Raw genomic sequence first — 71,669 nt, 5'->3', positions numbered from 1 at the left:
GCAAACCTCCCACTCACTTTAACGGGGTACAATCAAACTGTCTAGTCCTTAGTCAAGCACAATTCCCACTGATTTCTATGGCATTTTTGCACACACCTTGGGGCCTGCTGTTCTGCTGCTGTAAATCAGCATTAGCCTCACAGCTTGCAGTGGAATTCTGCTGATTGCTCCCAGCTGCTGGTTTGGCCCAAGGGCTGTGCAAAAACTGACTGAGGGTGTGTGGACACAGCCTGTGTATTTTAGTCAGGGTATTTGCATAGAATGTAGGTCGTTATGAGTTTTTGCACAACGTATTGTTAATACAATTTTTAAAGCTTCTCTGTAGTTTATTTATTTATACTCATTGTATGTATTATTAGTAAAAAATGAACAATCTTACTGGCGGTTAAGAACGGCAAAGTGTAAACATTCTGAATGTACAAAATGTCTGAGATTCTTTGGGTAAACTTTACATATCGTTCTTGAAAAAAACATGTTTTCCTATTGAACATTTAATTATGTTTTAGTGGAGCCCTCTAGGCCCTGGGAAAATGTGGGCATGGTAGCTGGTGGGGGGGGAACTCTGCGTATTCACTAGGATCTGTTTTTCAGGGCTTACTAACTTTGCTGCACAGGATAGGTTTGAGTTGAAGTCAATCTGTTTTAAAAACTTAAAAACCAAATTTGTAGGTTTAACTGTGCTTTTATAACCCAAGAAGAAGTTAAATTTGGCAATCTCTTAGTTCAGAAAGAGAACCAGGCTCTTTCCAAGGGAGATGGGAGATTCTTTACACTTGTTTGAGAACATATTCGGCCTTTGATATGACAATTAAAACTTGTCTAGACAGCCAAGTTATTAATGCTTGAAAATCAGCTACTGCACATGAATAATAACTTTTCAAGTAGCTTTTAAAATAGTAGGTATAGCTGTATAAACACAGTCATTGCGCTACACTATAAATGAACACAGCCACTTTCTTGACTTCTTTAGGACTAAATACACTTTTTTCCTTGGCTGCTCACAATGGACTGTAGTGGGTCTTTCTGAGTAGTTATAATCATGATATAAACATACATTTAGGCAATTTTGAAAACACATAATATAGGGACTAAAACACAGACTATAAAAACCATCCTTTGTAGCACAGTATTAAAAAAAAAAAAAAAAAAGAGAAGAATCTCACAAACAGAACTGTGTTAAACCTGCAATAAAACTGTGGTTTAAAGCCACCAGAACTGGAATATCCAAAGTTAAATGTAGAATGCCAATGCAAAGCCTCATTTTGTGCTAATTTGGCCTGCAGTTAAGAAGCCTTAGACTGCAAGCTGAAATTCCGACTGTGGCTCTAGTCCAAAGCCTGTTGAGGTCAATCAGAGTCCTCTGAACATAGAAGTCTGATTCTTATTTCATGCAAGCAAGTGCAAATCTCTTTGTAAAGCTGGGGGTTGTTGCTGCTGCAACAGGTGAATTAAGAATCAGGCCACCTATAAAATACAAGTTAAAAATTCAATTTTTAGCCTTAACATTTGACACTCCCGACTTTTCTTCCTGCTTCCAAATTAAGAGAGAACTCGTTTTCCAGGTGACTTTTTTATCTGGTGTGTGGCTTTTAAGCTTTACATCAGATTCTATTTGTACTCCAGATTGAATTGAAATGTTCCTGTCTTGCTGTTTTTACTCTTTTACATGATACATGATGACTGTGTCATTTTCCATTGTATAAAGAATGCTGACAGTGTTTCGGTACAAAATATATTCTTAAAAATTATGATAATAAAAATCTGAGGGAAAGGTGCTTCTACATGAGGTGTTTTGGATTCTTCTCCAGCTTGGAAATGATCTGTGGTTCCAAAGCTGAGGCAGGCAGAAGATATTTGGAGAGAAATTTAGCACCCCCTGTGCCCAGTGCTTTCTCTCAGCTGGATATCTAAAGCCAGGTTTGCTGATGCAGGGCAAGTGCCTGAAGCCAGAAGTAGGAGGCAGGAGAGAGTAAGTAGCACCTCGACCCTACAGTAGCTCTAACCCAAAGGGAATCTCCCTGACAGCACACCGGTAGAGGTTTCCCCTTCCATGCCTTTGCTGTATTCCCAGGAAAAGCAATTTGGCTGCCTTGAATTTTCACAGCCCTCACACTCCTGCACGGTCTCGGCACAGCACAGTGCCTGCACCAGGGATGCTGAGATGGACTCGGTGCACCACCTGTCAGTGGCATCTCTGGTTGGAGCAAGGGCCTGCTGATCCTGCCTTGCTCTTCTTCCCACCTGCTGTGCTGGGCGTTCCCATTTGTTCCTGCTCCAGAAATTTTCTGTCTGGGGAAAATGCGCTTTTTTTTAACCCTGTTTCTGGTTTTGCCTCTGCAACCACAGCACCCACCACCTGATCCTGCCCCGCTGTGGTTTCTGAGCCAGGCTTCAAGGCAAGAAGGGCTGTGAACCCTCTACTGACGCGTTGCGGTTTGGCTTAGAGCTCAGGGCAGAAAGTCACAGTTAAGGCTTCCACATCCATCTATCTATTTATCTATCTGTCACCTGCTTGGAAGCCTTTTTATTTTTCTTTTGCTCTTGGGCACTACCAGGCCATGGCAGGTGAAAGAAGGATTATGTCTATGTCACCAAGGGCTGTTTCCACAGGTGCTTGGCTTACACTGCCTAATCACGTTAAGAAGCAATTGCAGAACACTTGCATGTGCAGTGTAAGTCAGAGAAAACTGAGGCCTTAACTGTTTCTGCTTAGTTGGACCTGTCAAGTGTTTAAGGTAGGAGACTGTGCTGCAAAATTCATATCTGAATTTTTAGGTCTCCACAACTTAGGGATTATTCAGATCTTCATTTTGAATATAAACCCTAATAGACCTGAAGTAAAGACTGTTTCCAAATTGGGCTAGGTGTTTCAGTAGAGACGAGCAGTCTGTGAGCTTCTTGGAAGCTGCAAATCTTCAGGACTTAAGGAGTGTGTAAAGCAACTTTTGAAACCTTATGCTAAAATTTATTAGCTGAATATTTCTGCGGTTTCCTCTGAGTGAGGAAGTTGATTCTGAAATTAAAAAAGTCTTGAATGGGTAAAATCCATGTGCAGTGGAATCACTAAACTTAGCATAGCTTTATTTTTTCCAAAGAGGAAAAACTAAAAACTTTAAAAAAAAAAATAAAATCAAAACAACCAAACCAAAAGAACCACAACCAAATTATTTAATTTTGTTTGGGATTGGCTGTGATAAAGCTGATTTGATTTTAAAAAAACCCCAAAACTAGGTTATTGCCTACTCAGAGCCTTGAAATATTTCAGTGTCATGTGAGGTAGTCTTGTGTCTAAACACATTTCACATAAACGCTTTTTCACAGGCAAGTTGTTAAAAATGTTACAAAATACCTTCTTTTTGTGTCACAATTAAGAAATGTTTGCCCCACCTTGAAAGAACATTTTGTACTAAATATTCATATGTTGTCTATGAGAACTTGCACTAACATATTATATTCTCCCTCCCCTCCTTAACTAGTTTGAGCAGAAATAGGCGTAAATATTGCTAAACCGGTTGAATGTGACATCTGCTTGGGGCCTTGCACCTTTCTCAAGGGCTGCTTTGAGTAAACAGCCTGGAAACCAAAGGGAGAGCCTGATTCACCATTCTGCTGTGCCAGCTTTCCACCCTTGTCACTCTCCTGCTGCGAGGCTGAGCCTGAAGCCCAGAGATTTTCATGTAGGGAGCAGCACTGAGATTTTTATCTTTGGATATCCAACTATTCACTGTGGAGGAAACAAGACCAGAGTAGCCACAGCGCTCTTCAGCTTGGTGGTGAGGTTGGGGTAGCATGACGTGCTTTAGCCCTAACAGAGCAGGAGTTCAGAGGGCATTGGTGGGCATTTCAGAGCCAGACAAGAGCTCAGGCTGTGGAGATGCAGGACAGCTTCCCAGGGATGGGCTTTTGCCACATTTTTATTTGCCACCTTCTGCAACCCCCTTCCAGGACATATGGCAAAAATCCAGTGTTGCTTACGAGCTTGGAAGGCATGAATGGGTTCATGTTCTTACTCGTCTGATGTAAGAGAGGCTCCCAAATAAATAATAGGAAAATTTAGGAGTAGCCATGCCACTAGGTGTTTTTTCTCCCACAGACATTCAAGCAGCATTTATGTGATGTGGGGCTCATTTCGCCTGCTGTCCACAAGAAGTATTCCCTGCAGAAAACTCCAGCACTGTTTTCTGCACTAAGGCTGGTTACAGAGACCTTTCCAGGCCGAAAACTGCAGAACCACAACTCTGCTGAGCCAGTTAACAACCTCCCAGCACCCCTGGAATTAATATGACAGTATAAGGCACAAGAGTCAGGCTGAAGGCAGCCCCAGATACTCACTGTGATAAGCACAGAAGTTCAGAGGAAAAGCTTACACCAGTCTAGGAACAGTAAGTGACCTGGGGAGGGTTTTTTCTAATCATAGGTATTGTTCTGCTTTTATCATGTGGATCAGAAAGTGTACAGGTGAAAGTCACTTTGCAATGAATGGTGTGCGGGGTTAGAACCAAAGCCAACCCAAATAGGGAGAAAAAATGAGCTGCAGACGCCCTATCTGGCTTTGATACACCCTCCCAGCTCCTCCCAGCAATCACTGCTGTTAAGAACACAGACAATTACTAGAACAAGGAGATTCAGCAGCATGTGCAAGATCTAAATAATAAACTCCTACTCTGCCACAGGTCCTCCCTAGCTCCTGTTGCTAGGCCTCTCCATCTGTCTGTCAACAAATAACCATGTCCTGCTGCTTTTAAAATCCATGTCAAAAATCCCTTTGACTTTCATGGAAATAGGTCCCTAATGAAAGGGTTATTTCCAGCTCTCACTCTCCAGTTATTTTCAGCTGGGGCATACTCTAAAACGGAGTTTATTTTTAAGTGTGAATAGAGGACTATTTCTGACTGCATTATACATTGGGTAGAGTCAACAGGAAGCACAGCCTCTCTCTGCTGCAGAAACACTGGTTTCACAGTTCCACAATGAAATGTCTTGTTTTCATTACCTTCTGATTTTACAAAGTGAGATTGTGCACGAAATGACGGGGCAATAACAGTAATATGTGCCATTCACCACAGATCTATTTTTATGTGTTGTGCTGATTTCATAATGAACTTTTAATAACAATAAAACATGCAATCTTCACTAGGTTGTTCTGTCTTCTGTCTGAATTATTAATGCTCATTACATACCCTCTTGACTTCTCTAACTTCTGGCTTTTTTTGTCTTCTGACTGTTTTCCAGATGTAGCTAACTCTTTCCCTCATAAAACTGTAGTGTGAAACTTCAGAATGGGATGTGCAGCTTTGGCAGCAGCTTGTGTAAAACTGTTTTACAGCTTAAATGCACTATACAGAATAATCAAATAACTTCATTAGAGGAAGTTCTTGCTGACTCTTACAACACTCCTGCTGACATCACTGGGCAGTGTAAGCCTCAGGAATTAACAGGCACGACTCAGACCTCACAGCCAGGCCGTGAGAACAGGTCACTGATCACTTTTGCACAGGATAAAACAGCAATTTAACTCACACGTGTTCCAGCTCACCCTGGCGGGACTGGATTCATAGGCGAGTGTTATGTGGTAAGTAAAACCACCAAATCAGCTCCAGACACATTATTATGAGTGTTTTGCTTGTTAGCATCATCTTAACTGAAGTTCACATTAGCCTGATTAAATGCAAGAGGAAACCGTAAGGTATCAGCTCCTTTCAGTTAAAGTTACTGGAAAAATTCTGTATGACCCAAGCGGGAAAGGATTATTCCCTCCATCCAGTCGTGGCTGTAGAAAACAAGTGAGGTTTCTGAGGGAAACCTCAAAATTCAAACAGCACTAAAGCAGCAGATGAACAGGATTTGAATACAGTTAGTTCTGTGGTTTTTTTCTCCCAATAAAATGACTGTGATTCAGATGCTCCACATGAAGTTCATCTTACCTCTAACCCATGAGCATCAACCTGTGGCCATCCCTGCTCAAAGCAGCCCGAGATTGGCCCTTCGTTCACTACACATGACTCTAAGAGGGGATATGTTGACATCTGAAGATTCTGAGGTAAAACACAGCATTTGGTAACCTCGATACAAAACAGAAATGGCTGTGAATGGTGTAAAAGCAGCATCTATTCTCCATCAGACAGCAGAACTACAGCATCTGAAGTGCCTGGGAGTGATTTTCAGAAGACAGAATAGATACATCGAATTTTACCTCTTGAGTGGGCTAACTCCTACAGAAAGCTCTCATTTGACCTGTAATACTGAGTAAACTACAGGTATGAGTCTTGGGAAAAGGCAAAGCACCTCATGTGTCAAGTACCATGTGTACTTCTCTCCCGTTCAGATCAGTGCTGCGAACACCTCACTGCTGGGCCTTATTTTGGTTTCTGAGCTTCAAGCCAAGCCAATTCATGTTGAGTGATTTACTCGCAGGAATACCATGAATATGACTCTTTGCTAGCACTGCACTGGATTTTATTTTTAAATTATGACTTTCACCACTCTTCTAAGAATAGAGGCTGGCTCTGAAACATCACATCGGCTCCAGCATTCTCTGAAAGCTACACATTTCTCATCCTGTTCAGGTTTTGAGGTTTCAGTTTCCTCACTGGTGCCTTGCTAGACCAGGGCTGTGATGCCAGGAGGGGTTATTCTGTGAAAGACCCTGACAAGGAGGCGTCTTTCAGCAGCACTCTTTGGCAGAAGGAGACCCGCTAGTCTCCCCCAGCAGTCAGGAGCGACAGCAAACCAAAGCTGTGCTGACTCCTGCTTGGCAGGACAGGGCTTCCTTGTGACTCTGAGAGGCTGGAACAAAAGCCAGTTAATTAGAAAAACTTCACTGAAGCTGAACAGTAAATCTGAGCAGCAAAGAAGAGGGTTTCAGAGCTAAGCAATCTGATACTAACAGCAGAGCCACGCTCCCTTGGTGCCCAGAGGCCACGGGCAGGTGTTGCTTCTAATGAGCAGAGAAACAAAGCTCCATTCTGTGGCCAAGCATGGATGAAGATGCTGGAGGTTTCTGACACTGTTCAGTGGCTCTGCCTTTGCCTGGCTCCAAAAACCCCTTTGATGGGCAAAAAGCCAGTGCTGACAGTATTGTAATGTATGACAAGCTCCAGTAGCAGCTCCAGCACTGCATGCTCCAAGAGGCAAAGAGGATTCTTTCCTCGCTGCTCTCTAAGAAATCTTCTGTTCATTTGGAAAGATAATAGCTGTCTAGAAGAGATACAAACCAGTAATAAGAGCAAAATGTGACTCTAGGTAGAAGAAACATTCTTAGGAAAGCAACAGATTCACTACAATCTCAGGGGGAAACAAAATATTTTAATTTAAAAGTACAAAGGCTTCAGCAAGGATAGGGAAGTTCCTTTTACACCCTATTTTTGGAAGAAAGAGATAATGAGCTACAGTGGGTATTAAACAGACTCAGAGGGGCAAAGGTGGGGGCAGATCTGGATTAATACATGGAGGCAGAACACGGCTTCCACATCTATTCCCCTCTGTTTCCACTTCCTTTTCTCAGGGATAGCCAGTCCTTTCCCTGAGAGAGAACCATTGATGGAGGAACATCAGAGAAACTTCTTCTGTGGCTTCAGATCTTTATGTGTCTTCTACAGACACTGACCAAGGTATACCTTATTTAGTGCTGCTCATTGAAGAACTTCAAAGCATTGACATAATATAAAATTCATGTTAATTCATGAATGGTCCTTGCCATTTCTAGTATTACTGCTGTCATCCTACAGGCAGAGAGAGGGAAGAACAGAGATGCACCAACCGTTTCTCAGCAATCAGTGCTGTAATTTGGAAGACATTGATTGGCACACAATGTCTCATCACTGTGACTTTTGGCTACAGCACTGAAGTTCAGGCTCCCAAGCCCCCTCCTTTGCTCACCAGGCAGACATGTTATTTTGGGACAGAATATACAATGGTAAGGTTGAGTAATGCTATACAGAGTAACTCCTCTGGGATCAGAGGTACTCTTTGTAATGTAAAATCCTTCCAAAATATGATTTTTTTTTTATAATAGTAAAAATGAATGGCATTCCGTCAATTTTTTCTGCAGCCTCCACTGGCGAACATTCAATTGCCATTTAAATAATGCAGAAGAGAAGCTGGAACAAGACCAGGTTTCTTGGCGGGGAGTTTGCTGCACCTTAAATTCAAAAGGTGATGTGAACATGTTTCCCTAGACAAAATACAGCAATCACAACCTGAGTGATGAAAACAGGCTGATCTCTCTCAATTTTGGTGGAAGTACATCAATTGATACCAAGTGAGCCCCTGTTAGAGTAGGAACTGGTTAAAGGTTCCCATAATAAACCGCACATTTTTGAGCTATTCAGAAGATGCTCTCAGGCAAAATAACAGGATTCTATTTAGCTAAAGAAAGCACATGATTGTCTTAATGCGTTGTACAGCTGAAGCTGTGATAATGCAGGCTAGAAGATGATGTTTTAAAGTGAAAGGGAAATTAGTTGTAATTATAATTGTTGTTGTCTTTATGTATTGCCAGCTGTATTGATTACCTTCTTTCTGCGTGTCACTGGCAACTAGGGAACGTGATACATTATCTCATGCTAGTGTTGGAGGGCAGAAGAGATTGGTGTATTTTTAGAAACAAGATTCCTACAGTGTAACTGTAGCAATTGGATGATCATACACATGCATATTAAAATGCCAACAGATGAATTCCTGGACAGTGTCAGCAAACATTTCACTGTTTGGGGTAGGAGGAAAGGGCAGGCATGCACAGCTCAGAAATTCAACAACTGCAAGCACAGCAGTTTTACCTCAAAAAGTGTCCTCTGAGGGATTTGTGGCTCACATTGGCCAGTCTGAAAGGGAAGCTGTGAAAAAACAGAATCTTTTCCTTTCCCAGGATGAAAAGATGATACATTTGCAGGTCAGACCTGGTCCCATTACACCTGAAATTAGATCTCTGTACCAGTGCAGAGAACTGATGGCCACCTCTAGACATCCTTTAAGGGCTCAGTCCTGGGCCTCAGCCACCAGCAGACTGTGTTTGGGGTGCCCCTGTTGCACAACAAAACGTAGTGCAGAGGTCCCTGGCTCACTAAATCTCACCAAGACTGCAGATGTGCAAGGCTTATTACTGGGCACAGACCTGCACAGAGAGATGGTAGGGCCAAGTTGCCTGTAAGCAAAGCTGGTGGTGAGGCAACCAGGTGCTGCCTGTGCAGAGCCCATGTGTGGCAGCATTTGCTGGGAACTTATACATGTCATAAAGCATTTATATGTCTCATGTCAGAGAATCTGTTTCAGACTCTCTGGGAGTAGTATCAGCCAGGTTACCAGTCCTGTGGTTGTGCTGGCTTAGACAGGACTTGTCCAGGACCAGTGGAGGTCTGAACCTTTCCACTAGGAGCCAACCCAAGTGTCTCTAAGTAGAGCACAATGTGAGTTCAATTGTAGAAGAAGTAAATAAAATACACTTGGAGCATTCATCAGTCATTCAAGTAGGGTCAGATAGGTATCTTCCTGTGTAGTGTACCCTGTTAGTGTATACAATATAAACAAACTGATAGTCACAGGCCATCACAGGAGCACGGTGACTATTGCTCTTGATAAATCTGGCAGTCCAAATAGCTCACAGACTTTGGTTGTGTTAACTGGAATGTGTTTTGGAGGACAGTACAGGGGATGCTGTGACAGACAGTTACAGCACAGCTGGCCACAGATTTTTCTTTCAGTTCTCTTTAAGAACAATTAGTCCAAAGCCTATTCAATAATCTTGAATTTTATGTATTTATCACTGATTTTGCAATGATTGAAATTGGTGTTGGAGGATATTGAATGCCTGATCTTTTTCAGGATCCTGTTACATTTAAGCATATGGATATTGTTCATGAATGGCAATATACTACTTGCAAAGAGAATTCCTGTCTGTCTTTGATGTACCTCTCTTCTGTCTCATTATATGCCCTTTTATCATTTAATAGGTGGATGAATTAAGAGAAGACCATAAGCTAACTTCTCAGTGTCATTTAGCTTTCTACACACTTTCATCATCACCTCTTTCAAGGTACCCAGACCTTTTCAACCTAATGACCAAATAACAAACTGGAATCTTTTCTAAAACATGTCTTCAATCCACGCTGTAAGAATTAACAGTCACCAGAGTCAAAGCAAATTGCAGGTGGTGGTATATTACCCAACATCCTGATGTAAAGGTAAGATAAAGGCCTGCTCCAAGGGTGTAGCACAACACAAAATCCAAGTGTACAGACTTTGCATATCAAATTTTATCTTCATTTCAGAAAAGCCTCTAATTATGCTGAAATGTGTGCTTTTAAGCTTTCCTACACCTGGCCTCAAGGAAACTCCCCCTTAATTAACTGCAGCCAATGACTCCTTCTGTGTCATTCTCTCCCCACAAGGGATTTTAGGCACCGAATCTACATAGCCACAACACCAGACCAAACAGACCTCCATCTCCTCAGCTTGTTCCCACCTGCCTCTGGCCAGCCTCCAGATAATTTTTGTGTCTTCCTTTATGTTAAAGCCATCTCTTTCTACCTGCAGTGCTGGAAGGGAGTAGCCAGATCTGGTCCCTCAGAGCACACCGCTCCGCAGGGAACGTCTTGTTCTGGAGAGGGCACAGCAGGAAAAAAAACATCCTTCACAGCACTCAGGGAGATGTGAGTCACGTTTCAAACACAAGGCCACAATTTGGTCACTGCCAGAGACTGCCACCCATCTTGGGCACGCAGCAGCTCCATTTTCCATCTTCTAAGCTGCTTAGTTTAGACCTCAAACAAATCCCAAGGGAGATTCTGGTTACCTTCACAGGTGAACTTCCATATACGGCCATGAAGCCACAGGCTGTGATGTTTGGCATGCAGGTATATGTCAGCATGCCAAAACCTCCACAGCAACTTGTAACCAGCGTACACAAATAAAATTACACACACATTTATTGGGAGAAGGTGGTAGAGTGACTCGAACATGTGTCAACAGCTTCCTGGGGTGAGGATTTAAAAGTGCTATTTGGTGCAATTTTTTTTTTTTTTTGCTTAGGGGAGTTGAGTGACTACATTAATAGGAAAACTGGAGGCCTTTGAGCAGTAATTGAGTCTGGTCTCTGTGGGTTCCCTATATAGGCAGTGGAAAGAGAGATGCTTCTCCAGAGGATGATTTAGCAGAGAGAATTTTGATGCCCTGAATGGTTTTCCAGAGGACTTTGCTCCAAAGATTATAAAAGAACCTCAAGGACATTTACTTCCTACCAAACACTCAAATGTAGATGCCTAATTTCCTTTTCACACACACACACACCCTGTGTTTGAAGTTAAAAAAAATAAATATATATATATATATATATATATATATATATATATATATATGGAAACAACAGGCCACAGATGGGTGACTCCAGATGTTTCTTTAAGCGCCTGGTAATAGGAGAGAAACTACCACCCTAGGAAAGTGAAAACCAGCAAAAGTTTTCACTGCTAAAGGCAGAGGGTTATGTATAACTAACACAGTAAAGAAGACACTTGCAATTCTGCTTCCACAGGGCTTCACCTGTCTTGTCAGGCTTGGAAAGTGATATGAATAAAAAGGCACTTAGGCAGCACCTACACAACATCACTCTTCAGCACTCCACAGGCAGTGCAAGCATCTTCTACACACAGGAGTAAGAAACAATACACTCTATCAAATAGCAATGCTAATAATGTGGGAAGGGCTCTATAAACATGTGACCTTTATTTATTTTTAATTACTTTCCATACTGCTGAGAGCAGAGTTTCTTCTTAGCCAGATCCAAAGTAATTATCGGTTACAGGAACTTTAAATGGCTTGCAAGCAGGCCTTGCACTGCCAGAAACAGGTGGCAATAAGAAAACACTGCGTGCCTCCCTTTCCACTAAAAGTCAAACCAGATAAAGCAGAACTGTATTTCAAGAGAGCAGATTTATCGCTTTTCTTAGACTGAAGAGGGCAAATTTTTCTGTCACTGTCCTTTTTGGATTTTCCAGCACTGGCATATATAGGAAGACAGAACAGTGCCTTCTTGGAACTGAAGATATGCAGTAGCTCTTAGCTGGTGGGTTTCTTTACAGAAATGGAAATGCTAAATATTTCAGTATTCAACCTTCATTGGATAGTCCACATAGGTGGACTCCTACTCTTGAATGTAAAGGAAAAAATGCTGGTACTCCGCTGATGTTGAGGAGGAGGTTACAGCGGCAAACAAATCTGACCTGAGCTGCTTTGCCTTGACAGTTTTGTGCATAGCTTATGATTTTAGCATAGAATCATAGAACGTGCTGAGCTGGAGGGAGCCATTAGGATCATCATGATACCCCAAGAATCACACCATGCATCTAAGAGCATTGTCCAAACACTTCTTGAACTCAGACAGGCTTGGGGCTGTGACCATTTCCCTGGTGAGCCTGTTCCAGTGCTCAACCACCCTCTGGGTGATGAACCTTTTCCTAATACTCAATCTCACCTGACTCAGTTTGATGCTATTTCCTCAAGTCCTGTCATTGGTCAAGAGAGTGAAGAGGTTGGTCCCCTCCTTTGACTCCAAAAGGGCCAAATGCCAGGATGGGTGAATGACCACCAGCTACATGAAGTCTGATTCAGCCTGTTTTGGAGTGCTTTACCAAAATGTATACACACCAGGTATTAAGTGGTCCCCTGGGGGGGAACAGGACAGAAACCATTTGCTGAGCTCAGTCTGAGACCATGTTGTACGTGAGCCTGCTCACCCTCCCACGAGGCCAGAGCCTTTACAAAGGATGGGGAATGGGCAGAGCGCCTGAAAACGGAAAGGGAACAGTCCTGTGGCTCTGCACAGAGACAACACTCCTCCAGCTGTTTATTTAGCTGCTGTCAGAATGCATCCTATTTTGTGAATCTGCCAGCACACAGGAAAAAACCACTGGATTGAAAACCCTTGCTCAGCAGATGCAGGACAGAGGGTTTTCAGTTTCTAAGACAATATTATTTTTATATGCAGTCTTAGCTAAACTCAGGAGTCCTGATGTGTTCTAACTCTCTTCCTTGTCTACTTTGTCCAGCTAAAGACTGATCAAAGATTTGGGGCTACAGGCTCCAAAGGACTGCAGCAACAGAGGGACAATGATATGTTCATTTTGTTAAACCTGAAGACTTCAGGAATACAATGCTTTGCATTTACAGGCATTTTTTTATTGCCAGTGGCATTTAGGATGGTGAGGTCTTTGGAGCATAGAGAAACAGTGCCTGAATATTTTTTTTACTTATGCCTATTTTACAGTCTCCATATCAGGATAATCCATTTTACTACACCCCAAGGAAACGAGGAGAAAACCCTCAGATTCCTAACTAGGTTAGGGCTATACTAAACTTTTCATGGGCAAAGATCAAGGCAAGGGTGATCCTACTCTGTCAGAGTGACAGCACTAAGGATGTAATTTAAAGATAATGGAAATTAAAGAGTGAGATTACAAAGAAGGGCTGGGACACAGTTTTTTCAGTTCTAATTGCAGCTGGCTCCTCTGCAGTATCCTCTGGAAGAATCTTACATGGGATCAGCCCATTAGCTGTAAAAGACCATGCATAAAAGCCTCAGAGGAAGCAATCTTCATGCAGACAAGCAATATTAATCATGAAAAAAGCAAGCATCTCTCTTTCTTTTTGTCCTTCACAAGAAAAGTGTAAATACATGCAGGCAATCACACATAGATATATTCCTGATCTTCAAAATTATTTTAATGCCAGTGAGTCCAAAGCCTACATATGTGTGTTAGGTAGATATCAATAGAGCTTGTTGCATTCTACCAACAGAGCAACTTACCACCTACCATCCCTAGGGAGATCCCTCTCTTCTAGCAACCCTTGCCCTGGTAAAAACAGTGATTCTGGTCTTTCATAGCTGAGCAATACCAGTGCAATGGGAAGCACAAACAGCACTTTTGTGTACCAGTGAAGGTCCTGTGGTGGTCATTTTTTTCCTTCTGGGAGCTGAAATTCAGCATCAAGGTGTTAGATCCAAAAGAATTCACGGGAATAAAATTGGTACTCGAAAGTTCACACAAATGCTACGTATTTCCCACACGCTAGCTGCCACAACTGCTGAGACTGTTTCCCGTTCTTCATGGAATCCACTCATTCAATATCATAATTTTTGACTTCAAAAGGGAACTTGGAGACTACTGCAAGGCTTAACTAGGGCCAGCATTGGACTGGGGTCCAACACAGCTCTAATCTATTCCTATCTGCTGCTCAGTTTTATCGGTTCCAGTGCAGGGAAAGAAATGGCAAGATGCAGCTCAGGGTGTAATCATCCAGCCTAACCCACAGGAAACCTAACACTTTTCACACATGAAGGTTTCCCACAGGCAAGAATGAGCCTTGAAAAGCTATAGAGATAAGTTTATAATGCAGTGATGACTCCTATGCAATCAAGAGAGCAAAACACACCACAAACACTTGACTGCAGCAGGCCCTGGGGCTTGCTTGTAGCTGTGCGGTGCAACCAGAATACATGTTAAAAAACAGAGCAATAACAAGGTAATAACTGTGAAGGGGGAAGAAACCTACCTGATCTACTCTTAAACTGAATTAAAGGCACCACAACAGTGTGCATATAACAGAATCTGACTCAGAGGAAACTGGTCCAGCTCTGTAAAAGCAAACCAGCTCCAAGGCAAACCCGAGCACACGGTGACTCTCTGTCATGCTTTGTACCAGGTTATCGCCCCGGGTTCCTTCAATGTAGCCCAGTGTTGTAGCTCTGTCTGCCTGCATCTCTGTCAGACTGAGAAAGGTGGACTCTCCAGAGAAGTGGCCTAGCTAGTAAGGGTGTATAAATCATCAGTCAAAACCAGGGATGTGTAAGTAACACAGGACTCTCTGAAGGCACAGCCTGTAGGATAATTTAAGCATGTCTTGATAATGTGGAACTGCGGAGTGGAAAAATCTTCTCAGTGTTACCTACTGTCAAACTGCACCTGAAGACATTTATACAGAAAGAAGATCAGAAGATTTATGGATCAGCAGCCACGAAGTGGATACACCATCGATCTGTTACTGGCTGGCTACGAGCAAGAGGAGAATGGGTCAGTTTGTGACAACTACCCCAGCAGCTTCAGTCAACTTCTTCCTCACCCCTGAAGCAACCCTGTGAAGGGCCATCTGACAGCAACTGAGCTCCATCAGCACAGTTCAGAGAAAATGATCCCAGAAGGTACAAGAGGACATGCTGGGGGGGCAGTCATGCGCTAAAATGCCTACGTTATTTTTTAACAAAAGCTGGTTCACATCCCACCACCTCTTCAAATAAGAAGAACAAGCATTTGACTGGTGGGAGATCTCTGCAGTGCTCCTGGAAGTCCCTCCTGCTCCACATGATGATATGCACAGAAGTCTTTGCTCCTCAAAAAAACCAGGCTATTGCCAACAGGTTTTGGATCGAGAATTAGTTGCTGCTCAGAGAACAGTAAAAGATCTCATAAACTTCAACATTTGAGACAGGCTGCCAAGGAGACAGAGGCCTGATTTTGGAAGGCAGCTGCATCACTAGCAAGGGTCATGCATCTTGGCCTTTCCACAGAGGAGAACTTATTGGAGACTCCACCCAGAATGATACAGTGGTATATGCCCAGTATAAGAACAGTGAGTTACTAAGGATATGCTCTCTGCCCATGGGATTTCTTGCCAAAGGAGACAAGGCCATTTGCAGCAAAATATGGATAAATATGGATAAAACATGGATTGTGGCCAAATTTGGAAATAATTATGTCTGTTCTGCTCTTATAACATTCCACAAGCGGGCAATTGGCCTAATGCCATTTCCACGCAAACCAATTGGAGGTTGGCCATCGGTCTTTCATTTAAATCCACTGAACTGCTGACCTACATCCAACCAAGCAGACAGAAAAGGCCCTGTGGCCTACATTATAAACAATTCAATAAAGGCAGCGAAATTGAGACAAAAGATTCTCCTTTGAAACATCTGGCAATCAAGGGAATCAAGGTTCCTTGCAACAAGCCCTGGACACTATAAAATGAAACATTTATTGTGCTTGTTCAGCTTTTATTTTTTTTTTGTCTCAGGGGTTAAAAATTGAAAGCTGTGAGACAAATTCATCACTAATGCAGATCCCTTGAGTTCAATAAGCTTAGAGATGGGGTGGTTGCAGCTCACTGCTCCCTTGAAATGCCACAGGCTGCACTTAGACTGTCTGGTTGCTGTAGAGATGCAGAGAATGGTGAGGGGAGGCACACCCTGGCAAGGGCTCCTGTAAAATACATCAGCGACACCATGGAAGCCTGATGGGATCTTATTTGCCTTCTAGAATCAAGAAGGTGACTGAGAGACAGCATCCTTTTCCCAGTGCTAAAACCCAGTTAGCCATGATGTAGAAAGAGGGTTTCTTCTCAGGGCCTAATGAATTTAAACAGATCGCTCAGGTACCTGGATTTACCTAATCTCATCTTTCCTAGCTCTCCTCATGGAAACAGAGCTGGTTCAGCTGCTCTCCAGAGATCTCTGACTGATTCTGGGCATTGAAGGGGTGGAGATCGCACTTTTCATCTCCACATCTGCCTGTCTCCGTGCTTGCCTTTGCCATCCTGCTGCTTCCCTACCTGACCTGTTCTCCACACTCCCCTGTGCCTGCTCCTTCCCCCACTCTGCCTGTTCTTGGTACAAAAATCAGGTGTTTGCTCTTGCCTCTTTTCTTTCTGCTTGTGAGACAGCAGCAGGGGATGACACAGAGATTAACAGATGCCTCCACCTGAGGGTCTCACCCTGACTGCTGGTGCAGCCAAGGGTGGATGTGTGCAGGACTCCTGGGGCTGACAGCACTTCTGTTAGCACTCAAACACACTGTAGCTACCTGGAGCACGGCATTTCCTCTCTAGATTCTGTCTCGTTGCTTATGACAACAGCCGTGTCAGGTATTTTAGGATCAGGTATGGCAAATCTCACATATTTCTTGTGTAAGACCTTTCAGGAAAGCGATGCTGTTTTTCTGAGATCCAGCCTTGTTCTGTGCCCACATCCCAGACGCTTTGCATCTCAGTGAACGTAGATCAACAAAGCAAACCTATTGCAGAAAAATATTACAGAGGTTAAATTTGGCATATGTGGTACTGAAACAAGGCATCAGATATGAGTCTGAAAGACAATGAGAAGGATTTTGACAAATATCTGTGAAAGGAACTACTTTCCTTGCATACCAGTTGCATTTGAGACAGAAGTCATTAGCTCAGAAAAAACTCCCCCATTTCCATTTTAAAACCTGGAACTGAATACTACTTTCATTTATGCTTAATGGACACTTTGTCATTCACTGTAAAGAGAAAAAGACATGATCTTTGTAAAAAAATTCTCAAATTATTTTTATTGGTAAGCATCACTGCCCACAGTGCCCCACAACCTTGGTTTGTGAGGAAAACTTGATCAAAACATCTGAATCTGGCACCTGAATTTCACTGACTGTGTTGATATACGGAAGTGAAATGAACTTGTGTGATTACAACAGGATATCGCAAGTCCTCTGAAATATATACAAAAAACACAGCTGTAGGGGTAAGTTTCAGTGTTCCTAAACCTCAAAAAAACCAATCAAACAACACATCCCCAAACTCAAAAATGCCTTAGAAATGAAAATGTCTTAAAATAGATGATAATAGAGATTACAGAACATATATGCTACTGCCCTGCACAGCTCAGTATGCAAGAGACTGCTGTAATAGTGCCTATCGCATACACAGAGTCAGTGCTTTGCACCTTGGAATTTCCTATCAGCTGATGGGTGTTTGGAGGCTCTTGACTCCTGTCGTCACAGAGAGGAGCTGACGCACACAAGGAAGGGGGATGTTTATGGAAATCAGCTCACCTTTGTCCAATAAATAAATAAGTTAGTTCATTAAAACAGAAATACGGTTTTAACCATTTTGAGCACTTTTCATCTTAAATGTAAAAAGCTCACAAGCCCTGCCTCTTACAGGCAAGGGACTGTCTTGAAATGAACAATTTTGATTTCTTTTCTTGTTGGCTTTCTATATTTAGAGCCTTTCTTTAAAAAAAAATAATATTTAGTTGCACTGAAAAGCTTTGCTACTGAGGGCACTAGAAATCCTGCTTTTCTGCTGGCAGCCGAGGTACTCACACAATACCATCTTCTAGGAGAGGCAAGTATTGTCAGACCTTGGTTTGGCTATTGACTCTGCTGACAGGCCTTACCACCATCAATATGTACACACACTAAAATACACTTTGCACAGGTTGATGATGAGTTATGTATAAAAATATGTTGAGGCCAAGTATACACACAGTATTGCCACACTGAAGTCATTAACTTCTACCACTTGGAGGATGTGGTCTGGACCATGGCAGGTAAAGTGGGGCTGTTTTGTTATTCATAATCTGGATAATCCACTGGGTAGCCCTCATATGTCAGGAATGTGAGTCTTCATGTTCATTAGACGCTCCAGATTAGCTGCAAACATGGTCAAGACTCAGAAAGGAGTTCCTTAACAGAAAAAAAAAAAAAAATAAGCAAACAAGCAAAACCAAGCAAAAAAACCACCCATAACAAAACAAAACAAAAACCTTAACAAACACTATTGAATGGCAATAACCCTATCCTTGCTCAAATAAGCCTAAGCCAAAACACAAAGAACCTATATTCAGATGTAGGAAACTTCTAAAATAACTGCCATTTCATCTGTTTTCTGTAACTACACAGCGTTCTTTGTAGTTAACACATTTAGGCTTGTTTAAGGACAGTTCTGGAATTTTTAATGGCCTGTGAATCACAAGAGAACCGGCTGCTGATGTAGCAATGCCTTCTCACTTTCCTACTATGACTACATAGTACACAGTACAGGTAGCCAGGGAGATTTGCAAAAAGTAATAACAAAGTTGCACTCCAAACAGAAGATCTCTTTGTTCCATCTAAACACACATTACAATGTTTTATACTTTATGCCATTGCAACTAATACAGATGGAGACAGACCTCTGAGAGGCTGCGAAGAGCTAAAATACCTTTGTTGGATCCTCAAAATAAGAGAAACCAATGCCTGGTCATTCTGCATGCCCAGAGGTCAATGCTAAAGGAATTAGCAGTGATGCAGAAGACATGGGATTTGGAATATTTACTAGGGTACCCCAGAGCCTCTGAAAAGCTTTGAGAGAGACCAGTCATGCAAAGAAATGGAGACCACCACTTGAGGTGCAGATTTGGGATGGAGGTCAAGGCACCAATCACTCCTCAAAGAACAAGCATCCACTGCTCATAGATCTGTTTTAGCATCTTTCAGTGCCAAAGGACAGTGTAGTTCAGTAACAGGCTGCTTTAGTAAGTTCACTCTCTGCTCAGTTGCGCCTTTGTTTAACTCAGCTAACAGTAACCACAGAATTTTTCTTTTACTAACTAATGCCCATTTAGAAGCCAGCAGAAAGCTCATATTATTCATTCAACTAGCTTTGACAATGCCCACCTTGTGAAACGACAGCCACAAACAATTTTCATGTAAAGCCTTCGAGGTTCATTGGTGAATTCAGTCAGAAAAGCTCTTTCAGCTTGATAATGCAGTAGTAGGGTTATTTCAGCTATACAGGTCTCAGATAAATGCAATTTTACTGAATTAAAAACATTTCAGAGAAACGTGCCAATTCATTTTCATGTCAGGATGGGGAAAAGTCAAAAAGCTGTGAAGACAAATTGCAGTGGTTTCACAGAATCACAGAATCATAGACTGCGCTGAGATGGAAGGGACCCAACAGGATCATCAAGTCCAGCTCCTGGCCCTGCACCAAACACCCCAAGCATCACACCATGTGCCTGAGATGTGGTGTGTCCAAGCGCTTCTTAAACTCAGACAGGCTTAGTGATGTGACTATTTCCCTGGGGAGCCTCTTCCAGTGCCCAGCCACCCTCTGGGGGAAAAATCTTTTCCCAACATCTAGCCTAACCCTCCCCTGACTCAGCTTCATGCCATTTCCTCGTGTCCTGTCACTGCTCCACCTCCTCTTGTGAGGATGTTGAAAACCGCAACGAGGTCTCCCCTCAGTCTCCTCTTCTCCAGGCTGAACAGACCAAGTGACCTCAGCTGCTCCTTGGACGGCTTCTCCTCCAGAGCCTTCAATATCTTTACTGCCCTCCTTTGGATGCTCTCTAAAGGCTTAATGTCTTTTTTTATATGGTGGTGCCCAAAACTGCCACAATATTCAAGGCGAGGCCACCCCACTGCAGAGCAGAGAGGGACAATCCCCTCCCTCGCCTGGCTGGCGATGCTTTGCCTGATGTCCCCCAGGACACGGTTGGTCCTCCTGACTGCCAGGGCACTGCTGACTCATTCAATTTGCCTTTGACCAGGACCCCCAGCTCCCTTTCCATGGTGCTGATTTCCAGCATCCCATTTCTCATTCCCCAGTCTGTCTGTACATCCAGGGCTGCCCCATCCCAGGTTCAGAATCTGACACTTGCCCTTGTTAGACTTCATATGGTTGGTGATTGCCTAGTCTTCTAATTTGTTAAGGTCTCCAAAGACCATTTTAAATTAGTTTTATGGATAATTTCAATTCCTTAAATGTCTAATTTAATTGTAAATAAATTAAAAAAAAAAGTAAAAGAAAAATCAAGTAGGATAATTTCTTGACTCTCTAGTTTCTGCTCAGCAGCATTGCCAGATTCAGCATAGAGGAAAACAAACTATCTGAAGTTTGGAGATTTATCTAGTCTTTGATTTGAGCAAGTTTCTTCTCCACCGAGTGGGGAAGCCAGAAAAATCTTGCACTGCCAGGAGCCATGTTGTACTATACGTATTTTTGAAATTAAAAAAAAAAAAAAAAAAAAAAAGAGAGAGAGAGAAAAAGAGCTACAGTCAAATCTATTTCAGAAGATATCTGCACAAGATATGGTACAGCTTATAGTATAACTAAAATTTACATTCAGGAACCATGTTGTAAGCTTCAAAATGAAAAACGAAAAGCTAAATTGTTTCCCTGTAAATACTACACACTCAATTTTCTTGAGAATTATGAATTATTAAGTTTTACGGAGGACATGGATGTAGACCATGAAAAGTTGCCTCTGCCATCCTAAATTCCCAGCCCAGGAGGAGTGTCTGAGCCTCCAGACCACGCAGGTTTTTGGGAGAGCCTTTCTGAGTCATCTTGACACACCACAAGACCTTTTTCCAGCTGAGACTTTTGGGAGGGCTGCGCCCTCTCCTGACCGTTCAAGGCTCAGTAGCAGCGATCGATAAATCTGCTTTGCTGCAGCCAACAAGTCAAGGCTCAGCCCCGGAGTTACTAAGACCAGTCCTGCTCGATTTAAAACCTCTATTGCACTATGCAGAAGGGCTTCCTTGAGATGATTTGTAGTAAAATTGAGATGGATCTATCAAAATTACAACTTTTTTTTCACCAGGCTGCAAGGAAATAAATGGTTTGGAAGTACAGGCTTTAAAAACATCTCACCATATGTTTGAAAACGGATAAAATACCATCCAGTGTTTACAATCCATGCAATTCTGTAAAGGAAAGTCTCATGTGTTAAAAATACAACCTTGAAATTAGTGTTGTAACCCATGAATTCCATCTCACAGAAATAACACATAATATGGCTAATGCTATTATAAAGAGTCAGTCTGCCTTCTCAAGCAAATGTAATCTCCCTGAACCAGCAAAGCTTATGCAGGAATGACTAAAGAAATCCCACACATCTTTTCAATCCTTCACACTATGTCTAAGTGAATATCACTTTCATTTTTTTATATGAAATGTTTACCTCTCATCTGATCCTGCACTCAAGTTAAAAGAATTTTATGGATTCACAACTGCATATTGATTAAAGCTTCAGGTCCTAGAAAATTCTGAATACCACTGAGAAAGAAAGAAGAGAAAATTTTCCTCTGGTCAGACTGGCAGGGACCACTTGGAGGGATTTTCTGCCTTTCTTTGCAGCTTAGGATATGAGCCACTTCCCCAAATCATGTGGGAATTTTACTTAAAAAATTTCCTTCTACTCTAGAACCTAATTACTGACACTGTTGATCTTTCTGGCTCTCTTTCTGAGGCACATGATTGTGCTTGTGGTTTTGGACTTTTGCACAAGGGCTTTACTAATTTTTTTATTATTTTTTAGGTGTTAGTGTTGCAAAATGTGGAATATGTGAAATTTTCTTAAGAAGGGATGTTCTTTGATGTTTGATTTTTGTATGCTTTCAAGCCTAATCAACAAGAAGGGAGACTTAATCTGTTAAACAGATCACAGCTAATAAGTAAGCTCTAAGTGATGTCCAGGTGTTAGAAAAACTAATTACTTGTGGGCAGAACTGCCTTGTTAAGGTTTAGGGCTGGATATGCTTCAACAATCTCAAACCGAGGGGGAGGTTAACAAAGCTTGGGAAGGAGGATGTACTACTGATAGCAGACACAAAGAATGCAGAATTTGGGGGCCGCAGGGATGTTGGCAGAACTCCCAAGATAAGGAACAAACTAATTCAGCAACTGTGCTGAAATCAGCTCTGACTGGGTAAAAGGTAATTCTGGCAGGGGCAGATCATGACCACAACTCTGAGACCACCGACCCAAGAAATACACCAACCCAAAAAAGGAGAAAGACTTAGCATTGTGGACTAACAAGCCTGAGAAGCTAAAGAATCATTAACCAATAGTTCTAACTAATAAGAGAACATGTAGCCAATGAACACTAATTCCTTTGGTAAAATGTATAGATAGTAAAAAGTTTTAATAGTTGGTGTGCTTGGTTTGTGAAATACCAGCGAGCACCCAGGCTTGAGCCACTCTGAAATAAATAACCAATGTCTCTCTCTAATGTGTAATTATTGGCTTTTTGCACACGGGGTAATGAATCTGATTTTTCTGGAAGCGCGAGGGCTCATGTTGCAGTCTGTGAATCTATGGGCAGCGTGTTATTCCATATGATCATTCAAATGATTGATACAGCAGCTATAAAAGAGAAGGTAATTATTATTTTACCTCCTCTAATTATATCATTTACAATAGGGTGATTAACATTCATAGCCAGTGACTACCAATTAAACACAGCTGGAATGGAAAATGATCCTTCGTGGGCCAGCACCACACACTGAGGTATACTTTGGGCCCCTGGAACTTCATGGCTACTGCCAAATATAAAAAAAAAAAAAAAAAAAAAAGATCTAGTTTGTCTGTTGCTTTACAACAAAGTATTTAACTGCTTTTACAGGATCTTTTCTGTACCTTTACAGTTTGCAAAACACATTGTTGTACACTGGTTGAAGGTCAAAGACTGCTAAATTACCCTATTTCCTATTCCCTCGAGCTTCTCCTTCTGTCCTGCCAGGTCAGCACAAGCTTTATTTACTCTGTGTTTCTGACATTAAGCTGGAAAAAAAGGGAACAGCCACCAGGTGGCGAAATAATAGAATTAATCACACAGCCTCATTAATAGTCACCCATGAGCATGTTCAGCTATTGTAACAGAAACGTCACAGAAACACTGCACTAACAATATAATTCCCCCATGCTCCACGAAAGCCTTCTACTGCTTATTAAATTATTGCGTTAATTATAATTAATCTTAAAGGCATTTTTATTCCAAAAACCTATCTCAAACGTGAAGAGTTCTACAAATGGCCTTGTATTAAGCCTTCCCTCAGCCAAACTACTGCGTGCTTAAATGCCCGGGGTGTGAGTGTTTATGTGGCCTCTGGAGGAAGCAAGGAGGAGGCTCAGGGGTGACTTCATTGTTCTCCACAACTACCTGACAGGAGGTTGTAGCCAGGTGGGGACCGGCCTTTTCTCCCAGGCAACCAGTGACAGGACAAGAGGACGCAGTCTTAAGCTGTGCCAAGGGAGGTTTAGGTTGGACATCAGGAAGAATTTCCTAACAGAAAGGGTGATGAGACATTGGAATGGGCTGCCCAGGGAGGTGGCGGAGCCACCGTCCCTGCAAGTGTTTGAGGAAAGGCTGGACATGTCACTCAGTGCCGCGGTCTGGCTGACACAGCGATGTTCTGCCACAGGTTGGACTCGGTGACCTCAGAGGCCTTTTCCCACCTAATTAATTCCGCGATTCTTCCAGAAACCTTTGACATCACGCTTCACTCGCCGCTTTTTTCATCGCGATTCGCTAGCGCGTTTGCAGCCGCTGCGTGGAGAGCTCAGCTAACCCCTGCCGAGGGACAAATGGCAGACTTGGCACGCCGCAGGTTTCAATTTCAACACGCGCCTGCTCGCGGTCGGAACCAGGCGGCCTTTAGGGGTCCGCTCCCACCCCACCCGGCCCTGGGACTCCGCGTCACACCAAAGCAGAGCCCACAACACACACACATGCACAACACGCTCGTTTTTTATTCATTTATTTGCGGGACCCGCCGCTCCCGCTGTCCCCGCTCGCCGGCCCGGCCGGACGTGACGCGGCGCGGGGGCGGTGGCGCGGGGCGCGCCGGGAGGCCGGGGGGCGGTGGCGGGGCGGGAGGCGGCGGCCGGAGGGGGCCGGGCCGCAGCGACGCGGTTCCTGTGGCCCGCAGCGGCTCCCCCTCCATGGCGGTTGCCGCGGGAGGCCGCAGATAACCGGCCGCGGCCCCCTCTCCTCTCCCCCCCTTCCTTCCCTGCCCCCCTCCCTTCCCTGTCCCCCTCCCCGGCCCGCCGCCATGCCCGCCCGGGCCCCGCCGCCCCCCGCGCAGCCCGCAGGTAAGAGGCGGTGACGGGGCGGCTCGTCCGCTGCGGGCCCGGCCGGGGAAGGGCAGCGGGGACCCCTCGGTGGGGCTGCGGCGGCCGGGGCCTGGCGGGGCAGCGCCGTCCTTTTCCCCTTCGCCCTCGGGGGAGGGCGGTGGGGCCGGGCCGGGCCCAGCGGGGCAGGGTAGGGCAGGGCAGGGGGGAGCCCCGCGGGTCCCGCTCGCTGAGGCGCCGCTCCCTCGGCTCGCCCCGGCTTTGTCCTTCGGCGGGGCCCCAGCGCGGGGCGCCCCGCGGTGTCCTGGGGATCAGCCGAGAGAGGGATCAGGGATAGGTGGTACAGTAAGTTAACCTGTCCTGTGTGCTCGGCTTTTCCTGACGAGCTTTCTCTTTTAGAGCGTGTCAGTCGCCAAATGTGTCTGGAGGTAACTCTGCTTCAGCCTGTCATCATAATTTAATTATGATTTTTTTTTTTTTTTTAAAGAAGCAACATCATTCGAAAATGGGGTAGTTACTCAAGTGCCTGTTAGGTCGTGACGCTTCAGTTTACCATTATAAGTGTCTACCTGATGAACCAAAATACTTTTTTCTCCTTAGAGAAGACAGTGCCTTAAAAAAAAAAAGGGTTAAACCCTAGGATTCCTTCAAGGTGTCAGTAAATTGGCCTCTTGATGGTGACAGCCCCTTCCTCCCAGATTCAGCGCAGACACTGAAACCTTCAGGAGTTTAATGCTCCTTAAGCGAACATCTGTTCATAAACAGAGTGAGTAGAGGATCATTGCTGACAGGAGCTGCACTGCGTCGGTCGGTCGTGTGGGTTTAGTTTCCGTGCATGGTTTACAGCCCAACGTGCTTCATTAGGAATAATTTTTCAGCTGTTGAGTCCATGGCAAAGTGAGTTTGATGGATGCTGCTCTTTAACTGGACTGATCCTTGGAGACTGAACAAAATTAAAAGTATTTCCTCCTTGTTTTATTCTCTGGACATATGAACTAGACTTGGAAAGCCAATTAGCCTACTTTAAGCATGAAAATGCTCAGTTGTGTTGTCAGCGCAGAAGTTGGCACGTGGGCTCGTGCAGCTAATGCAGGGGTAGTGGTTCCTCCTCCTGAAGCTGGAGCTGTACCTGGAGAAATGTAACATTAATTGTGAGAGCCTGGGGAAGAGGTGAAGAAGCTGTGACTACTGAGAGGTTGTGGGTTTTTTGAAACAGTTGTATCAGTGAGAAAAAGTAGCGTAAATGTGAAAATATAAGACTTTAAGCTTAAAAATACGAAGTAATGTAGAGAAACTAACGTGGCTATGGTGTTTTCTTTCCACATGGTATTTGCATGAAGTACGCATTGTATGACCTTCTAAGGCAATGTGAAAGTATGACCTTTTCCTTTTACTTCCTTAATTTGTTTATAAGTAAGCAATTGAAGGAGCTCAGCGTCAGTTTGTTTTTACTCTTTTATGTATTTTAGTTTTGTCCAAATCACGGTTTTGTTTAGCAAAGGATTTAACAGGCTGTAAAATTTTGTATTATACAGAGTTGCATAGTTCTGTTGATCAAAGCAGCGTGAACTTACATTTCTACTTAAAAATAATTCCTCTAGTAACTTACTGAGCATTTAACATCTTAATTACATCAAGTAATATTCTGAAACTTTCAGTACTTTTCAAAGACTTGTCTTTCACAGTGGAAATAATAGAACAGCTTAGATGGACCTCAGTCAACTCTTTGCCCTTTCCTCTTGAAATATTCATGGAGCTCTCCTTGCAGATCTGTGGTGGTATCAGTTGGAAACCCAGCGGTGAAGAAACTGATGCTTGGTCTGGTTGTTTTCACTGTACTCAGAGACACAGTCTTCCTTCAGATCCTCGTTACCTTTTTTGACAGAATGTTCGTTCCTTTCTGTGCTATTTTGCTGTTTGACAACTTAAACTACTTCTTTGTGAGTGTTTCAGCACAGTGACACACTAACCCTTTCACGAGGATTCAAAATACTTAGAACTTTTCTGTATAGTCCTCTTAAGAGTAGTGGCTTAGATTCTACTCATTCCCAGGTGTCAGGAATTTTGGCTGTGAGGTTTGTTTTGTTTGTGCAAAAAACCGCACCGTATAAGCTGCTGCTATTGCACACACCAAAATGTCTTGAAATGTGTCTTGTTTGAAAACTGGCAGTCTCACTTCCAGTAGACTTTCTTGAATGCTGATGTCTATAGCAATTTAAAGTTTTCAATTGATTTCAGTTCAGGCAGTGTTTCTGTATCAGTGCCATTTGCAAGGTGATCTAATGAGTCTGGTGCTGTAGGGCAAATAATTTGGATTTTGCAAATCCAAGAGCCCCGTTTTGGGAGAGCCACAAGGAAGGGCAAATCCTGTCGACACCTTTGTATGTTTGAAAGTTGGTACCAGAGTGAAGGAAATGTGAAACCTCGAGTTCATGTGTCTCTTGAAAAGTGATGAAAAATAGATTTTATTCTTTGCAGTATTAGGTGTCCCGCCTGTATTGTGTTTTTAATATGATGTAATGTCTGTAGGTGGAATAAATGATGAATAATATAAGCCTGTTCACTGAAAAACAAGCAAAAGTTTTCAGTAATGGAAAAAGACCTATGTGGTTGTTCTCGATATGCAGCTGTATTTCCTCTGCCATGCCGTGGGAGAACCCTTCACATAAGAGTGCACCTCTGGGCAGTTGTAATTCACTCTTTACCATAGTCTGTGTGAAGTTTGAGAGGCTTATATGTGATGGAGAACACCCTGCTCTGTGAGTAAGTCTCTGGGAACTGTTGACCTTAGGTAATCTAGTTCTAATACTTTTTAATCTAGCATCTTTTTATCTTAATTTAGAACAGGTTCCCAGCTAGCATGTTTGAGGGTAACATCCAGAAATAGATTTTCTTGGTGAGTAGAACACCTGTTTTAAAAGGAATTTAAGAAATTATAGGAATGAAAACATCTCAACTATCTGCTACTTACGACATCTGTCTTTACACGTTGTAGGGCTGTGTGCTCTACACTGGACACAAATATTGCATTCCTGCAGAGCCAGATTTTAAACCTGATTGACTTTCCCAGCCAGTTGTGTTTGCCTATAGGATTTTAAAATATGCTTGTTCTTACAGCATTTCCTCCACTGTCTGTTTACAGGTTTAACTAAAGGCAGTGTCTTCATCTGCAACTGGTAAAGCACGGCAGTAGATTTTTAAGATGAGACATTTTTTTGCTTGTATTAACTTAATAAAGATAACTTGGTCTTTTGGGTTTGGGAAGTAAAGCTATTCTTGGTTAAAAAGGAGTCTAATGAACCAACACAACATCTACATTCATATTTTCCTAAGGTTCCTCCAGTTCCACAGCTAGGCTTAAATGAAACAGGGAGAAGTGAAGCAGCACAACCGCTGAAAGTACGTGTTTGATTGTTGCTTTGTATAGTCTAAAAAGGAGGTCTTCCTTTAAAAGGAAAATAGCTATATCCAACATCTCTTTAAATTCCACATTTTGACCACCTGACACTGTGCTGTCAGTGATGAGAGGAAGAGGAGCACCGTCATAGAGGTTTGGATATTGTATAGGCTGGATTGTCTGGGGGTGCCAGCCTGTGGAGGGCAGGAGGACAGGAAGAACGAGATAAGTGCCTGGTTCCTGGTGTCAGCCTCCCAGGTTTTGTTACGTTAGTGTTTGTTGTACATACAACACTTTGTGATGAAGGTGTCTCACATATTCGGTGTTTGTTGAAACCACAGTAATGTACAGTGGTATTGATTTAATTCCTAATGTTGGGTAATGAGAAAGAGGGCTTGGAGACGTTTGCCTTACTGGAACTGGAGAACATTGTTTTCTTCAACTCTGTATATGTCCAAGGGGAAAAAAAAAAAAAAATGCTCTGAAACTCCTGCTTTGGGTAATGGACCTCCTGGCTGTAACAGCGTCAGGTTCAAAATCGAAAACATTGATTTCTTGGAGGCTTTATGAAGTAAACATTTTCTTGCTGTATTTTGTTTGCTGGTAACTAATTCCAAAAATAAAAGTAAGCTTATTAAACCAATGTAAGAACATACTGACTTCAGCCTGGACAAAGACTTTCCCTCTAGAGTGGATTTGGGTTGTAGAAATGCTGTTTTAACAGACTGACTCTCCTCATCTACAACCATCGTTCTAGAAATGGGTTCTCAGGTGCATTAAGATCTGTTTTCCTTTGTTCATAAGCCAAAGAAAAGGCAGAGTGATAACAGAAGAGGACAGCTTTTCCTACTAGAAGTCAACATTGTGCTGTAATAAGTTTAAATCTGGTCCATGCTGTGGTATTTTTGGCATCTTCTTGAGGAATTCCCTTGCAGTAAGAGTTAAATGTTCTTGGAAAGATCAGATGCTGGCAGCTGATGACTTAATTCCACCTCTTGCCATTGCAAGGCTTTTAACATAGGGTATTTCAGTGATGTTGTTGCCATTTCTGTCATGGAAATCTTGACGGTGCCATTTCTGATTATTTTGTTTTCTGTGTGCTTTAAGGGGATGGGTTGCTTAACTCAGCTTTGTTTTCAGACTAATCCACAGCTGAGAGGTTATTCATTGCTTTGCTTCCTCTTAAGGTAAAGGAAACATTCTGCTCTACAAGGGGTTTCTTCTTTTGAATTTAGATGCCTCAAGTATTTATTTAGAGGTCCTCTTTGTGGCCTCCTGATTTTTTAGGTCTTATGTAAGAGCCAAATGTGCTGGTTTAGGTTTTGCCCTAGAAGATACACAGCAAAGGAACTATTTATACCTGCTTTTGTGTAGTGTAATTACATTGTTCCCTTTGCTGCCGTGTCTTTGTTAGACTGTTACTATTACTCTGTAAAAAGGTAGTGAACAAGGATGTGATCTGCCTATGAGGAAAGCAGATATTGTTCCCTATTTACTGCCAACAAATAATAAGATACCCTGGCTTCGATGTAAATGTTTTGGAAACCATAAGAGTATGCATTTCCTCTTTCCAGTTCCTTTCCCTTAGTTCCTTGTTGCCCTAGTTTTGATAAAACTTAAGTCTGTTACTTCTCATTTCTAGCATTACTGATTTCTCTTTTCTCTCTTCTTTTGAGCGCTTTAAATTAGCCTGAGTTACGTTCTTAAATGATTGTGACTTGAGAAAAAAAGGCTTGAACCAGAGGCTGCAGTATCAAAATTGAATCTTACTAAATTAATCGGCTTTTTTTTTTTTTCAACTAAAATACCAATATGTACTGATAAGTATATTGGTGGATTGCACTTATAGTGAATTTTAACAGTGGTCTTCTACTAATGGCATTGAAATTTGTTTGAGAAATTCCTTGATAATGAACATTAGAGTGTGAATGCAAAGAAACGCATGGACACAAGAAGATTTTCCAGTTTACAAAAAAACAGCAAACAAATAGGTAAAAAGACAGAAAGGCAGAAAATGGCACCTGAAAGAGAATACAATTCTTTAATATTTTTATTTTTTTTTTAACTGTTGGGACAACTGCATGTCATGAGCAATTGATCGAAATCCATCTTCGGTCTAATATTAAACTCTTGAGATCTGCAAATGTTGCTGACCCTTGTCAGTATAAATCTGTAATAGGGACTAAAGTAATCCACTGTAACATGAACATTTTAACTGTGTCAGATTCTTCACCTCAGGGTGTAAGGTTTGATGCCAGAAACCTGAGTTGTTGCATATTACGAATCATAGAAGTTATGTGTGTTGTGCTCTGTTATGTAAGTAAAAAACTGTTGTAACTTCCTTCAAGTAGGAGTCTTTATTGTATAGCGTGCTGAAAAATTGGTGGTTTCCATTTGTTTAAAAAATACATGTTTCAAGAGTGTTTAAATGAACAGATAAGTGCAATAAGTGCATGTTACCTTCAGAGCTGACTTTTAAATTTGGGAGCCAGTTCCCTGAAAAATACAGGGAAGAAAAATAATCCACATTATTGGTCACAGACTTGTTCAAATTTTGCTTTGGGTTAAACCATGTTTTGTGTTCATCACTTGAAATACCAGGTTTAAAAAATTATATAGCCTAAAATCTTGATCAAGAATGTCTGAGCTGGGTATAAAGTACTACAAAAGATGAAGCCATGGTTCCAGCTCTGTTTGAGATTCCAGACAAAGCAGGGATTAACTAAATGAATTAAGGAACAAAGTCGTTGTTCTGTCAGACCTGTGGGTTTTCACCATGTTATTGTTTCAGTGGACGATAACAAATTTCGTTTATAGTTGGCAGATAGAACACTTTTGGTAGTCGAGAAAGGGGACCATAATTAAATTCTTTCTGAAGAAAACTACATTAAGGCTATAAAATTCCCACGCTGTTTTATATTGTGAGGAGAATTGGGATTATGCACAGCTTATAAATTTATCACTAATTAGTCAAGAGGAGGGGGAATACTGGTATGACTTTTTTTCCTTCTCTTACAGTTGGAGTATGTTTAAGTTCTGTAAACAAGAATTAAGTTGTGTTAATAACCTTACATTCATTTCTAATGCAGCTTCATACATTTTGGAGCTCTTCATGTTTGGCATTTAAAGTGCAGCTGTAACATAAGTGGAAATAGTTGACATTTAAAAAAAATATACACAAGTCCAAACAATTGGTTATAAGTTGATTCTTGTGGTTAAACTGATTAAACACTTAGCAGACTTTCAAACCTATGATCAGATTTTTAAATGCACAATTAATGTTCCTTGCAGATCCTGTTTTGGCAACTGTTACTGAAACATATCTGGAGCATTGTGCTGCTGGACTGCTGCTGTGTAAATGAATCCCTATGATGTTTTAAAAGTGCTTTGAAATGAAAAATTGAAGGAAGTTTCTTCTGCTGTGTGGCAGAAGTTGCAGGAGAGAAAAATTTTTAAATGGCCAGAGATCTTCCTACATGTTCAATTGGGCTTTGTCAGGCTGCTTCAGCCCCCATGCAGTCTCTATCAGTTATCTTTGTCCTGTGCTTGTCCTTATTATTCTTGTTCCTTGTCTCCCCTTTTTTATGATAACTGGAAAGAAAAGGAGTCTTGTAGGTAAGATCCCTTTGATTGTGGTGCTCGCTGCTCTCACATTATTTAGTTTGTTTTCCGAAACTGCACACTGGGGTTATTTTAGATCATCCTTGCCTCTGAGGATTTTCTCAGCTCTCTTATCATTTATTTTTGGCTGAGGTTAAAATACTAGCACAGTAAATGACCAGCAAAAAAATGGATAGGGTTGTTATGATCGGTAGTGTATGGATGTATGGCCAGTGTAGGGTAAGAATTTTTTTTTTTTTAATTTCTTTCACGAGATCCTCTGATGTCAGGTGGTGCAGTAGTTACTAATACAGACCTAAATGTGATAATTCAAATAACTCGAGTGAAAACCAACTTAAACAAGCCTGTAAGTCTGCAAAGACTTCAAACACACATGTTTTTTGTGAACCATACAGCCAAATTTTTCCTTTAATGGGAAAGTTCAGAGTTTTTTTCCAAGGCTTCTGATTCACAGTGTTAGGGTATGTCTTTGGGATACAAGAAAAAAAACTTAGGCTTAGTTTTAGTCTGAATCATGATGACTGCCATTTTTTAATTTAGTTTAAGTAATGTTGGGCTATTGATGCATAAATTAAGAGGCTCATCAGCATCTTCCTGCATCTAATCCCTATCCAAAAAGCTGTGCTATTGTAGGGAAACCACTGAGCTGGTGTTGTCTCTTAGCCAAACAAAAGCACTGCAGCTGATCAAAGTACTTTCCAAGAATTTTAGAAAAACTGTAGGCTGTAGGAATACAATGTGGATTTGTTTTATTACCAAACCGGCAAAACTTTGATGTCATTGTCTATGTGCAGGGCTGTAAGTTTATATATTTGCCAGTTAGAAACAAATTTAAGGTTGCTTTTGTTTTCTGCTTTTCTTCCCCTTCTCGTGAGGCATCATCAATAAAAGTAAAGTTTCTGAGAAAGGGGAGGCTGGTCTACTTAGATTTCGATTTCCTTGATTTACTTGAATATAATTGTTTGCATGACTTAATTATTCTAAAACTTTCAAAAGAATAAAAGTCTGATATGTCTCTGTATTTTTTTTGTTTATATATAATACTTTGGTGCTGAATTTAGGTCTTTATTTCTTACACTGCACTGAAAACTTCAAGAATGGGTCTCATGGACTTCAGAAATCTTGGTTTCAGAACCAAGTATGTTAGTTTCCTGGCTTTAACTTGGGCTGTCCTTGAAGAAATGTTGAGTGTTATTTTGTTTGTTTCAAGAACGAGTTTCTTGCCTTTACCATCTCTTCAGTTTTTGTCGCGTGGGATAAAATGATAAATATTCTGTCAACTGAGTTTTCAAATAGGTGTAGCAACTCTTACTGAATTTCAGAAAGTTTAATAATAAATTTATGCCATTGCCTATTGAGGAGATTCAACCGGAGATTCAAATTTAAATACAAGGGATGATTTGTTATAGCCAAATAAACCCATCCCTTCCTTTTCCAGGAACTGAAGGTGGGGAGAGGGAGTCCCATTGATGCAGTTTTCTGTTCTTTCTCCTGAATGCATCTTGTTACTAGAAAGCTGTTGATTCATGTTCTGGTCAGCCAGCTCCCCTGTAACTTTAAGTAGTGCTATCCCTGAGATAAGCGCCCTTAATAGGCACAGAAAATAGGTACCAATGTTTGCCTGACGGGTCTCTTTTCTACAAAAGAGCAAATAGAGAGCACTTCCACCTCCCAGGGCACGTCTTTGTGCACAGGCTGTGGATCTGCTTCTGCAGTGAAACATTCAGAAAGCAACTGCAGTCTGGATATGCTGGGTGTTTAATCCTGGGGTTGATGGTTGACCTCAGTAAATTTGGATATAAAGAAGGAATTACTGCTGTGATAGGGACAGAGAAGAAATGCTGTTATGGTATTTAGTGAAGCGAAATCCCAGAAGCTTGGAAACTAAACAGGTGGGGAGTAATCTCTCTGTGAACATAAAGTCACACTTCTGCAAACATCTTGGGAAGGATCTTTATCTCCATGTAGGACATTAAACAGCAACTGCTAGACCATGATGTAGAAGGGAGAGTGCTCTTGAGAGATGAGGCCTCCCAGATAAGCAAGTGAAGCTCTTCTCTCAAATACCTTGTTAAGCAGCTGGTGCTGAGTAAGCCTATGTGGGAGCTTGTTGACAACTTAGGCTTTATTCTAAACAAAATTCCTTTGCAGTTCTCCTCAGTTTGCGTGTTATGTTACAAATTACTTCGGGGTTTCATCTGATAAGCATGATATTCTTTTGGAACTGCAAAATACCCTTTTAAAAAGGAATTGTAGGTATGTTAGTCACCTTGAATACCCCGGAGTTTCCTGGCAAATATCCAGAGTTGTTTGGCTCAAGTGCTTGGTGCTTTGTGCTGGAGAAGAACTGCAGAGCTTCATTTGTTGTTCCTTTACCCGTTGTGTGCTGCTCTTAAGGTGTGTTCACAAAGTCATTTGCTAAAGACTCTGGACTTAAGGATCGTGTTTTACCGTGTTTCAGAAGTGATATTTTAAAGTCTGGGCTTATTCTGGTAGTTAGAAATTATTTACTAACATGTAATTCCCACTCTTTTTCTTTAGATAAGGCTTACGGTGTTGTTAACAGTTCGTTCATGACAAGTGTTTTTGAAATGGAAAGAGCTTGGTCGTATCTCTCCCTGTAAGGGTTTTTAGGTATGAACTAGTTCAGTGATATGTACAACTGTGGCTCTGTACCTCCTAGTAGTTACTGTTTCATTAATAGTACACAACATTGAAGAAGTCAGGATTGTTCTTTAGGAAAGAAAATTTTCCATAAACATCTTGCTTGTTCCTGTAATGGCTCGCAGTGTTAAAAGAGTCCTTAATCTGTTTCTATCTAGGCCATGGGAATACTTTCTTCTTTTTTTTTTTTCTTTTTCTCCTGTGATTTGGTGATTAGTGTTTAAATATTTTATGAATAATCGTGCTCAGTTCTCCTTTTGAGAATAAGCTTTGATGAAGTGTGTTTGGCTCTGGGCTTTATTGGTGTTCATAATGGCATCTCTCAACTGGTCCTAAGACAGAAGCAGGCTGGTGGCAGCAGCTGTGGAGACAGCAAAGAGTTCCAAAGAACAGGGAAACCAAACAGAAACCAGTGAATTGGTAGAAAGAAACTTAAACAGGAGGGCAGCAGAACTGATGAGTTAAAACTGAGTTTGATTGTGTCAGTGAGATGCACAGCAGACCAAAACAATGATTTCAGCCCTACCAGTTGAGAATTGGTTTGTGTAGTAGTTTACAAGAGCCTTGAACAGTCCCTGTGCCTTCTGAAACAGGTGGATATGGGGAATGTTCCTGTCAGATTTCTAATACAGACATTGACCTATACTCACACGTTTAAAATAAGGCACGAAGCTGTAAAAGTAAAGTATATAAGAATACCAAAGCCGGCCAAATTCTGATATGTTTCTGTTTCTCCCTGTTACAGAAACACGTTAACGTTGGAGCAGAACTGAACAATGGAACCAGACATTATTCGAATGTACTCCTCATCCCCTCCACCACTGGACAACGGAGCCGATGATGACGATGAAGATGAATTTGGAGGGTTTTCTGGTGTGAGCACTGCTGGTGTGGCTTTTGCTGATTTTGATGCACCTGACTACAGCCATCCAAAGGAAGAGTTTATACCCACGAACCACTTCATCCCACTTCATGATTATTCCGACAATGTAGCTGGCATTGCAACTTTCACATCTGTTAAAAATGTTAAAGACTGCACTGCAGAGCTTCCTACTCGTACTAAGGAACTTTCTGATATGTCAGCTACTAGTACTATCAAAGAAAAATCTAAGCTTAGAACTTCAGGTACTGCTTTAGAAGATGTAAACAGGAGGGGGGAACAAAGAGACAACACTGGAAAATCGGAGGGTTTTTCTTCTCATCCGGTGAGAACTGGTGTAACAGTTGAGAGCCAGGATGAGCAAATAGATGCTTGTAATGGTGAGAAACTTCCATGTCTAGAGATTCTAACAAACGGATTTGCAGCATCAGACCCTGTAAATCCTCAGGGAACAGAAGATCTAGGCACTATTGGTGACTCAAAGGGACTGAAAACTGTTAGCACCCATAGTACTGAGCAAAGTTTGAACTCAATGCCTAGCTCAGGTGAAGACTTTGCAGATTTTGCTGCGTTCTCAAACAAAAACCCAATCCATTTAGAGGGAACGGGGCCTGCAATATGCAGTGTTCTTAGTGAAAGAGACTCACTGAGCATTCAGGAGAACAACAGAATAAACAGAGTAACTTGTACTGAGGAAGAGGTTTGCATTTCAGAAGTTAGCAGTGAGCAGGGTCCCTCAGCACTGGAAGGTAACGAATTTGCGATTTCTAGTCCGTCTCAAACAACTGGAAGTTCAATATGCACTACTGAAAACGGAGAGCACAGCGGGAGGAGAAGGCAGCATCGCGTGGAGAACGGCAAAGATTTTCACAGGCCTGGTGGTTCATCAGAAGCAGCAGACATCCAGGTTGACGAGATCCAAAGCCTAAGCTGTGATCCTGCAGGAGAAAAATCGGGTGATTCTGAAGATCTTAAGAATGGTGGGAGTAGCACTGAAGTTGCAGCTTGCAGTGACACACGTGAAGATGTTTTTGGTGACTTTGGTCCAGTCAGCAGTGCGTCTCCCACCTTCAGGAATGCTCAAGAATCAATAAATGATCTAGATTTGGAAAGAACTTCTGAACAGCCTGCACATCTTAGCAAACCTAATGTTGAATATGGTGAATTCAGGGACACGAGTACTGTTTCTCAGCAGCCAGCAAGTTTGGATCAAGCTGAACTAAAGCAGGCTGCTGACGCTTTAGAATGTGATACCACCAGTAAAACTTCTGGCTTAGACTTCCAGCATACTACTGAGGTAGAAAATGGTGATGATAGTGAATTTGGAGACTTTGATTCGGTGCCAAAACCTCAAGATGAGAGTGTTGCTTTCCAGGACTCTGACGACTTTGCGGACTTCAGTTCAGCAGGTTGTAACCAGGCTACGGACTGGAATGCTTTTGGAGATGAACAGAAAGACAGCTGTTCTTGGGCTGCCTTTGGAGAGGAACAAGCTGGGGAATCACATCACAGAAAAGAGACGTGGCAGTCACATAGGACAGAAGCACCTGCCAGGAGTGATGGCCCAGTATTACACAAGACTGACAGTTCTGCTTTAGCATCTTCCCAAGGAACTATCAGTAAGCAATCTCAAGAGCTAACACCTTCAGTTCAGGTAAGGGTGTCCTTGATTTTGCTCAGCCTTGTTCTGTTCTTGTGCATACAGCCCTGCCTGGTTCCTGCTTCTGCATACAACAAATATTTGAATAGTCCTTGTTTGTCTTTCAGGAGAGATTTAATGTGGTGTGTGAGACAGGCTGAAATGAAGTAGTATGCTGTGTTTGGATCTTGCAGCTCTTGTACTGTTACTTCCTGCAGAAAAACGAGGAGGGTGTGCTGGAACCTGTATGCATTTGTTTTGATGATTGCATGTGATCTTTTACATAAATTGATCAAAGGAATAAACCAGCATGAACATTTCAGAGCTGTGATAGTATTTCCTTTGCTCCATTGTTAATTACTTTTGGGGAGGCACTTTGTTGCCTTTTCATAAAGTAGTGGTGTGACTGGAAGCTGGCATTACTGGTTCCCAGAATTTTTCATCACCGTCCTCTGTCGTGTTTTCAAAATCTGATTAAAAGTGATTACTTGATTTGTAACTAGCTGCAGTCATTTGCTTAGAGCAGAGAGCACGATAAAACACAACCTGTGGAGTTCTGTCCCTGGTATTTCAGCTCCTGGGAAGTTAACTATTAAAACATTCTTTAAAAATAAGTCTCTGTTACACATTAATTGTGGGAAGCTTCACATTATAGCAACATCACAAATACAGGACTGGTGATTTGTTAAAGCTGCTGCTACTTCTAATTGGGAGTTCCAGGGAGGGTGAAGTAAATAGATTTATTTCTTACCACATCCCCTGTGTTTTCTGCCTTAGTTGATAGGCATTTATTAATTCCTAATTAGTTACTTCCTAAGTCTTTTTACTGGTAATTTTTGTTGATACATAGACTTTTTTTTTTTTTTTTACTAAGTATTTAATATTACTTTTACAAAATTCAGAGCAAGAGTTTGAATTTAGAATTCCCTTCAGTGCTTCTTTTTATTCACTTCATCCCCTATGAGTAGTTCAGAGTATGCTCTGTGTTTTGGGAAATGTGGAGCAGCAGCAGCAGTAAAGGGTGTTAGTGGTGATATGTGTCTGAAAGGTTTGGATCTTCTCTGGCAGTGAAAGGAAATGAGCTAAGTCCTTTCTTCCAGGACCTTGGTTGGTGACAGCCCGGCCTCTTCCCGTTTCCTCCCAGTGACAGGTGAAATGGCTTTTCAGAAGAAGGTTGTGCCAGCTGGAGCTTTGCCAGCACCAGCAAATGGAATGGAGCTTTTGGGCCGTAGCACTGGTTTCTTGTCACGTTAAAATCTGTGACCCTCAGGTCCTTACACTTCCTGCTTGCTGTTCCGTGCAGTGACTAACACACCACATCCCAAAGGGATTTCACAGGCCAAAAGGGCTCCCAAGTGAACCTGCAGAGAGACCTTTGTGCCTGTGCAAAACCCTTCTTATCATCACCTGAATGTGTTGGTCCACTTCTTAATTTGAAAGCACAAACCTATTGTTACCTATTCTGTTAGTCATTCACCCATAAAAATTTGAGAGGTCATTAGTGCAATTAATCTCAGTTGTATCTCTTGACACTTGACTGCCCAGAATCTGACAAAGAAATGGGGTGGGAAGACGGTTCTAGTAAATCATCCCTTTTATTTTCTAGTTAATCACACTATTAAGGGATAGTCTAAAGGTTTCGAACATTTATTTTCTTTTAAAATTTTCTGGAACTTTATGATGGAGTTTTAGTAGAAAGCGTGTAGGTGTTTATAAAAACAGAACCCTCAGAGGTTTTGTAATTAATTTTCCCCCCTCCCCAAGTCTGCCTTCACAAAAGATAAAAGTAAAGTTAAAGTGGAAGTTGTTTGCTCAAGATCCGGATGAAATCATATTGTAATTTGATTAGATTGTAAAGCAAATTTCAAGACTTAAATGTTTTTTTTTTTTTCATTCCCTCTCTTTATGCTGCAGTCAGTTGTGACTGTTTGGATCCCCTGACAGTGAGGAAGTACAACTGTGACCATGTTTTACACAATGAAGCTGGAGAGGAAGTTGAGCTGGACATGTTTTCTCTGTTGCAATAGTTTCCTTAGCCCTGCAATATGAGTTAGTTTTGTTTTTTTTTTTCAGTTAACTCTTAAAGCAGTAGCTTCACGTTTTGAAAATGTACTTTGTCTTACCTGTAAGTGCCTTAAAATTCTGGAAGGATCAATTAGAACCTTTTTGTCTTAAAAAAAAAAATCTTAAGATTAAATAGTAATTCTGTTTTTAATCCATTGAGCCACAGTTTACTAAGCTGCAGTTAGAAACACTGAGATTAACTAATGAGTCAACATGAGCCAGCAGACTCTCCCAGAGTGCAGGACCTTAGTAAAATTAAACTCGGATTCTGATCAGCTTCTTTTCTTCCATTTAAGATGACGTTGCTGAGGTCAAAACACAAAATACAGCATTTTAAAGTATTTACCAGTCTTCTGTTTGCCATGTATGTTAAAGCTGAGTTCTGCAGCTGTTGGATGCAAAAGCAGGAACACTTGCATGCAAAATAAATCTCATGAAAGGTAAATGAACAAAGTTTTCTACTATCCTGCCCAAGGAAGGTTAGGGAGGAGGAGGAGATCAGTTTATTGCTGGCACATCTAACAAGAAATTGCTGTAGCAACCCAAAGGGAGCAGGCTGTGTCCAAGGGAGGAATCCTGCATGTGTTAGACACTTGAGATAGATGTGAAAATGGAGATCTCAGCTTAGGCTAAGGGTCTGGGACTGGGATCATTTACAAGATACTGTATACTCTTGACCTGTGATGGTGAGGCTGGGAGAGTCACTGTAATGTGGTAGTGAAATACTTTTGAATGGTGTATAACAGAGTGATCCTAATTGAATTTTTTACAAAGGCAGAAAATTGAAAAGTATACTTACCATTGCTGTTTAAATGTGGAAATGGTGTATACAGCAATTTTCATCCAGAATGCAGCATGAAAGCGAAGTTATTTATCAGTAGCTCAAGTCTCCTTTCCAAAGGCCTCTCTGTATTTTTCTTTCTGTTTTCTTAATTTTTATATTCTGGATGTGGAGGGAGCAGCAAAATGTTGTGCTTTCTGAATGTGGTCTTGATTGTACAGTGCATGTTGGGCAAACTGTTTTAAAGATTGTGGATTTGGTATACTCTTTAATTAAAAATTAGGCTCTGCTTCAATTCAAATATTTAATCCATTTTTTATTAGAAAATATCAAATATAAAAGACAAAACTGAGGCGAGGTCACAAAAATGACCTTAAATAGTGACACGTAGTGGCGAAATGATCACTGTGCCCTTTTTTTCACTGCCTTTGGTCTCAGGCTCTGAATCCTGCACACAATCTGCAGTGCAGGATTTGTAACATGCTGACCTCTTCTATTCAGTGGTGCTGTGTAGAGGGGAGAAAGGGCTTGGTGTTTTCAGTTAAACCTGCTGAAAGAATTTGTGACCCCTTAGAAAAGGTTCCAGTGTCAAAGGCTAATGGACACAGATGCACAGGTTATTAACTGAGCCCACATTAATGCTACTGTACACCTGAATCCATTTCACGTCTGTCTTCAGCTGAAAATGTCTAATACTTGGTAGAGCTGCAGGTTACTTCAGACAGAGATGTGTCTTTGTGTCCACTAACAGATTTGGGATGTATCTGTGGGTGAACTGGCTGATTTAACAAGTCCCTGCACTGTACCATGTGCATTAGTCCCTTTTAAGTGATCGCATTGCACACTACTGAGTTATGTCTATAAGGCATGTAGGGCTTGTGGCGCCGCTTTCTCCATGAGATGGTGCTGAACATTAGTCAGCTGAGGGGGTTACTCTGCTGCATTAAGAATACATATATATATATATCTATATAGGACTGGAGCAGTGAAGCACAAGAGCAGTTCTAATCCATGGTAATCGTGTGGGTGGGTAATACGGCTGTGCCTGGCTGTGCTCAAGGAGCACAGGCATCTCTGGAGGGAGAAGAGCTAAACAACGCCTTGGTCGGGAGGCCAGAGGTCTTACCTGATTTAGCCAAGAGTTCAGGAATCCTGGAGGGGCATAAAGGGAAATGTGAACAGTCCTTCAAGTGGGCTTTAAGGTTCTGCACTGATTAGGGAGCCTGTGCTCACAGGCTCTGCCTCTTCAGATTAATCAGTGTGGGCGATGCACAGTTACTAAGCCACGCATATGCACTGAGACAAAGAAAACCCTGGATCACTGTCACTTGGAGTGTGCTTTGTCTTGGGCAGTGATCATCCTTTTGGGAAAAAGTAATTATGACCATAAAGACTTCGACCCTCCCAGTTCACTAAGGTAAATTAAAGTAGTGTTGGCTAAATTATGTTCAGGCAGTTGGGTGTAGCAATTTGCAGTGTAAATATATCCTTCTGGAAAGGTTTGGGTTTAAGTTTCTTAAGTATGTGCAGCTGAATAGCAGTAAAAATCAGACTATTAAAAGTAACCCATGATTTCTGTTTTTCAAAACAGGCTGGCTAAGGGGAATCTTCCAAAAGAAAATAGTTTGAGAGGGGTTTGTTTTAGTATTACTATTGTTTGTATATCACAGAACAAAATTCTTCCCCCTTTTTCTTAAGTGTCATCTGCTGGACTTCCTCTCAGAGCCTGACTGAGAAGTTAGTACAACAGCAGTAGATAATAACAACATAGCAAACTGAAATGGTCAGTGAGTTTTATGTAGTCACAACAAATAACTGGTACACTTCACTTTGCTGGCATGGCAGGGGCAGGATTTGCTGCATTCTTCAAGTGAGGGAGAATAAATGGTCAATGCTTCCAGCAAAAAGGAAGGAGACAGCTTCAAACTTCTACCCTGAACTTCCCTGTGCTTTGCAGTCCTCTTGTATCAATCAGTAAAGAGAGAACTCTTGTTCTTTTTCTTTGAAGCTACTAAATTTTCAGATTTGCTTTGCAGCTTATCTCAAAATGTCAATAGTTGCTCTTTAAAAAGGGATTTGGAATATTTAGGACTGAGATTGCCTTCTTTAATTCTTTAAATTATTGTAAAAAAACCCTGAATCTTCATTTCACATTGCTGAGGGGTTTTAGTTCTTGTGTCATCCTTTTCCTGTGTTGCAAATCTCAGTTTAGGACCCGTATTTTCATTATAAATTTCCTCTGCTAAGAAAAATAACCACAGTTCAATTTCTTACATTTAAGAAATTTGTGGTACCACCTTATATTTACCTGCTTTTCAAGTGGGGGTGGAGAAAAGCCATCACATTTAAGTCATGAGAAGTTAAATAGTGTTCTTTATAAGCTTTGCTTGTCTTTTTTACTCAGGAGTTTTTCTGCCTGCAGCTGTTCCCTCATTGCTTTTGAGGAGGTGTTCCCTTTGCTAGGCAGAGCCTGCACATCAGAGAAAGAAAGAAATTGTTGCTGTGTGAAAGGGAGATGGATTCATAGTTGAAGTAGTCCATAAACCCTTTCAAAGGAAAACCTGCCCCCATGTAACTAAGAACTTAGTGATTTGTTTGTTCCCTTTTGCATTCAGTTATCTGTTTAGCTTTGTTTAATGCTGAGTCCAGAAAATTTTGAGGCCCACTGAAGCTGATTGGTGTGTTCCCATGGTGGGTTGCATCAGTTTTTCACCTCCCTCATGTTACATGTCTGTGGTCATGAAGTCTTTTAAAAAGAACTTAAAAAAAAAAATCCCCAAACCCACTCAAAAAAAACCCTCAAAAAACCCCAGTAAAAACAAACAGCCCCAACACACCCAACTCCCCCCCACACATATGATGAAGGTACAGGAGTATATGGCAAGTTAGTTCCTCACAGGCAAATGTGCTGCTGGAAAATAGGGTTTGGTTGTTAGAAAACCCGGCAAGGGGACTTTTTCATTTCACCACTACTTTATTTTGTTAAAATGGTCATAAATACCTGTGCTAGACACTGCAGAGCAGTGGGTTCACAATTTAAAATTAAATAAAATCATTCTGTTTATTCAGTTCTTTTTCTTGGCCTCTGGCCCATGAGCTTTGTTCTATAATTTTTTTAAAGTCTTCACTCAGCTTCTGAGTTCTAACTAGAAACCAATCATGTCCATATGAACTTTATTCCTTTCCTAAATTACGCATTTAGGATCTTGGATCCTTTATATGCTTATTACTGTCTCCGATGTTTTTCTTTTATTACATGTCATAGAAGCTTGAATATCTGAATATGCTCAGAAATTTTACTATTACACTGGTTTCATTTCTTAGGTCTTCCAGTTTTGTGTTTGATAAATGGAAACAGCCCAGAGCTGGTGTTGCTTCCTCTACGACCTCTTTTCCTGGCAGGAGGATAAGGAGGGCTGAAGGCGTGTTCTGCTTTTGGCTCTTCCCTTCTTAAAGCACCTCTGAAGGCTTACCAGAGCAGAGGTGCTGTGGGCTGTAAGGGATTTCCTAAGGGAAAATAAAGATTGTGTTGAGAAGTGGACTGTGCCCTCCAGTGAAAAGAGGGGAGGGAGGAACGACATCTTCCATCGTGGAGTTCACTGGATGAGCTCTCGTGTCTGCTCTGCAGTTTGTATGTGATTGGAGCCACAGAGAGAAGCGAGACTGTCCTGGTCTTGTTCACAGCGTTCCCTGAAACTTCACCCAGAGAGGCTTTACAGCAGTCATGTGGTGAAAACTGAAATCAGCTGTTTCTGTAGTGGGGCTCAAATGTGCTGTCTTTATGGCAAGTTCTAATATTTGCTCTTTTCATAGCTCTGAAGAAAGGCAGTGACCTGTCACTGTTGAGTTCATGTGGAGGAGGGTGGAGGGTTTGCTGTGCTGGGTGGTCAGTGCAGACTTGCTGTGTTGAGAGAGTTCACTGATTCTTCAGTCTTGTGGTGGAGAAGAAGAGAAAAACAAATCCTGTAAACCGAGGACTTTTAGGTTTTCAACTCTGAGGGCTAGATCTTGCGCCCTATATAATTGCCAAGGACATAAATTCTAATCCTGTGGTGGTTCTTGTTTTAAAGTCTGTTACATCTATGATATTTTGATTGGTTCTGGTGGTGATTACCATGTATTTAAAGAGTCTACCAAAAAGCTTCTATGCAGTTACAGAAACTGTGAGGCTTTGAATTTATCACCATTTGCAGAATCACAGCTAATGTTTAATGGCAGCTCAAGCCTTTGTTCACACCTTCAGCAAGTCCCTTTAAGAATTATTCTTCTAAAGTGGTTGTGCAGAACACTTGGTTATCAAATGCTTTTAGTGACATGAAAAGTGGATAAAAGTTCTCTTTTTGTGCCTTTTTTTCCCTGAAGACAGACATGACATTACTTCTGTCATATACAGTAGTATCTTCTTAGTCTGATTTATGCAAACAGTAGATTGAGATTTGTAGGAGATGGACATCTACACTAACTTTAAAACCTTGGTAATGCCCCTTTTACCTTGAAGCTGTGGCCACAGGATTTCATTACCAATTAGGAGAACAAGTTCAGCTGCTTCCATTAATGACATTGGCGCTGCCCAGGGATGTGTGTTTGTGCACTTATCCCTGTGTGCATTTGCACACACAGAATTAATTACTCTGGTTTGCTGTGGAAACAGTTCTTTGTCTTATAGAAATAAGGGCTAAGCATTTCTGGAAATTTAGAAGAGATGACAGCAAGTGTAAAGAATCCTATAGTTAAAGTGTTCCTGAAATTTTAGCGCCATTCTTAAGCTCAGATTGGAAACAGGGTGCTGACTGAGATGCTGCTTGGTTCTTAGAGACTTTCTGCTAATTCTTTCATTATCTAAGTGAGCATATTTTTGGTCACTACCATGTCCTCAAATGTTAATCCTTTTCAAGAAATGTGATGCCTTGCTGTTTCCATGATCCAGTGCCTTTCATCTGCCTCTTTCTTTTCCCTGGGGACATGTACTCTTGCTGTATTACAGAAATGAAGTAAGCATCACCTGTTGATTTAAGATAAGGCCAAGTGATATGTTGTATGCAAAGTTCAGTTTTAAAACTGAAGTACAGGAGTGTGCTTTTGTGTGCTGAAGCATTAGCCAAGAGTCTGGAATACTGTTTAGTTTTTACTTCCAAAAAATTTAAGTTAGTGTCTTAGTTCTGATCCACAAACACAAAACAGCCTACAAGTATTGTATGGCCAGGATGATTGGCATTAAGAGGCAATTAAAAGGAAAATTGTATACTATAGAACATGGCTCATTATGGTCAGAATATCCCAGTGAGGTAATGAAGAAGAAATTAAAAAAAAAAAAAGGGGGGGGGGGGTTGAATCAGGTAAGCTCTGAATTCAGATCCTTTGTACATTTTGACAGGACACTTTGCAAATGACTGTACCTGGTGGCTGTCCCTGTTAGGAATTTCTTTCACAAGCCGAAGAGTTGATGTTCTAAGCCAATTCATTTTCCTGCTTTTTGCATTTTAGTGGCTGAATAGAGAGAATAGTTTGGACAGACTCAGTTCCCAGTTCCTGACTCATCATCCAGGCTCCAATACAAAATCCAGATATTCTGATAATGTGGTGTTTTCCTCTGTTATGTTTGCTGATGGACATGGTCAGTGAGTTGCTTAATTGAGACAAGAGACGAGGCAAATTTTCAGCTAAAAATTCAAATGAGAAATGTTGTAGATAAGTGTTGGAATTGTGCAGCACATGTTTTGTCTCAGCTCTGCTGATTGGTCTGACTTCCTCCTACGGCCTTCTCTGAACTTCAAATCATTTCAGTTGTAACCAAACCCCCCCTGTTTGGAGGTTTATGAGTGTAAATTCAGCATTGTTGGTGGAATATGCTGGATCTCCACAGGAGGGCTCTGCTGGCTTAGCTATAACAGCACTCACCGTGGGATGCTCCTGGGATTTCCACCTACTCCATTTCTTTTCCACTTCCCCAGTGGCAAAGCAGGTGTTGGAGCTGCTGGATGCTGCCCTACGTGTGTGTTGCAGCAGAGCACTGGGGAATTGTTTGTTGGGGAGCTCTAAACTAGAAAGATAGAAATGCTGCTCTTACTGACAGGCTTGTGCCTCCTTTCTTCAGCAAGAAAAACGATTCAAGTGTTTGTGGTAAAAAATAAGTACATTTAAAAAGGCTGTAATTCCATTTTTATGAGCCTACCTTGCAACTGGTGTTTCATTCAATATTAAGAACTTCGTGGTTACCTATTTTTAATGGGTTGAACTGGGGAAAAGAAATATATTCCCTATCAGTGGTACATCTGATATCTGAGACAGTTCCTAGAGCTCTAAGGAGTTGAAATTCTGTCTATATGGAAATACAACAGAGAGAAGAGAGAAAAATGTAAAGGAAGAACTTAAAAAGAAGAAAGCATAGTGTGCTTGTCAAAAAAAAAAGGGGGGGAACATTTTTGGTTTTTTTTGGGGGGGAGGAGTAGGAGTTTGTTTTGATTCCTTTTTATTTTTTGTACTAATTCCATCTGCCAAGGCCCAGTGCATGCTGTGGAATTAAAATGCCTGGAAACCATTAGTACCAGTATCTACTGTTCATATTGCTGAGACCTTGTTCTTACATAGTGTAATTCTTGTTGCAAACATTTTCTGCTGATTTATAACAGAGTGATTCTGGTAAGACCAGATCTGGACTCTCCTGTAAGAACTCACTTTGCAAAGGGGTAGGTTCCTTCCTGTTTCTTTGTAGGTGAAAACCTGTATTTGGTGCTTAAAAACTCTTGTGGTCCTCTGACAGTTAATATTTTGTGGTAAGTGAAACCTTGTATTAGCTACATATTAGTTTTCATCTTATTGTTATGATTTTGGACTTCTTATCTTTAAAGCACTTAACATAACTTTGCAAATATTTTCTCTTTGATATAGACAACATTGTTAAGTCGCCTGGAACGAATATTTGAAGTGTGTTTTCCTTCCATGGCTGTTCTTGAAATTGAAGAAGAAATAAGTTCCTTGAATCATTTGTTGGAAGCAGGTGAAAAGCAGATGACAACTGAGGAGACCTTAGCAAATACTGGGTAAGAACCCACGACACAACAAACTTAAAATGAACTTAAAACACGTATGGCAGTAACTCAAAATCAGTTGTTTGCTTCAAGCATTTGAGAAGTTATCAAGAAAAAATTAGCTAGCTATCAGAATGCTTGTTTTCAGTGACTGCATACGCCAGGAGTATTTCACTTAGCAACTTAGCAGCATATCACCTCTTCAGTGATGCCCCTGAGTTAATCAGAATACGTCTTATTAATTACACTTGCTATAAATTACTGTATCTATTTATGTGTTGATGTAGTCTTAGTAGGTTTTGTCCTGTCTGCTGTGGACATCATTTTCCAGTAAGAAGTCTGAACTATGTTTAATTGGAATATTTTATAAGTCACTTACATTAAAACCTAGAATAAATAGACTGTTTTTCCGGTTGATAACTTGACTTATGGTGGGTTGTACAGGGAACTGATGGACGTGTGGACAGAGCTGCAGGATATCCATGATGCATATGGGCTGAGATACCAGTGGGGTGGCTCCCACAGCAACAAAAAGCTTTTGTGCTCCTTGGGAATCGACACAAGAAATATTGTGAGTCCTGTCAGTAAAACTGGCTTTTTAAATAACAAAGATGTTTTAAATGTAGGATCAGGTGGAAGTTGTTTTGTGTGAGAGCTTGTCACCTGATTGCATGGCTGCACTCAACATGGCTTTCCATGACAGACCATCTGACAACTTTTTATAAGCCCTATTAATATTGAAAGCTTTATATTAGTTTTTAACCATTGTGTTATAATTAACGTAGTATTTATTCTCTAATTCTAATCTTATGCAAGTTACGTAACATTGAAAAACATTTTCATCCCTGACATAGAAGCTCCTAAGTCAATTTTTGTTGTTCTTGTTGTTTTATCAGCTTTTTACAGGCAACAAGAAACAGCCTGTTATAGTACCCATGTATGCAGCAGGACTGGTAAGCTTTTTTTAGTGTTATTAGTCTTATTTTAGTGTTATTATTTTGTTATAGCTCCAATGACATTACATAATGAAATATATTAAATGACATTAAACACCAAGTGTGCTGAAAAATATTTCTGTAAGTACAGTTATGGCTTAGGCATCCATAGAAATGCTAAAAAAGAATCATCAAATGCACGATTTTCATTATGTGTGCATGCAGGTACTTGATTTTTAGTGAAAGAAGTACACAGTAAAAACAGTGAAAACATAAGACTTTTGATTTTTGCTAGGCTGAGTAGAATAAATGTGTGTTTTTTTTCCTTGAAACCTGTGTGTATACCTGTGTACACACTTACAAACGTACCTAAGCTTTTATGTGGTCATTCAGAAATGGAATATGAAAAAAGTTAGTTTTCTTTGGTATATATTAAGCTGATTTAATTTTGGAGAGTGATTTCCACAGTCAGTTTCTAGAGTTGTTTTCTGATGCATCAAGGTCAGCTCATGGACTTCTTTGGATGTAAACATGGTATTCTGATACAGATAGTTAAGACGTGTTTGTGAGCAAAACTATGTTTGCAACACATGCAGTTATTTTTCGGAATGAACTGTTGTTGCTGATTAATTATTTCCTAAATTTTTAATGTACTTTTGCACACAATAAGCTGGATGGCAGTGATGGTAGAAGTAAAGGGGTTTGCTACTTTTTATGGCCACACTGCTTCATGTGCTTCCCCATTGTCCAAAGGAATTGATTTAACTGGTGGGTAAACTCAAAGCTCCCTTGAACTTGGTGTGGAAACATTTGTGGGACGGCTCATCTTGGCAGCTGACTTCCAGAAATTGTTTTTAAAATGTGCTGTTTGCAAATCCCATGTTTTTTTATTTGAGGGTTTCTCATTGTTCTGGGGTGGTTTGCCTGTCTCAGTGCAAAAAAAAAAAAAAAAAAAAAAAAAAAAAAAAAAAAAAAAAAAAAAAAAAAAAAAAAAAAAAAAAAAAAAAGTGAGTTTAATTATTAATGCTTCTCAATGCATTTATTTCCATGTCAGTAATTATTGTTCTTGGTATCTTTCTGCAAACTGGTAATTTGACTTGTTTCTTCTGAATTACTTCATTGTTGAAATGGAACCAATGCACTTGTAGCTTTCTGATGGGCCATTTGATATTTCTGGAATAGTCTACACACAATTGGGAGGAGAAGACATCCCCTTATCAAGTAACTGTTTTCTCCAGCTTAGATTACATTACTGAAAGTTGAAAGCAAGCACCAGGTGAACACTTGGATTTTTGTTACTGGCTCTAAGGTGTTTCTTAGCCCTAAAGACCTGGGATGACTCTTCCCCCTGCTCCATCTACTCGTACCCCTCTCAATGAAAGTGTCCCAAAGATATATGGTTACCCCCAAGCCCTAGTTGAGGGTAGTACTACTCAGTAGTGGGTTCTAATTTTATGCATCTGCAATTCTTGAAATACATATAAATGTGTGTGTCTGTGTGTACCTGTGAATGTTTTAATTTAGATATTTATTTATTTATTCAGGGTATGTTAGAACCTACCAAGGAACCTTTGAAACCAATATCTGCAGCAGAAAAAATAGCTTCAATAGGACAGACACCTCCTGTATCACCAGAGATGAACACGTGTGCATCTGATCAGTTCCAGGTAAAAAACAGAGAAGGGTGAGGAGAGGAAAAGAAAGAATGAGGGAAACAGAGGGATGCCTTGTCCTTCCTTTGTATTTAAAACATTTAGATAATGCATTCAAATACGCTTGTAGGTAAGAGGAAGGTGTTGCTTGTGTCAGATTGAAGTCCTGCTCTTGGATCTGCTTTTCGTGTGTGACTGGAAGGGAGTCCTTATGAGAAGACTGTAGCAGTTGGTGGCCAGCGTGTCGGAGTCCTGATGACACTGCTGTACAGCAGTTTGCTTTAAAAGGCAGTTATTCACACAAATTTTACATACAACATTAGACTCATCTGACCTCTGGCTAAGGTTCTTCATCTTTGCTTTTTCTGGAGCTCATTGTTGGAGGCCCTTCTACCTGTTGGATAGCGCTTGTCTTTGCGAGTGGTCCTATTTACACATGTACTGTTCATGTTTGTTTCCTTTTACCTTTTCTTACTTCTTCAGAGTAACATGAAAAGCAGCCCCGCTGCCTGGAAAGCGATTCTGGGTGTGATCATTACTAGCATACATGCCTGACTTTTTGATTTATGAATTCTGTTGGCCCTTTGTGCCAAGATTTTGAATTATTACCTCTTGATCAGAGTTGCTTTGCTGGCTGCTCGTCTTTAAAGTTTGATACAATATTAATCCAGAGGAGTTTAGGAATGAGCTTTTGAATTTCATGAATTCTGTGTTGTCACAGTTGTTTTGATGTAATGGTATTAGAAGACCACTTCAGTGTGGCTGTCAACAAGCTAATGGGATATGCAGAAATATTTCATTTTCAGAGTGACTACCGTGATTCTTGGCACATATTCAGAGACTCAGCTGTGTCCCTCCATAGTGCAGGTCTTGTTTAGTCTGCCTGGCATCTTCAGTTACTTACTATGCCTTTGGTTTCTCATTGAAGGCATTCCAGAAGGAATTATTCTCATAGGTGCTTCTGAGTAGAGTGGTTTTCTTGCACTCTTTGCTCTGCCATAACGCAGAGCTCTAAGAGTGACATGCTGGTACCAGAGGAGAATTTCTTTTCATTGTTGAATTGCAGTTTGTCAGTAGGCTCAGAGCTGATGTTGTTTTATACAGCGGTGCACATTTGGTGCTTCCTCACATATGGTGGAACTGATCAGCTGAGCAGGGTCTGAGAAAAGGTAACAATAATGATCACTGCAACCAGTCTGAGCTGAAGAAATCAGTTGTGTGATTTCTGTATATGAACAAAGCAGGAAAATTTCACTTCTTGCAGCATTCAAAGTACTCCTTTTTTTACAGAGGGAAAAACATAAATTAAACCACACACTAAAGAGTGAAAGAGCTGCAAGAGCCTGAAGTAGCAGCATCTCTGACAACTGCCATTTTCTCAGTTGCTTGGCAGTCATAGTGCTGAAAATAAGAACCTCTACTTATCAAAATCTCTCTTCTTGTCTAATTATGAATTCCTGCTGCAGAATTTCCCATTACTTGTCACAGTTTGATTATCTTGTCTCATAGTTTGTTCTGACAGGGCCATCTCTGTTCAATAGTCGTGGTCCAGGAATACATCTGAGAAGCTTCTGTGCTATTTGCACTGTTGGCCTTAGGTTATTTTTTGCAAAAAAGACAAATACTAAAATAAGCTTTTGGGGAAGAGATGGGTTAGAGCTGTAACCATTAAGAAGGCTGAGAGGCCAGAGTTAAGTGATATTGAGACGGTTTCAGGGCATGAACGATCAATTCTCCACCTTGTTTCTTTCTTGTCCTCATCTTCTCTCAGTGTTTGGTGGCTTCTCTTCGCTTTGGGGAAAATCCAGCTCCGTGACACGTTGTGCAGGCTGCATTTTAGGATTATTACAGATTGTAGTGGTAATAAGATGATGTTCCCAAACTTTAGTAAACATTTCATTATGGACTGTGCTAAAACCGTTGTTAAATATTCAGTGGAGATACAGGCAATTCTAGTGGACCCAGAAACTTCTTATTCTAATTTAGGTGCATGACTTAGGTATCTTATAAGTATACCTGGTTGATGTGTAATTATTTAGTTAAAACTTCGGAATTCCTCCATTTTCAGAGAGTGATGATTTATCATTCTTATATTCAGAAACTTCAGAATCTTGGCTTTCTTTTTAGAAGGAGAGGTTCTAGTTAATAGGTTCCTGTTCTTTCCTTAAGGAAGAGTTCTCCTCCGTTCAAAGCCTGGCATTTATGGGATTTGCATACAGATCAGTGTCTGTGCATGTATGTGTATGACTTTCTGCTGAGAGAATAAGACTTCGGAAGAAAGAGTGTGATTATGCAAAGGTAGGAATAGAAAGGACATTTGTTGCTTTCTAAATTTTTTTTGTTGCAGGCAAACAGAGGAAAGCGTACAGAGGTTTAAAATGGAGAACATTAGAAATAAAAAGAATGAGGCAAAAAGCAGCAAGTGAGCTGCAATTTTTTTTTCCTAGTTATGATATAAACTCTGTGTGTTTTGCCCTCATTCCCTGCAGAGGGTCTCACTGAATTGGTTAGGCTGTGCAAATACAGTGGACAAATGTCCATCTGAGCCATTTAAGCTGTAAGGACAAGGTTTTTGAAATTAGGAATTCTCTCAAATGAGTTACTGACTGGTTTGTCATCACATTAGTTTGCTGTATAAAGATGATTTTTTTTGTAGACTCATTCTGGTTTATATTTGAAGGTAGCATCTAAATTCTTCTTTGATCTGTTGTTTATCTTGACAATTGAGGGATTTATTTCTCTGTTCCTCTGTGCCCATAACTGTAAGGCAGTAAACAGAATATGAAATAATCCCCTGATTACTGTTGCCTTGATCTAAGCATGTCTCAAAGACTTTGCAGGCCTCAAGTAAAAGGCTCTGCCAAGGCACATCAGGTGTAGGAAGGAGTGGCTGCTGGAATAGGCACCCTTTGATTGTGAGACCTGAGAATGGTGTCCTTCACTTTTTTTTTTTTTTTAATGCGGCTCCAGTGGACTTCTGCACCGCAGCCAAGTCCTGAGGCAGTGCAATTAAAACATGTTCCAATGTTTGTTAAAGAAGTTGCTGCCTTTATGGTGACTGCCTTCTCTTGATTTGATACTCTTTTCTGGTTAACACTGTTTTAGAGTTTTCTTACCTGCTCCTCTTTGGATTTCTTGAAAAAAGTTGTCCAGATATTTCTGCTCTTTTGCTAGTGGTTCAAGGCATCTTCTTCTCTCTGCTTAGGGTTGTTTCCTTGGTAGAGTTACCTGCCTAGTTTTGTGTAGTAAGTTCTATGTTGGAATGGAAATCTGCAGTGACCCAGACCTTTTTAGAAGAAAATGGCCGGTGATTCTTTTCTGCAGGTGCCCATTACAGCACATCCACTTGCACGTAAGGCACCGAATTAGGGATCAGGTTATAACAGAAAGATGTATCTTACACTTGCTGGCTATTAGGGACTGAACCTTAATTAAACCCCATGGGGTGGCAGTCTTTAAAAACACTTTTAATTACATAAGAGACCATCAGGACTTCTAACAATGACAGATGCAAACTACCATATTATTGGCCACCAGCCAAAGGCTCCATCAGGAACTGCTCTCCAGTTATACATGTGAGAAAGATCCAAGAGTACGGGAAGCTTTTTTGACAGAGTAAGAGAGAAAGATTTGCAGGTAAGAGATACTGCAGAACTTGCTGTTCTATCAGGTGTGACAGTTGCTTAAAGGGGTTGTCTGAAAAGAGCAGTTTTCAGAACTGGTGTACTTTTGCCAATGAATACACACAATGAAATGTATGAATTACTTACATGTAAGCCTTTTTTTGGAATGTTTATGATGCTCATTTGTGGGATCCATCTAAATATTGACATTATATTTGTATTATAAACCCTTTTATTTCTTTCCCCCAGCTTTAAGACAGCAAAATGCTCCTTTTTTTTTCCCCCCTTTGTTTAATTTTCCTTGGGTAATTATTGGCACAGACACAAACATTTACATTTTACTCGTTTGGATTATAAAAGCTCTTACATAATGCATTCTAAAATTACTGTGTGAAAACATCTCTCACTTTTATCAAAGTGAACTATGGTGCAGTAAAACCAGCAGGCATTTTAATTTCCTCTTTCTTACTTCCTTGACATTCAGAGTAGCATTCTGACAGCTGAGTGTGCTTTTCTATTTCTGTACCATGTCCTATAATCTAAGATGGAGGCCTCGAGGAGTAAAAGCAGTTTGCCCCATTTCTCAGTATTCTCCTGGATTGGGCACTTTTCCTTAAAGCATGTTATTAAAATAATAGTTGTAAATGCAGTAGTCTAGCAACCTCACAGTCTCTGAAAGGCAAAACATTATATTCCCATTTGCAGGGTATGTTCCCACTGTCCTAGATTTCAATGCTGTGTTCAGGTGTCCCAGTGTAGTTAGTTTTCTCAGGGCTGAGGTCACTCGAAACAGAAAACTTTGTTTAATTTGCTTTTTCCTCTGCCTTCTCCTTTCATTTTGTTTGCTATTGTACAGACCAGGGCTTGCCAGCATCCTGTGTAGGTGGGGTCTGCTTTACTTACCCCCTCTTTTGCAAGGTGGTTGAAGTCAGCAGAATGGTCTTATCCCACAGAGCAACTAATATACTTAGTATACTCTTACTGATTTAGAGTCCGATTCTTTTTTTTCCCATTTTAGGAAGAATTGGTCACATCCTTTGTCCTTGACAAATCTGAGAATCGAGTCATCATTAAAGGCAAAAGCTTAGCCAGTCATTGGTACCACTTTTTCCATGTGATTCTCTCACACTCATCAGTCCTGACTCAGGCTTTTGTCACAAAATGTAGTGGGTGCTTTTCTCAGTAAGTGAGAGTTGGTAGGAAGCCACTTTGTTTCAATTTGACTTCATTTTGCTCAGGGCAGAAAGCTACTAAATTGTCATACCTTTTTTTTTTTTTCCCCTCTACAAACTCCTTTCAATGTTAATATATTTTAGATGTGACAAAGTTTAAACAAGCTGCTGATGACAGTGATCATTACTTCATCAGGTGTAGCTTCCACACTGCTAACATTGTATCTACATGCAAATCATTTCAATGCCAGTAACTTCATTACCAAAGCAAAGTAAAAAGTGTAGGATCAGCTCCTGGAGCTCCATGCAGTGAATACTGTTCAAGCTGTGCTCAGTAATGGAAATATTTTCAAGACATTAGGTAGGAAAGATTTTTCCAGGCAAGACATTTAGTATAAGTACATACAGAAATCTCCAGCTCCATTTGTTTTTATTTCTGTAAACATCTATCACTGAGGAAAAGCCTTTTACAGTGAGCTTAGTTGTACATTAGTGAATCTGCATTTTTCTGCAGTGTCAGATGGTTGGAAGTTTTAAAAGTTTTTAAAAAAAAAAAAATCAAGTCTAACTTTCTACAAAAGCAAAGAGAAGGTATGGCTCAGCCACTGGAAGCTGGACAAGGACCTGATACATTTTGAATAATATTATTGAGAACTTCTATTGCTTTTCTTCCACGCTGTCATTGTTTTGTTAGAAGTAGAGGACACATCCTTTCCCAGGGCTTCCTGACAGTTGACTTCACTGGGGAGAGAGTAGAGGTGTAAAGCACAGAGGTAGAAAAGATGAACTCATTTCAGACATTACTGATACTGTCCCATCAATTTATGTCCTGAGAATACTGGAGGGCAGCACTTGCAAGTTACACTGCGCCTGAACACACCTTCCCAGTAGAGCACTGCTGCTTCTTGTGCTCAAAAGACTTGAAAAGAAGAAATGAAAAGGCAAAAATGGCCTCCCAGAAGGAGTCAATGTTTCTGTGCTTCCCTTGTTCAAGCATTGCTACTAATGGTTTGTACATAGACCAGGATGAGTTAATTGTTAAAAGGATAATAAGTCACAGGACTTTTATTTTTAAAGGGGGTGGAGTGGAGAGGGTGTTGAGTTTGTCCCTGACACGTAGGGATTATGTCTCTTAAAAGCAAAACAAACCAAAGAAAAAAGAACCATGGGCTTATTGATGGTAAATAATATATATAATCAGAACAAAGCATGGATGTACAGACAGCTTTCACTATTCTACATTTGCCCTGTAATTGTGTTTACATACCTGTTTATGCTAAGTGCCTTATCTTCCATGAAGGTAATAGTAGTTTAACTTTCAACTGTGCCTTAAAGTTTGTTATTCAATTCATGTGTTTTAGTTAATTTGCAAATCCTGTTTGAGTTAGAAGTTATCTAATCTGTACTGTTCAGAATTTAATGAGACTTCCTGTGGTAGAACAATTCTGCTTTGAATCTTTAGTGCATATAATGAAAATACACGCCTCCCAAAAGTTGGGGCTTGATCATTTAGTTGTCTTTTTTTTTTTTTTTTTTTTTTTTTTTTTTTTTTTTTTTTTTTTTTTTTTTTTTAGTGTTTAGACGCTAAAGAATCTGTTGTTTGAACTGCTTTGCATTGTTGTAACCTGAACTGACTATAAAATCTGATTTCTGACTTTTCAACTCTAGGAATCTCTACCACCTGTCCAGTTTGACTGGAGTAGCAGTGGCCTTACTAACCCTTTAGATGGTACGTCTCTCCGTAGAGCCTCTAGCACCAGAGCTAGAGATAAGAAAGCTACAAAGTTCAGACAAACATCTATCTGCTGATTATTTTTTTTTTAAATATATACACACACATATATATATATTAAAAAAATATATATAATATTTATTTCTTACTCCTAACTTTGGAAATTCAGGCTTTCTTTCTGATTAACAGTGCCCCTATGTGAAGTATTACGTAGTCTGAAAAACACTAAGTTAAGTATAATTTTAGATTCCTGCCGTATGCTAGTGACACAGTGGCAATATTAACACTTCATTATGTATAACTGGAGATTATAATGAAACTCTGAACAAATGAGCATTTTAGACTGAGGAGTTTTACTTCTTGAAGGTATTTTTCACCAGTCAGCTATCTCTTTAGACATCCTTTGAATGACAAACTTATGTATAGTGGCTACTTCAAAGCACAATATTTTAACCACGAACTGTTTGCAAAATATACACTTCTTGAGCTGAACGTTTTCAGATTTAAAGATAATTTTATATTTCAAAAATGTGACTTCATCCATTATCACTTTTGCTTACACTGAAGAGCTACTTAAAGCTGATATATTAAAGAGGTAGCTACAAACTTATTTGTATCTGTAAATGTATATAGTGATCACATAAAAGACCCCTCATGTGTGTCTATTTTAATAGCAAAGTGAGTTGTGCCACTGCCTCCAGTGTCAGAAATGTAAGTGCATGCAAAGGAAATAAAACAAGTTTTAGAAACTTGTTTGACTGACAGACCAGGAACCTGTAAAGAAACTGATACCTTTACGAGGAGCCTGCTGACAGCAACTAATTCGTGACACGCAAGTCATTCAAAGGCAGGCTCAGATAAACAGCATCTCTTACTGCACTGGTGTTGCCACAGAACATGTGGGATGTAAGAGTTTGGACAGCAATATCATGGTGCTGAAGGAAAGCCTGGATGGACCCTTTTGCTGTTGTCTGGTGTCTTATTACTTCAGTCAATCATCATGCTTTCTTTTTAACAAACAACTTTAAAATGTATTTCGGTTTGATTTCTGTTTTAGTACTAAAGGGGAACAGTATAATTTACCAGTGAGGAACTGGACATAAGAGTGGCATTTGTCACCCAGTGGTCACACTGCTTTAAGATAATGATAATTAATAGCTTAAAGCTGCTAAATAAAATTTTAAAGTTTTTTTTTCTTTTTTTTCTTTTTTTTTTTTTTTTGCTATTTAAAGATCTAAGTTTTCTTGGTGAAAGAATGGCTGTCAATTCCAGTGAGGGGAGAAAAAGCCCACTGTATTTTAACTATCAATTGACCTATATATTGTTTCCCTTTAACTGATCACACCTTTCTCTCTGGGTCGTGCTGGTTCTCTTTCATTTTTAGATTGAAATAAATATCTCTTTTTTAAAGTTACTAGTGTTGATTTCCTTGCTGCAATGTACATGAGGAAATGTGCACTGAATTAAGTTGTTAACGTTCTAGAAGGTACAAACTAATACTGTAAGCATTGTTTTCATGTCGATTTTTTTAAATTGCGTACTGAGTACTAATTATAACTTGCATGTTCAAGTGTGTGTCTTACCCCTTTTTACACATAAACCCCTCCCTTGGCTTACCTTCTATATGGCTGCCTACCAACACGGTCACTGAATTTCAAGCTAGTGGAGGTTCCACTCTTCTGAACCTTGATTTCTTTGGGCCCGTGGATGACAGTAGCTCTAGCAGCACCACCACAATCCCAGGTCAGCAGAGTGTCAAAAACCACAACTGTAAGAATATAACGACTTACTAAAAGCATGAGCACATCACTTGACTTTCCTACAAACAAGGGGAAATTTCGTGGCGTTTCTCTAAAATGTCTTTCTACTGCATTTTTTTTTTTCCTTTAATCTGTGTTCTGTTTTCTGGTGTTTTTGTATCGAGTACGAAGTATTTAAAAGGTACTGTCAGCTCTGTGTTTGTCAACTGCTGAAGGAATGAATGGTTTTTATGCTCTTGCAAATAACATGTTAAAACACTTGGTTCAAATGAGAAATCCTGGAGGTTAGCTCTTCTAAGCACTTAAGGAAATTTGAAAAGTGGTGTAGATGTGACAATTCCTAAAATATGAGCCTTGCTCTCTCCTCTAAATAAGTACCTCCAAATTATAGGATTATGATGTTGTTTGGAAGCTGTGTGTGAATATAAATTTACAGAGGTTGATATATCACAGCCCTGCTGGGGCTTGCTGCTGTAAATTTTTTCTTTATGTGAACTACTAATATTAATGATAAAGTGAAAAAAGTGTTTTAACAGTGTTTATAATAGAAAAAGGGTATAGTTGCATGTCTGTGGGACATTAGAAGTTCATGAATGTTAATTGTAAAGCCAAAGCACCTTGTCTGCAACTTACTCCCTTTACAAAGGAGATGAAAAATACCACTCTCTCATTGAGCAATGGTTTTGACACGCTCTGAGTATTTTGCATGAGCTTGTGGAAAACCTACACTTTGAATAAATTTCTGCAGGAGTTTAAGGGAACGTTTTGGGGATTTTTTCCAGTGCACAGGTTAAGTTGATAAGGCAGGTACTCTTTCAATACAATGCCTGAAGCCATGATATCAATTTTTTCACGGGAAGGATATTTTTCCTCTTCTTGATTTTAATTTAAAAAAGTCAGTTCCTAAGATGTTTGGAGTTCTCTCACATTTCAAATAAGTAATTATAATTATTATTGTATTTTTTGGTTTTAGAAACACGATTTTTTTTAGTTTTGAAATCTGATTACCGAAGGCAATTTTGTGACATGGCAATCTAGATGTCTTTTTATTCCACCCTTGAGAAATGTCATTATGAGATGAAAAATGGCAGGTTTGTCATGGAAGTCATAGGTAGTAAAGTGTAGGAGTATAATCTTACAGATTCTTTGAGTGTGCAAGTCCACTGACACAAGTCACTAGTGCCCAGTACACGTAGTTGGCTTCATGTATTACTGCTTGTGCAGGTGGAGTGCACACTGGAAGGGATTCCTGGAGGAATACAGTTAGCCTTTTATTGCATTTTATTTTTTATGTTGTTTTTTTCACCAAGTTACAGGTATTATCACCTTCCCTGGTATGCCCTATAGTGCCTAATTTTTTTGTGTGTGTGTGTTTGGTTGTTTTTTTTGTCTTGCTTTTTTCTTTCCTCCTGACTTGTTTCTGGGAAAGTCATTTGTTTCATGGCTTGCAGCTCGTGTGTTTGTGTGTGTGTTCAGGAGCTTTGTGTGGGGTTTGGTTGGCTAACTTTCCTTCAATATCTCATTAAGGTTTTGCAGTGCTTTCCTTAAATATTCTCTCATCATTTGAATAAAATGGAGAATATGCAACTCTTAAAAAAAAAAAAGAAATGAAAGACAAATTGCTAGATCTTTTGGCTTAAAGAAGAAACTTTTATCAGTAGTAGAAGTTTATTTTTTCTTTAGAGTTTACTTGCTATAGATCAACACTGGATTCTTCTCAGTCTAATGTCATCAGTAACCAAAATAACTTTTTATTAAAAATTTGCATTCTGTATCATGAACAGGGAGTTACTCATTTCCACTATGTTCCCACAATTCAGTGTATCGTTTTATTTTCCTTGTTAATAGTTTAACATAAATGTAGCTGAGTAAGAGGTGCCTAAAGAACAGTAAATTGAGCAGTGACATCTCCATACAGCAAAAAATGAATTCATTTTCATATGTAATGACTGGAAATGGGAATATCTAAATGATGTAACTTAAAAGGTTGCATTTAATGTTTGTTGCAGAGTTGCATGTCAAAGGGCTCCTCGTTTCAATTAGCTTTCCAGTTTGTACCTTAATGGGATTTCGCAGGCTTCTGCAAGTCAAAATGTATTTCTCCAAGGCTTCCTCTCCCTGATTGAAAGTGGATATTTTATGGAATATTTGGGCTTTTTCCTATTTCCAAGTTCTGTAAACATCTGACAGTACTAAAAGTCTTGGTATGCTGGTCTCAGGACAGTACATATTTTAATGTTTTTTTGTATGGGACTGGATGAAATTAACTTTGAAAATCCAAACTTTAAAAAAAAATATGTTGAAAGCTGATTAATTTCTAATCAATTCATATTATATGGAACAAATCTTCTCCCCACCTCCTGCAGCTTAACCAGACGATTTTCTTAATTTTACATTTTGGTCAGCTTAGTTTCCTTACAATAAAAGAGGAATTAACTTGTGCCCAAAGGACAAAATGGTCAAGACACTGCTTGGGGAGAGCTCATGCAAAGAAGGCTTGAGGATGATTAACCTCATCTGTTAGCACATGCAGTGCTGCAGTTACTGGTGGTAAAGGCAGGATAATAAGCACAGGCATTTATTTTGTTTAGTAACCTTTTGATGTGTCAGGAATTCTTGTAAAAGCATCCTGATCCTGGGAATATAATATAATCTGGATACAATCATCAGCACACATTAGTAAATGCTGATTTTTTATTAGGGAGCTACAGGGGACCATCAGTTCCCAGTGTTTGCAGTGTTTGTTCCCCAGTAGGATGAAATACTTGTGTGTTGTCCAAACCAAATGCTACCAGCGTGACACTTGTTCAGGACACAGGGGTCTCTGAAAATCACACTGCTTACCTACAAAAATTCCATGCAGTTTTCGAAAAATACTTCCAATTGTGAATGGCACATGTGTACGCTTCATTGAAACCCATGGAACTTAAAATATCTGAAATTGTAACTAGGGGAATATCAGCAGTTTAAAATGCTTCTGAGCAACGAAATTTTTTGTAAGTCTTTCCTCTTGATTTATTTTGAAAATTCTAGTTCCTAGAGGTTTTGAGTTTGTTTTTTTTTTTTTGAGAAATAATACATAATATCTGGAAATCCTAGAGCTACTTTGTACTGAGATGCAATGCTTGATACTAAACAGGTAGAATTTAACTCATACCTAAGGGGGTTTTTTGGGTGCGGGTTTCCATTGTTTGCAGTGTTTTCAGAATGACCTCTATGATAAAATTTGAAATCCATTCCCATCATATGTGATGTGAAAATTCAGCATCTGACTTAAGATACCTGAAACTAGGAACTCAAAGCTGAAACATCCCAAAACTTAATGCTTTAGGAATACTTGAAAGATGAAAAGGGAGCACAGACTGAAAGTCTTGGTAGTACTATGCATATAGGTGTGTAACTTTTTTTAATGCCATTTCACTTCTGTGTTTCATAAAAGCTGCTTTTCCTCACTTCAAATTTCAACACAGCCCCTGGTGAAAAGGAAGATACCAACTGCACTCTAATGCGTGCCAGTGTTGCTTGTAATCTCTCACTGAAGAGGTGGTCCCTGCTAACATGCAGTGTTCTTTTAATAGAGGCAGTTGAGTTGAAGTAATTGAAACAATCCATTTTGACACAGCTGACACTGTTAACAGAGGTTTCACACTCAGAAGTAAATCAAATTGGTTTTGTTTACTCATAGACTGAGACCTTGTATGCCAGACTTGATCCAAGGTGTGTCTGTTTTGTAGTACAACTAAAAAAGCTGCTGAAAAAGGATGGGGAGAGAGGATGATGCTTCAGAAACACGAACGTGTTCTGTCATGTTCTTTTCACGTATCTTGAAATTATAAATGATTCAGATGTTTACAGAAAACAGTCTCTAGCAAGCTGGTCTGTGACTAATTATGACTATACTTGCCTCCAACCATCACTGATTATTGTTTTGTACTATAAGGTGTGGATCCTGAGTTGTATGAATTGACAACCTCAAAACTGGAAACTTCCAATGCAAGCAACAGGGTGACTGATGCGTTTGCAAGACTCATGTCCACAGTGGAGAAGGCAAGCACGTCCACAAGGTAAATGCTCTTCCCTGCACAGTTTTCCTCTGTTTCTAAGGGTGGTGTGAAAAGTGAGGTGTGAACGTGTGTCCTGGTTTAGGGCAGAAGTTCCTGAATGATCAAAAGCCGTAAATTTAATAATTATATTTTAAATCTGAAATTCACCGTACTGTAGTTCATATTTCAAATTATCATAGAACTCTGAAGTGTGGAAATAGTTCGTGAGCTGAAAGAAAAAGATCACCAGGACATAAGTTGAAAAGCTGGAGCCAAAGACCGAACTGGAGGAAGCGACTTTGTGAACACCAGAGCTGGTTTCTAGGAATGGCAGGGGAAACTGAACCACACAGTTCAGTGCCGTAGGGCTGTGGCAGAAGGCTCTCCTTTTACCTCTGTGTAATTTATAAATACAGAATGTTCCCCAAGTAAAATGATAAAATGGACTAATGGCTTTATAACTGTATTTGTCCCTTCACAAATATTTCTAGCACCTGTCAAAACTTCAGCGACCAAACTTGGGTTTAATTTTGATGCTGCAGGTTAAGGAAAGAGCGAGTAGTTGGCTTAGGATGTCCTTTCTGCTTCGATGAGCACATGTGAACCACTTCTGTGCTGCTTCTAGGTAGAATCCATAGAAAGTCTTCAGGCGTCAAATGTCTTTCATGAAGTCTGCCCGGTTGAATGGGTACAGAATATCTTTTTATCAGCTTGTGTTCTTGGGGTTGGGTTTTTAAATGTATATCTTAGCACATCCTGAACTGTCTTAGCATATAATTAATGTCTGTACCCATTAAAAGAATCACTGAGGGATTCTCACCAAAGTAAAATATGGGTGTTTTGGAAGTGTGTGCCTCAACATGCAACAAATAGATGGTAACATACCCTCACTCGTAAGTGAGCTGGAGGGTTTATTCAGCACTCTAAAACTAGATGTGTTCTCCTGCAGCAGAGCACTTAGGAGGAGGCACAGGAATGGTGGGGCAGAGCTGTCTTGCTTAAAATTAGTAACACTCTAATTTTTAAGTGCTCTTTTAAAACATGTTCCTTCACTGAGAAAACTGCCTTGCTAGTTTTCTTGCAGTGATGATTCTGGAAGCGAACATGGAATAGAAAAGATCAACAAACCATGAAATTTCCAGGGAGAACCAGTAGAGGGAACTCCCCACTTCAGTGCTGGGTTTTGGGTCTCAGCTTGTGGATTGCCTCTTTTTCTGTTCATGGAGCTCATATACCCTTCCTGAGGTTACACTAGTGGAAAGGTTTGATTTTTTCGTGAATTAGAAAACACAGTTACATTGAAATACTTTTGTATTATATTCTAAGCCTAATTTAAAAGTAACTGCAGTAGGACATGCAAACTCCAAATGTATCTTTCTTTTACTTCAACTCATAGTTTTGTACCTGCCTGCTTGCCTGAAGGGTTCTTAGCTTACTTTTTCCTTACAAAGCAACAGGGTAGTCTGTTTCTTAAATGAATGTTGACCCTCATTTTTCTGCATTTTTTTTTTTTTTATATGAGAGGTTGGGTGTTTTGTTGTGTTTTTTTTTTTTTTTTCCCCAGTGCTTCCACAGTGCACTTGAAAGCTCTTACTTGTGCACTTACAGCTCTTTATCCAGATGTCAGAGTTCTTCCCCTGTTCTGGAGAGCATTGCTTACCAGTAGGAAGAGGTACTAGATCTGTGGTATAGCAATATGTCAGACACTAGAGAGAGGCAGGGGACCTCAGGCTTGGAGATTAAGTTCAGACACACACAAGGATTGGCTGTTTTAAAGAAGCTGTTTTCAGTGTGTAATACATTTTGTATATTTTTGTCAACTCTAAATTTTAAAAAAACCTCAAGTGCTCTTTTCTTTCTTGATTCTGTGCTCTACAAAAGAAAAACAGTCTGTTTTTGCAAGCTAGAAGCCTTCAGAGAAATAAGGCTTATCTCAACAGTATGCCAAATATGTTGCAAAATGTTAGCTTTTTGTAAAAAACTTGTTTTTCTTTCTAATTTTTTTTTTTATATTATTCTTTTGTAATGAACTCAAGACTTTAAAACAGGAGTGGCTGGGTACGGCCAGCTCAGTGAGGATGTTCATGCACTAGCCTGGAAATATGGACTGTTAGGCATTCAATATAACTGTTGGGGAAGATGGAACCAGTACCTTTGATTCCAACTTCAGCTGTGCTGAGGCTTTCCCATGTCTGAGCTCAGGATCTTTAGGGTGAAGTTTAGAATGAAAATTTCATTGTTCAGCTGCAGGATGCCGTGTGAAGAGTCATCTTTGTCTGAAGTAGCCCCATCTTTTGCTTGCAAAGCCATCTCTTGAACCAGAAAGTCATTTCTCAGAAGGAAGGTATTGGCAGAGGAGGGGAAGCTTCCCCCTCAGTTTGAACCTAAAACCTCGATGACAGCAGTAAGTGCTGAAGGTCGGGGATGCAGTACAAGCATTCCAGAGAGACTCTGCAGCCTAGCCTGCTTCCACAGAGTGGGCAGAGATCAAAAGTTTATCTGCTGTCTTTCTGAAGGAAAGCAGAGCACTGATACTTTTCAAAAAAATGGCCAAAACCTGCAGGTAAACTGGAAATACCCCTTGGGGACGGTGTCGGGTGGAGCAGCCCAACTCTTAATTACCGAGTGTTTTTAAAGTCCGTTTCTCTAATCAGCTCAGTGTTGTTGATAAAACTTGGCCTTGCTGGTGCTATCCACAAACCCCTTTGCAAGCATGGGAGGTGACTGCAGCCCTGGAAGACTCGAATGCTGCAGAAGGGGGTTGGAATGCAGAGCAGAACAGTGAGGTGTGAGTGACACATCGACAAAGAGTTCCCTATTTCTTGCTAAATTTTCTTCCAGCAACTTTCCTGCCCATCAGTCTGGCTCATTTCTTGTGGCTTAGTGTTACCATGCCTTTGAAAAGGAAACTTAATGCCCACAGGTAGATGGACTGGCACAATTGCTTGGGTAGGGGCATCCCTTCTGTCCACTGTCTTGGGAGAAAATGTAACCTCGTGTAAGAGAAGAGGTGGATGGGGTCAAAGTGTGCTGTAGAGGATAGTTTTAAAACCTGAATGTGCCAGAACTGGAGCATTCCATGGTTTAGTAATCAAAAGTTCTGGTTTCAAAGCAGACAGAAGTAGTGCAGCTGCCACTGACAATCCGCTCACTTGGGTGTCTGTTCTTTAAGCCATGGTATCTAGAGATTTGGAGTGCACAAGCAGGAGAAACTCTGCATTGCCCTTCTCCACTGACCAGAGTTCAGCAAAAGAAGCTCTTGACAGTGGGAACATCTTCAGCACAGGTAGTGACTGAAATGAATGCAGTTATTTCTCTTGCCTCTGTCAAAGGGCATCACAGTTATTAGGTGGTTTGATAAGTTTTGAGGGTAAAATCTGTCTGCAGTGATGATGCTACTTTGTCTTTTGAATTTAGAGAGTTAGGGAGTAATTCTTTAGGGTTGCCCTGGTGATATTTGCTAATGAAAGTGTTGATTGTTACCCGCAAAGGGTACTTGCAGTGTCCAGTTTTATTGTATTGATGAGGAACTTGCCCCTCTTCATTGAGGAATGGAGAAGTTAGGACATCTCCCCTCTTTCTACACTGAGATGATTTCAAAAAAGGATGTGAGCCTCATTAACAAGTGATTGTATCTAAAGCTCTGTCTTGGTCATAGTTGAATAAGGTTTGCTGTGTTAGTGTGTTAGCTTCTTCTTTATAGATACTTTCTACATTGCAGGTTAAAAGTAGATAAGTTATTGCAAAGGGCCTCCACCCAGGAGGGGAGCCTCCAGAAACTGGGTGGGATTCACCCCTGACTGGGCTCACTGGTGTGCCCGTTCTGCAGTGATGTTGCAGAGAACAGCTGGAACAGCAAGGGTGGTAATGTTGTCCTGTGATAAAGGTCCTGCATGTGGCCACCAAATAAAATAAATTGCTGCCTCTGGGACCCAGCAGTGCCATTTCTTAGCATGCCATAGATGAGCAGGGGAGGAAGAGGCTTATAAATAGCAAAGAGTGTGTGAGCTCCATCTCACCTGATTAACAATTACAGGAACATCTCCGAGTCAGCCTCTTCCTTTGGCTTCCCCTGTCAAACGCTCCTTTGTTAGCTCTAGGTCCTTGATCACCACGAGTTTGTACCTTTAAGAGGCTTGTGGTAAGTGATTATTAATAGTGGCACCAGATACTGATAACACAGTGGTGGGTGAGAACCACATTTCAACAGCTCGGAGATAGTTCTTTGAGTGCAAACAGAGCTGACTGTGAAGTTGTTAGAGGAGGCACATACTGGCTCTCTGCTTCTTCCTTCAGCAAATCCAGCACACAGCTTTGTTCATCCTCCAGAATTTGGTAATCTGCCTAGTCAGTAGCTCATGAAATTCCACTGCAGCAGAGAAAGAAAAATATTGCTATTCTGTTGAAGGTAAGTCAGATTTAGTATTTAGGCTGCCTCATCTAGAGGACTTCCATCAAGTGGAGATTTCAAGTAGAAAACAAATATGATAGCTTAATGTCAAGGCAGTGTTCAGTGATGTCAAGGATGAGTTGGAGTCCGGCTCTTTTTTTCTTCTCCTATCTTAGGAATTCTAAGCCCCTTGCTTTCCTCTGGTCTCTGATCAGCTGAGGAAGCAATCCTCATGGGTGCTGACAAAAGAAGATATGAGTACATGCTACTTCGTGATTGGAGTGGTCATTGCCCTCTCATGGCCTTGGTTTAAAGTTTATAGATAAGATACAGAAAGGAAATTTCTGAAGTGTTCTAGGGAAAGCAGTTTATTTGGTTCAAGCCTTTTTTCCCTCAGCTTTTTGTCCCAAAGGTGATGGAGCTTATTCAGCTAGAATTTCTTGCATTGTTGCAGGACTTAGCAGGTGCCTTTTTGGAACTGGAATAATGTTTGATGGAAAACTGAGTATATCTAGTAGTAGGCAGTGTTCTTCAAAGATAAGCCAGATGTTTGTGAAGTATGGATGTTTGGGCAAGAGAGGCGGGGGGGCTTTAGCACCCTGAGCCAGGCTTCATTTTACTTGGGAAGTGTGATTTTTTTTTTTTTTTTTTTTTTTTTTTTATAATAGTGAGAGCCAAACGACATGGGATTTAGACCTCTTTATTCATTTGTGCTCAGTAATTCTTGTGAATAATGCAAAAGGCAAAGTAAACCCCAATGATTCCCAAACTGCTGTGTGTATCATCATGGCTCCTCATACTACTGCACTTCAAAGCAAGTAGCTACACATCATGAGCCACCTTTTCCTGCTGATGAGTCCTGAGGGAAAAGAGAGTTTGTGGATCACAATGTAGAGTGGCATGATGTATAAAGTCTGAGAACAGTCGTGTTGGCAACACAGCATAAGTACTTTTTTATTTTAAAGTTATTGAGAATGTCCTTTTAAGATGTTTTCCACTTTATTTTTGAAGATTTTACTGGATTTAGGTAGAACTAGTACTCCTATTGTTTTATCTGTAGAATATGGGCATGGTTATCTCTTCAAGTGAGTCTCTTAACTCTTGACGCTGCCAAAAAAAAAAAAAGTTATCATTTGAATAGGATTTTTTTCCTTTATTGCAACAATATACACAGGAACGTTTATCTGACTTTCCATGTTAGCACATTATTGGTAGGCAGGTAGGTATTATAACATTAGACTGCCTTCAGGTAGCTTACAGAAGTGCCTGTCAGTGGGAGACAAGCAGACAGAACATTGCTTCAATCAGTGATTCTTTCAGTGATCCCAGGGATATCAGGTACTGGATTAATGCACTTTGTTCTTTTCTTCTCAACAGGAAGCCTAAAAAGGAAGAACATCTTAGTGAGGAGGCTGCCAAGGTGATTTCTAGCCTTCCTGACTTAACTTTCATGCATGCCAAGGTGTTGATGTTCCCAGCCACATTAACACCTTCAACAAGCTGCCAAGAAAAGGTAGACTAAAGTGATGTGAATTGGACGTTTTCTATTGATTTTTTTTTCCTTCCCTCTGTGGGTCGTAAAAAGCAATCTTGCTTTAATTTAAAAAAAAATCAAGTTCAGATGATTTGTTGGTAAGCAGCACTAGAAAGGTATACATAGTAATGTATATTTATTTACATACTGGAGTCCTAAATTTATATTAGAGAAAAATGTAAATAATTGGGGGTAAATCTTTTTGAAGATCTATTCTTTTTGTTGTGCTGGGCTGTATACATTTATGTCTTTGTGAAATACACTGGTGGTGTCCTTCTTACAAAACTTTTAAAAGTTCAAAAAAAAAAAAGTCCTATAAACACATAATGAAAACTTCAATCTTCACAATCTGTGAAGTTCCCCTGAAGACTTTCAGATTGCATTGAGCAACTTTTTCTTTCCTGCATATATTAAAATATTTCTTGCTGGGAAAAAATCAAAAGGTTATGTTGGCCATTTGTGGCTTTTTCAGTTATTGTTTCTTTAAAACCCAGTAATTTCTTTTGTGTTTTAACAAGCTTAAGATGTGTTTTTCCTTTTCTTTTCCCCGTCCCCTCCCCCTGTTTGATTGGTTGGCTGATCAGTTTTTATGTTCTTGAACTTCAGTAGTATGGCTCTGTCATTATATAGCCTTTTGAAAGGTATGCTGTCAGTAACTTCTTGTTCCAGTTATGGATTACTGTCTGAACACTTGATTTATTTTTTTTATTTTTTTTTTTTGGTCATTAGAAGGTTGTCTGCTTTTAATCAGTTTGATTTGGAAAAGAAGGACCAAAACAATATGAATGTCTTACAATGAAATTTACCTGTTATAAAAATTTTATGTTCCGTTGTACCACTATTCCTGTTTGATTTTGCACAGTGTAAAATGACATAATCATAGATTGCTATGGTTTTAGGCTGTATATACAGTAAAAAACTATGGGTTGTAAATGTCTGGGGAAATTCCTATGGAAAAAAGAGAGCTATGTCGAAGAACCTCTAAAAAGGTCAATATGCATGCCCAAGGTCTTTTGAGATTTAAGTGTGTAAATTTCCTTTTAGCTTACACAAAATAAAATAATTTAAAAGATACATATGTAGTACAGCCTGCTCTCTTTTTATACAGAATGTGTGCATTAGTCACCTCTCTGTGGATGGTAAAATCGATGTCCTGCATTAACAGGAGGACCTTCCAATTCGTGTCGCTCAGTCCCACACACCACACCTGGCAGGGCCCTGCAGACTTCCCTTTAATTGTCCTGTCTCTTTATCATGGTGTGATTTAGTCTCTTATTTCTGTCTCCAGCTTGCCTTCTGGCTTGTAGGGCAGTGTGGCTCATGATATTTTGGGTTAGAGACTTCTTCAAGGTAGCTGGCAGTACTCAGCTGTAACAAACACCAGTTATGGCGGGGTGAGAAAGGACAGCTGATTTTGCCTGTTTCTGAGCTAGAAATAAAAATGTGTAAACATACCTGTCACTGAAGTCTCCTAACACGTTAGCTTGCACTGCAGCTGTGGCAGCAACATCTCTTCAGAGGGTCTCAATGGACTGTCTGCAGGTAAGGCATGTTCTGGGTGCTGATATTTCTTGAGGGTGCACGGGCATAGACTCTCCCATGTCTAATCTTTACTGTGTGCACAGCTCTTTTAGTGCTGTGTAGTCACCACCAGTTCAGTGCTTAACATCTAGTTCTGAGAAATCTCTAGTGTGTTTTCTTACCTGTTCTTTGAATTCTTTATTGTCTGACAGCACTTGGGTCAGGAAAGCTCGAGTTTGATGTCATTAGCTGGGTAAGCTGAAATGTTGTCCTTGCAAAAGGCATCTTTTGAAATGCCCTTGTGAGACGAGTTGCTGGGGTTCCATCTCTGTGAGTGTGGGAGTGTCAGTGAGTGGTGGCTGCTCAAATTGAGAGGGCAGCAGCTTCTATGCCTGTGATAAAGTTAATTTGTAAAGGCCAAATTGTCTCCTTTGCCCTCTAATTAGTACTACAGTGTACAGTGCTGTGGTATCAGACTGCACCCTGTTGTAGCAGAAAAGGTTTGTGCAAAAGCCATCTGCTTTTCCGCGTAGCCCCAAACCCACTTCTGTTTGCTGTTTCTGCAGATTTTCGTTACAGTACTGACTTCATGCCTGTTACATGTCAAAATTAGCTTTGCTAATCTCCCGGGTTTAGCATAGTATTCTTTAGTGCATGCTTATTATATCATTCAGTTCTGGTGTTGGACTGCTGTAGGTTAAAATTGGTCCCTTTGTTTCCATGACTGTGGCGTGTCCCTTGGAGCGGGAGCAGTGGGATAGCTGCAGCAGAGAGCTATAGCTATTGTTTCAAGGAGAATATGTTTAGGAGCTGACTCATGATCCTTGTCTGGCAGTGAGTGGACTGAAGTATTAAGGAGAGGTGGGGGTGGAAGTGCCAGCTGCAAGTTGATCTTTAGTCTCCTCACAATTGCCTCCAGAGGCAGCTGCCCATTTGTCTTCCAGTCTCCGAGTGCAGTTCTGGTGGCCTGCCGTGGATGGGGGAGGGGAAAAAAAGAGATTTCTATTGTGACTGATGTACCAATCTGAAACTTCGTGAAACCTGGTATTACCCAGAGTGTGTTTATGGGGTTTTTATGTTCTTTCTCCCCCAGGGAAAGAAAAAAAAAAGCATCCCACAGACCTTCATATTGCTGAAAGACATAAAGCTTATGTCCAAATTCAGCCTTTTGAGGTGGATGCTGCCTGCCTTAGAATGCAGCACTGCTTTTTGTCTCCTAGCTTGAGCCTCCTTTTTTTTTCTTGTCGATGGTGGGGTGGACAGACAGGATCCTCTGCCTCTCTCCTCCTGTCTTGTGCAGGCAGCTTTGTTCTTATGCAGAAGGTTCTGTCGAACAGATCCAGCTGCATCGGGATCGTGCTGTTCCCGCTGGCACAGCATGCCTTATCTAGTTCAATCTTGCCAGTAGGTTTATGGGCAGGATGGTAATTGATACTTTCTGCACATATGTGTTGCTGTGCGTTGTCATCAGATGTGTCAGTGGGCATCGCTCTCACTCCAGAACTGGTGTCATTCAGTAGCGAGGTGCTCGTGTGCCCGTCCAGCACAAGCAGCGGAGGACACTTGGTTCAGATGCAATTGCCTGAGCTGGCACATGGCCACGAGGCAAAGTCCAAGGATCCTGCTGTGAAGCAGGCTGCAGGCTCCTGGGTGACTGCTAAGAAGAGCTGGACTCTTGCTTGTATTATCCAAAAGATTGCGCTCCGATATTCAGCACTGCCTTACCCTGAGCATCGCCACCTGCCGCAGGTGTGAGCAGCGCGGCACTGCCCAAAGGTAAAGCTGGCAGGTAATGTTATCTGGACACCCCCAAATGCAATTAGTGTATACTGAAGGCTACTCTTCATCACGTTGAATTGTTGTGCAGAATTTTGCCTGGTGCTGAAATCATCATGTGGGAAGTTTTGTCGTTGGACTGCTGCCCTTGGGATGAATATCTAGTCATTTATATAGCGTGTCAGAGAGACTGAGTTCGGTGTGTGTAAGATGGATCACCCTTGGGTCCAACCATTTACACCTGGGTGCAACCCTTTTGTGCCAGCTTGGCATCTCTGCATAATTACCTTTTAAATTTCACAGCACTCTCGAAGTACAGGACAGTTGCAAAATGTACTTCAGTATAATTTATAAAAGCATATGGCATCTAATAATTACATAGGACCTGCTAGAAGTGTCTGCTACAAAAGCAGAGAAGTTTTTCGTCGTCTGGCCTCTGTGCCAAAGAGCACAACCACGAAAGGCAGCAAGCCTGCTCTGCTCCCTCAGGTGAACCTGGAACATAAAAGGAGATGGGAAGAAACAAAACATTCAGATTTAGAGGGCTAAAAGCAAGGGAAGAAGGAGCTGGAAATAAATACAAAGCAAGGTCTCAGGAGAAGCTCTGAGTAGGGGAAATAAGAAGGCGAAGCAGGACTCTGAGTATAAGCAGCTGGGATAGCTATAGGAAGAGCAGGTGGTGGAGAAAGTGGGATACAAGCATGAGGAGCAGGAGCATTTGGAGAGAAGGGAAAGCTTGGGATGGATTACAGGTGCACACACTGTGCCCACTGGCTGCTTTTCTTCAAAATCTGGAACTGAGCCTCAGAGACCCAAGT

At 40.7% G+C, this 71,669-nt stretch overlaps 2 protein-coding genes across 4 annotated transcripts in view; both read left to right on the top strand.

The window, feature by feature from the left end:
* The window catches only part of LGALSL (galectin like), a 7,765-nt gene extending 4,655 nt beyond the window's left edge, over nt 1-3,110 (top strand). The window contains exon 5 of the mRNA XM_027878436.1: nt 1-3,110. This exon is cut by the window's left edge and continues 610 nt beyond it. The gene's annotated coding sequence lies outside the window, so the exon portion shown is untranslated.
* A 21,357-nt stretch (nt 3,111-24,467) lies between these two features.
* On the top strand, nt 24,468-68,628 carry AFTPH (aftiphilin). 3 transcript variants are annotated; one of them, XM_027878430.1, is made up of 10 exons: nt 24,468-24,660; nt 35,067-36,855; nt 46,574-46,725; nt 47,158-47,284; nt 47,610-47,666; nt 49,193-49,315; nt 55,764-55,824; nt 57,487-57,570; nt 61,528-61,651; nt 67,398-68,628. In XM_027878430.1, exons 2-10 carry the CDS (start codon nt 35,098-35,100, stop codon nt 67,540-67,542), a joined length of 2,631 nt encoding a protein of 876 aa, XP_027734231.1. In that variant the 5' UTR covers nt 24,468-24,660; nt 35,067-35,097; the 3' UTR covers nt 67,543-68,628. The 3 variants fall into 3 exon arrangements, with proteins under 3 accessions (XP_027734231.1, XP_027734233.1, XP_027734232.1); XM_027878431.1 differs by lacking the exon at nt 57,487-57,570 and having other exon boundaries at nt 24,469-24,660; XM_027878432.1 differs by lacking the exons at nt 55,764-55,824; nt 57,487-57,570; nt 67,398-68,628.
* The last annotated feature ends 3,041 nt before the right edge of the window (nt 68,629-71,669 follow it).

Source organism: Empidonax traillii, unplaced genomic scaffold (assembly GCF_003031625.1).
Source record: "Empidonax traillii isolate 1590-97213 ecotype Southwest subspecies unplaced genomic scaffold, ASM303162v1 scaffold41:size1892772, whole genome shotgun sequence".
NCBI classification, from domain to species: domain Eukaryota; kingdom Metazoa; phylum Chordata; class Aves; order Passeriformes; family Tyrannidae; genus Empidonax; species Empidonax traillii.
The sequence above is the reverse complement of the archived record's forward strand: the minus strand, read 5'-3'. Positions and strand labels throughout refer to the sequence as shown.

What these genes read in the sequence shown, in the direction of transcription:
- AFTPH (XM_027878430.1), top strand. Translation starts at nt 35,098, where the DNA reads ATGGAACCAGACATTATTCGAATGTACTCCTCATCCCCTCCACCACTG. An exon ending in CCATGTATGCAGCAGGACTG is followed by an intron (nt 47,667 to 49,192) that starts GTAAGCTTTTTT and finishes TTATTTATTCAG; the next exon opens with GGTATGTTAGAACCTACCAA. An exon ending in AAGGCAAGCACGTCCACAAG is followed by an intron (nt 61,652 to 67,397) that starts GTAAATGCTCTT and finishes TCTTCTCAACAG; the next exon opens with GAAGCCTAAAAAGGAAGAAC.